The sequence below is a fragment of the Eschrichtius robustus genome, chromosome 12, assembly GCF_028021215.1.
Source record: "Eschrichtius robustus isolate mEscRob2 chromosome 12, mEscRob2.pri, whole genome shotgun sequence".
Classification (NCBI taxonomy): Eukaryota; Metazoa; Chordata; class Mammalia; order Artiodactyla; family Eschrichtiidae; genus Eschrichtius; species Eschrichtius robustus.
This window is the reverse complement of record NC_090835.1, coordinates 52,901,607-52,973,498: the sequence shown is the minus strand read 5'-3', so window position 1 is coordinate 52,973,498 and position 71,892 is coordinate 52,901,607. Positions and strand designations below refer to the sequence as shown.

The window sequence follows — 71,892 nt, the reverse complement described above, 5'->3', positions numbered from 1 at the left end:
TGTCAGCCAAAAGTATCCTTCTGTCTTTGATTAAACATTCTTAACCTCTTGCTGAGGTCAAGCAGCCACCAATCCTGGCCAGTAAAGCCACTGTGCTTTCACAAGGGCTACAAGAATTCACTGCCTTGTTATTCTCCAAGTCACCATCATCCCAAATTAGACACTACCTGTGTCTGAAATTTACTTTGAAATTCATGAAAAAAAAAAAGATGAGTTAATGAATAGAGAGATGGATGAAAGGAGAGATTTGTGATAAAGCAACTGTGATAACATGTTAATGGTGTAGTACATGGGTGTCCACTGCACAATTATTTCAACTTCTGTGTTTGGATATTTTCAAAATAAAATATTAAGGGAAAGTTACAAAGAAGAAGGACACTTAGAGAGAGGAGAAAAAATGGACAACTCTCAATGCTCTTGGTTTGTTTAGGGTGCACTTGGGCAAGTCTAAAAAGGTTCTCCGCTTCTCTTTGAACTTAGGATAGAATGTAGCCTGTGATTCACAAACTTCAGGGTGCCGAAGAATCATCTCGGAAGTTAAAAAAAAAGCTCCTTGGAGATCCAGCCCCAAAGTGTCTGGATTTGGGTGGGTCTTGGGAATATAATTTTGTAAGAAGCTCTCCAGATACTAGCGGTGAGAAATCCATCCACATGTGGAGGAAGAACACTGTTTCATAACATGATGGGAATGAAAGCTATTAGGTAGGAGACAGCAGACGTGCCATAACCTCCTTTGCTCTGATTGATTTGGGGGTGCCTAGCATTTAGACACTAATATCCCTGCCAGTTTAAAAAAATGTGCATTGCTTATTGTTTCTTAATAAGTTAAAAGACCAACTGAAGATTTTAGGTCTTCATGAACAAACACTTGTATAGTTGGCCCTCTGTATCCATGGGTTCTGCATCTGCAGACTCAACCAACCACAGATAGAAAATATTTTTTTTAAATTCCAGAAAGTTCCATAAAGCAAAACTTGAATTTGCTGTATGTCAGCAACTACTTACATAGCATTTACATTTTATTAGGTATTATAAGTAATCTAGAGATGATTTAAAATGTATGGGAGGATGTGCATACGTCATATACAAATACATGTGTTTATATAAAGGACTAGAGCATCTGAGGATCTTGGTATCCAGGGAGGGTCCTGGAACCAGTCCCCCCCTGGACACCATAGGATGACTGTACTAGGGAGTCCTTTGGATGGGGGCAACCACACAGAAAACTTTCGCTTCATTAATGAATAAACAACACTGTATAGTTAAATGCTGGGACTTGCTACATTGAAATGAGAAATCTTATTTATGGAGAAAAGATACACTAAATAGAAGAAAGGAAGATTCATTTAAGTTTTGGAGAGTATTCAGTTTTCTCCTTTCATATAGTTAATATTTTTTAAATGAAGGAAAGAAAACATTCACAAAAAGAGATAGTTTGGGAAAATATAATTTGAGGAGATTTTCAACATTAAAAAAATAATTTGGTGCTAACTTTTCAGTTGAAATTTTACGTTTTCAGCAGCTCCTGCTGAAAAAACTTCATGGCTCTCTTATCTATGTTAGCACAGTTAGGCAGTAATGTGGATACAAATTTGGACCACAGACACTGTCCTACAGTGAGGCCACAGAAACATACATAACAAACCACCTCACAAAACAAAGTGTATGTGCCATAAAAGAGATACAAAGTAAATATTTTGGGAATTCAGAGTAGAGGGAAATGATCTTCAGCTAAAAGGATCAGCCTGGTAGAGCTTCAAGCTGGGGGTTAAAGAATACTGAGCTTTGAACATGCAGAAAGAGGACAGAGGGCACTGTAGGCAGAGGGGCAAGGGGACGGAAAGCAAAGAGACTGCACAGAGAACAGAGGGAGGAAGGACAAAGGGTTGTCAAGGAGGATAAACTGAGGGTCAGATTTTGGAGGACCCTAGAAATCAGGCTAAGGAACTAGGGCTTTCCTTTACTGTTGAACAATGAGGAACCACCGAAGTAGGGAAGTGAAATGACCAGAGCTTTTGCTTGAGGATATTTTTCTAGCAGCCTTGTGTAGACTCGGCTGGTTACAAAGAGCCAGGTAGGGGCTGCTGTAGAAGTTCTGGAAGCAGGAAAGAGAGGCTCAAATTCAGACAGTGGTCATGGAAAGAGAGCAGAAGGGATGGCTTGAAAAGACCCTGTGGGAGGGAAAACCAGTGCGATTTGGCGATTGATTTGTTTGAAGAAAAAGGGAGGAACTGGAACAGGTGCTAAACTTTCAAGCCATGTAACACAGATTGACAGAGACAAGGAACATCGGAAGAATTAACTCTTGTCAGGATCAAAGTATAAACTTCAAAAAGTGAAAAACATGACGGTCCTCCAAGTATGTCAGCATGCTTCAAAGACTTATTTAACTTACTAGCAATCAAAAGAATGCAAAAATGGTTCAGAGAATGATATGAAAGATCGTGGTATGTGTGTATATGTCTGTGAGTGTGTCTACGTATGAAAAAAAGCTGGAATAAGATTACTAGGTTAGATCCGAAACTGGCTAATGTTTAGCCATTAGCTAAATGGCTAATTTGTAATAATCACAAATTATTGCCTTTGTGATTAAGTCTAGCAGAGAAATCATTTTCACTTCTATCAGAAAAGAGTGAAGTAAGTCAGAGAAAGACAAACATCATATATCATTTATAGGTAGAATCTAAAAATTGATACAAATGAACTAATTTATAAAACAGGAACTGACTCACAGACATAGAAAACAAACTTATGGTTACCAAAGGGGAAAGGTGGGGGGGAGGGATAAATTAGGAGATTGGGATTAACATAGACACACTAATATATATAAAATAATCAACAAGGGCCTACTGGATAACACAGGGAACTCTACTCAACACTCTGTAATAACCTATATGGGAAAAGAATAGATATATGTCTATGTATAACTGAATCAAGTCGCTGAGACTTGAGACTTACACAGCACTGTGAATCAACAATACTCCAATATAAAATAAAAATTAAATTTAAATTAAAAAGAAAAAAAAGAAACGCCTACTATATTCCCCTCAGGCCTTGGTGACCCAAGCTGGTGTCCCATCCCTGGAGCCTGAGCAGGCTTGGGTCCCAAGGCTGGACTATCCTGGGATTCAGGGAGTTAGGAAGGATGTGCCATCAAATGAGCCCCCCTTGGCCCTCTAGTGCCTGGTCCCCTCTTGATGGGACCACAATCTCCAGATTCAGGCGGGCCCTCTTACAGCTAAACCAAGCCCAGTGCATGCAAAGAAGGGTGGACCCTCTGGGCTGGAAGAGTTTTGAAAAGTCACCTGGTCTCCATGTCTCCTGGTGGTGGGCCTCCCACCTCCAGCTTCCTTCCTTAGAATCGCCCCACCTCCAGATGAAAGCACCCTCAGCATAACAGTTTTCTAGGGGTTGGGGCTTGTCAGGGGAAAGGTGAAAAGTAAAGGGGAAGAAGTAATGAGACACAAGTCCTTGGGCCTTTGTTCTGGCACATTCCACTCTGACTACCCAGGAACACCACTTTCGCTAAGGCTCTGGTTGCCTGAGTAACCAGACCTGGGCATGAAGAAATCCTGCCACCTTGTGGCTATTTCCCATAACAACAACTTTAAAACCTCTACTTACGGGCACTTCCATCTTCACAAGGCCTGAGGGGCTGTATACGAACGACACCTGCCCTCAAGAAATGTCCTGGGGTAGTTCATCAAAAAACAATTCAAGGGACATCCCTTGTGGTCCAGTGGCTAAGACTCCAAGCTCCCAATGCAGGGGACCAGAGTTCGGGCCCTGGTCAGTGAACTAGACCCCACATGCCACAACTAAGAGTTCGCATGCCGTAACTAAAAGATTCTGCATCCTGAAACTAAAAAAAAAAATCCCACATACTGCAACTAAAGATCCCGCACCGGCAACAAAGATCACACGTGCCACAACTAAGACCCGGCACAGCCAAATAAATAAATAAATAAATAAATATTTTTTAAAAAAGAAAAGAAAAAAATAATTCAAAACAGGGCAGACTTTCAAGAAGCCAATTTCAAGAGGTAAATTTTACTCACACTGTTTAAAAAAAGAAAACCACACAAAAAGATGCTCAACATCGCTAATTAGAGAAACGCAAATCAAAAATACAATGAGGTATCACCTCCCACCAGTCAGAATGGCCAACCATGAAAAAGTCTACAAAGGATAAGTGCAGGAGAGGGCGTGGAGAAAAGGGAACCCTCCTATACTGTTTGGTGGGAATGTAAATTGGTAATGGCCACTATGGAGAACCCTATGGCGGTTCCTTAAAAAACTGAAAATAGACTACCATATGATCCAGCAATCCCACTCCTGGGCCTATATCAGGAGAAACCATAATTCAAAAAGACACATGCACCCCAATGTTCACTGCAGCACTAGTTACAATAGCCAAGACATGGAAGCAACCACAATGTCCATCGACAGATGAATGGATAAAGAAGATGTGGTACATATACACAATGGAATATTACTCAGCCATAAAAAAGAATTAAATGATGCCATTTGCAGCAACACAGATGGACCTAGAGATTATCATACTAAGGGAAGTAAGTCAGACAGAGAAAGACAAATATCATGGTATCACTTATAGGTGGAAACTAAAAACTGATACAAATGAACTAATTTACAAAACAGAAAGAGACTCACAGACTTAGAAAACAAACTTATGGTTGCCAAACGAGAAAGGTAGGGGTGGAGAGATAAATTAGCAATTGGGATTAACATAGACACACTAATATATATAAAATAGATCAGGGGTCCCCAACCCCCAGGGCACGGACCCGTGCTGGTCCCGGCCTGTTAGGAACTGGGCTGCACAGCAGGAGGTGAGTGGCGGGCGAGCGAGTGAAGCTTCATCTGCCGCTCCCCATCACTCACATTACCGCCTGAACCGTACCCCTGCCTGCCCGTGGGTCATTGGTGGGGCGGGGGGGAGGTCAGTGGAAAAATTGTCTTCCACGAAACTGGTCCCTGGTGCCAAAACGGTTGGGGACCACTGAAATAGATAATCAACAAGGGCCTACTGGATAGCACAGGGAACTCAACACTCTGTAATAACCTATATGGGGAAAAGAATCTGAAAAAAATTGATATATGTCTCACTGATCAAGTTGCTGTATACCTGAAACTAACACACTGTAAATCAACTATACTTCAATCTTTAAAATTAAAATAAATAAAAATAAAGACAAAAAATTATTTGTAGCTTATATATCTTCTATAATTAACATCTAACGTTATAGACTCTGGGCCCAATTCAATAATAAATAGTAAGTAAAATTATCTTTCCCTAGACCACTGATGACCCTTCAGAGGGTGTGGGGGACAATGCTGTAGTTTAGGGGTTTGTAAACTTTTTTCTGTAAAGGCCAGATGGTAAACGTCTTAGGCCATGAGGGCAATGCAGTCTCTGTCGTAAGTACTCAATTCTGTTGTTGTAGAGTGAAAGCAGCCATAAATGATACATAAGTAAATGCTATATTGCAACCATATCCCCATAAAACTTTATAAAAACAGGCACTGGGCCAGATTGGCCCACAAGCCATAGTCTGACAATCCCACTCTAGTTCAGTAGTTCCTACCTCAGATTCTCAGCGGAACCACCAGGAATGCCTGTTGAATCACAGATTTCTAGGGCTCCACCCCGACAGTTTCTGACCCAGGAGATCTCGAGTAGAACTTGGGAGTTTGTATGTATGTCAAGTTCCAACATGTTGCTAGCCCAGGACCACCTTTTGAAAAGCACTGCTCTAGTCTGATATATGGCATTGAAAGGGCACTTGGTAATCCTTCGGCCTTATTTTCAGGTTTTGGATCTTTTGTCTAAACAAAGCCAAGGTGAAGAACTCAGACCAGGACACACCAAGGTTTCCATGCCAGAAGTAAGTTCAAGTGGAGTTCTTCGTACCTAGTTTCAAATATGGATCTGGAGGAGATAAAACATTTGGGAAACTCATCAAACTGACAGAACTGTACAAATGTTCCAGGCAAGGGAGTTCCCTGCTGGCCTAGTGGTTAGGATTCCGGGCTCTCACTGCCATGGCCTGGGTTCAATCCCTGGTCAGGGAACTGAGATCCCACAAGCTGCGCGGCCAGAAAAAAAAAAAAAAAAATTCAAGGGAAGAACCTACAGAGAGAAGAAGGATTTAGGCTAGGACTTTGGCAGGAGTGGGAGAGAAGGTGAACAGGAGTCACAGAAATAAAGGCATGTTTAGAGAGCGGGAGAACACAGAAGTAGTGTCATAGAGGCAAAGAAAAAGGTCTCAAGTTTTCCTCGTCAACGTTTCCAAAAACTTGAGTGTTTGGTGCTGTGTTTTGCCAGGTAAGCAAAGAAAAGTTTGGATCAGAAATCTCCTAGGGATGATAGTTTATCAACAAGACTAGAGGATAAGCAAATAATTTCATCAATCTCCACATTTTATGTATACCAGCAGAGGGCTGCGATGGCAAAGGAATGCTAGTGATGCCTTCCGTTCTAGGCTTTCTGCACTCCTGTGCGCGGAGTTAATTCCTCAGAGGTATTTGGGGGGGAAAAGACTATAGATAACTTAGCCTCCTTCCTCAATATCAGTTGCGTATTTTAGTTCAGGACAGTCTGATTGCTTGGGTGGGAGATGTGATGGAGCAAGGTGGAATCTTCTGACTGCTTTGGGAAAAGACGGTGGGGTCCAGTTTGGGATTTAGATTACAGGGTGTCTCTGTCATTACAAGGCCACTCTTAACACAGGGTGCCTCACACTGAGCGTCATTAAAGATTCCAGAAAACAATCTGTTTTCCCCTCATCATCGATTAAGTATTAGTTTTTGAAAATGTGAAGCATTAACAAAAGTTCCAGAAGTAAAAACATACAAAAAGGTACACTTAGGTGTTCAGTCTATCTGTTCTGTCTCATTTTGCTCAATCACCCCCTGCAGGTAACATTTTGGTTGCTTCTGGTTATCTTCCCTGTGTTTCTTTAGTGGAAAAAGACATATACTGTCCTGAAGTTGCTGCATGTCAGTTCATAGAAATCAGCTTTGTTTTTTGGTTTTGTTTTTTTTGAATAATTACATTGAGTGGCCATACCTCAGTTTATTCACCCAATTTCCTATGAATAGGCATTTAGATTGTTTCCAATATTTTGCAATTACAAATAATGTCACAATGAATAACTGTGTGAATATTATTTTTGTATTGTCAGCTATGTATCTTAGGGGTAAATTCCTAGGTAGGTGATTATTAAGTTTGTGTAGTTGTGTTAAATACTGCGAATTGCCCTTGCGAGAGGTTATACTGTTTTGCACTCCCTGGAATAGTGAACACACCTGTTTCTCCAACATCTCCACATCTCCCACAAAGTGTATTATCAAGCTTTGAATTTTCTTCATTCAGATGGGGAGAAATAATATTTTGGTGTAATTTTAATTTGCATTTCTCCCTGAGGAAAACTGAACATACTTACATATGTTCAAGGGCCATTTTTGTTTTACTTGTCTGTTCATGTTTTTTGCCTGTTTATTTATATTCTATAAGGATTTTAGTTCCCCCACCTCTATTTTAAGAGTTCTTCAAATATTAGGTATATCAGCTCTTTATCTGTGATATAACTACTATCTCTCAAACTTTCTGCTTGCCTTTTGACTCTGCTTATGGTGCTTTTTGCCATCATGCTTTTTTTTCCCAATTATTTTTAGGTAGGTGAATATAAAATTTTTCTTTCATTGCATGTGGATTGAGTTAAAGTTAGAAAGCCTTTCCCCACACAGATACAAAATAATTTTATGTCTTCGTTTAGTAATTCTATGGTTTCATATTTTATATTTAGGTCTGATAACATTTGGAGTTGATTCCTGTGACTGATGTCAGGTATGGATCTAATTTTATCTTTACAAATAGCTAGCAGTTGGTATAATACCATTTTATACATATATGTATAAATATATACACATGTATAAATATATATATGTGTGTACATATATAACTATTTTCTTATGGAAACAAGCATACAAGGCAGTAGGCGTTTCAGAAGTGGTCTCATTACGCTAATATATTTAGAGCAGATAGCTAAACATACTTGAATAATCATGGGACTGGTATTTAAGGAATTTATGTAAATTAAAACTCCTTCCCGGCGGCTATGAAAATTTAATCTGTGTAACAATTCAGTTTACAAAGCACCCCCACAGCCTCAATCTCATTTACCCCATTTGTAACTCTACACCTAAGCAGGTTGTCCTTGACACTACGCAGATGATGGAACTAAGGCTACAGATCAATAAATGACTTACAGAGTCAAGGGATTAATAAATGGAGTAATCCAGCTTTTCTGCCTCTTTCCACTGTCTTCCACAGCGACCTGGCACCGCAGTTCTTGCATATGAAGATGCTCGAGGCTTTACAAAGCCCATTTAAGGAGGAGGTGGTGGCTAAGACGCTCATATCTTGCAAGGTAGGGTTGGACTAAGACTATTTTACTTGAAAGTTAATGCTCTCGAAATATTAAGCATCTACTGCAGTTAAAGAGCAGCAAAAGCTTTAGGAGTACAGCAAAAGATGTGGCCATCCCCAGCAATTCCACTCCTGGGTGCATACCCGAAAAAAATAAAAACACTAATTCGGAAAGATACACGCACCCAAATGTTCATAGCAGCATTATTTACAATTGCCAGATATGGAAGCAACCTAAGAATCCATCAACAGATGAATGGATAAAGAAGATGTGGTAGGGCTTCCCTGGTGGCGCAGTGGTTGAGAGTCCGCCTGCCAATGCAGGGGACACGGGTTTGAGCCCTGGTCCGGGAGGATCCCACATGCCGCGGAGCAGCTGAGCCCGTGTACCACAACTGCTGAGCCTGTGCTCTAGAGCCCGTGAGTCACAACTGCTGAGCCCGCATGCCGCAACTGCTGAGGCCCACACGCCTAGAGCCCGTGCTCTGCAACGGGAGAGGCCACTGCAGTGAGAGGCCCACGCACTGCAACGAGGAGTAGCCCCCGCTCATCGCAACTGGAGAGGGCCCGCGTGCAGCAACGAAGACCCAACACAGCCAAAAATAAATAAATAAAATAAATAAATTTATTAAAAAAAAAAAAAGATGTGGTACATATATACAATGGACTACTACTCAGCCATTAAAAAGAACGAAATTTTGCCCTTTGCAGCAATATGGATGGACCTGGAGGGCATTATGCTAAGTGAAATAAGTCAGACAGAGAAAGACAAATACTAGGGGATTAACCAGGGGGAATTCTAGGAGAGTGGACCAGGGCAGCACACAGACACAGGGAGACAGGAACACAAGGTGCAGGTGGCTGCTCCAGGCTCAGATATGACATCATTTATATGTGGAATCTAAAAAATACAACAAACTAGTGAATATAACAAAAAAAGAAGCAGACTCATAGATATAGAGAACAAACTAATGGTTACAGGGGTTGGGGAGTGGGAGGCACAAACTACTGAGTGTAAGATAAGCTCAAGGATATATTGTACAACATGAGGAATAGAGCCAATATTTTGTAATCACTGTTAATGGAAAGTAACCTTTAAAAATTGTATAAAAAAATTTTTTTAATTAAAAAAAAAAAAAAAGATTTGGTCATCACCTATCATTTTAATAGTATTTCCCATCTGAGTAGACCAGAGTGCACATGCACAAAACACAGAATAATAGGAGACTAACCCAGGTAACTATTGGCAAAGTTGTAGCATTAAAGACAGAACACACTTTAATAGAAAATGTTTAGAAGAGTCACATCCTACAGGACATCAACCAAAATTTCTGAACCAAAGCCTTGTTTTAAATTCTAAGGCAACACAGGACAAAATCAAATGACTGATTTGGCTACTGGGTTATAATGGCAGTTCTGAGTGTGCTCAGAGGACCCCTAGAGGTCTTGAGAACTTTGCTGGGATTCCATCAAGTCAAAACTATTCTCATACTACTACTAAGAGGTCATCTGCCTTTTTCACTGTGTGAACATTTGTTTGCACCACAGACGGAGTAAAACTGCTAGCACTCTAGCACACAGCAAGGCAGTGGCACCAAACTGAACTTGTAGTCATCGTATTCTTCACCACTCTACCACTCTGTGGGAAAATATAAAGCCAAGTTCACTTAAGAATTCCCTTGATGAAGTAAAAATTAATTTCACTAAGTTGCAACCATTTAGTACCAGTTCTTCTAAAATTCTGTGTGAGGAAATGGAAGGACACATGGACCACTTCTGCTGCTTACAGAAGTGTTTTCGTGCTATTGAGTGGTAAGCTGAACTGGCCACTTCTTCCACCAGGCTTACTTGAAAGAACTACTTACAGCCCAACTGGTTTCTCAGATGTATTTGGCAGACATTTTCTCAGAAATGAACGAAGTGAGCCTGTCAGTACAAGGAGTAAAACTGACAGTATCTGTTACACTGATAAAATGTGAACTTTCAAAAAATCAGAATCTTGGAAAATTTGTATCCATCACTCAGCCTGACAGTTTCCCACCACTTAATCTTTTCTAATGAGACCTGATAATAACTAAAAATATGTGATTTGGGGAGACATTTTATAATGGGACATGTCAATATTTGGAAGAACCTTGTAGTTCAGTGAACTGATATTTTCTAAATCCAATGAATAATGTTACAAAATCACATAGGGGTAAAAATCCACTCAAAGGGCAAGAAAGACCAATGGATTCCACACTGCAATTAACCTTTAAAAAACTAACACTTGTCAAGCTTTAGTATCAGAAAAGAAAATTCACAATTATCTGGAAAAGCTATTAAAATACTCCTACTTTTTCCACCTATGTATTTGTGAGGCTGGATTTTCTTCCTGGAATTCAAATAGCACATCAGATCAGACGGAATACAGAGCAGATGAGAGAACCCAGTAGTTTTCCATTAAGCCAGACATTAGAATTTGTAAAAATGTAAAACAGTACCCTTCTACATACTTTTAGTTTTGTAAAGCTGTTTTCTATAAAAAGTTACTTTAACATGTAATGGAATTACTATTGTTATTTATAAATGAATATTTAAAAAATTTCAGCTTTTATTTATTATATGGCAAATACAGATAAGTGACCACATTAATTCTTTGGGGTTCTTAATAAGTACAAATATAAAGGAGTCTTGGGAATTCCCTGGTGGTCCAGTGGTTAGGACTCAGCACTTTCACTGCTGAGGCCCCAGGTTCAATGCCTGGTTGGGGAACTAAGACCCTCCCAAGCCTTGTGCAGGGGGTGGGGGAAGGAGTCTTGGACCACAAGTTTTAAGAATCACCCATATTTGAACTTTAGAAAAAAATCTTAACCCAACATAAGACAGAAAAGAATTGTCACCAACTAATTCTAAAAAGATTTTGGTGATACAATGAGATCAAGGTACTACTCTGCCCCAAACGTGTGTGTGTGTGTATATATTACTCTCCCTCCCTCTCTCTCTCTATATATAGTCATATTTTGAGAAATTGGAAGCATCATTATTTTATGATTATTTCTCAAAGTATAACTGTATCCATATACTAATTATCTGATTGAGAAATACCTTTTAAAAATCCTTGAATTTCATATACCTCTTCACATTAATTACTTCCTGTATTTTTTATTGTATGTATGGACTACAATTTTTCCTATAATTCTCTGAAGTGATCATGATCACAGGGTAACGCTTACACATATAGTGAGAATTCCCTGACATCATTGTCTACAATCCTATTTCAGCATGGGGAACCACTACTTGATAAAGACATTAATAAGGTGCTACATGAAATTCCCATATTCTGGCATTTTACCAGTTTAAAAAGCAAGTACTTTCTCTAAAACGAAAGCCCACGTACGAAAACTGTAATAGATATTACCATTTGGGCTATTGTTAAGTTCCACAACAGGCCTTATAAATTGATATCTGTTAGTTTTAAAGAAGCAAAACTAACAAGTATTACACCAATCTTACACAAACTGTTTGTTTTAATACTTATTTATTTGGCTGAGCTGGGGGTTAGCTGCGGCATGTGGGATCTAGTTCCGTGACCAGGGATCGAACCCGTGCATTAGGAGAGCAGAGTCTTAGCCACTGGACCAGCAGGGAAGTCCCACAAACTCTTTACAAAGACTACAAAGAGGGAATACTTTCCAACTTGATTTATGATGTCAACATAATCTTGATGTCAAACACTGACAAAACCATGAAAATTACAGGCCAATTTTTCTCAGGGGCATGATGTAAAATCCTAATAAAATATTAGCAAACCAAATCCAGCAATATAATAAAACTAATACATCAAGATCAAGTTAAATTTATTTCAGGGATACAAAGTTGGCTTAATATTTCTAAAAGGTAATGTAACTGATACCATTAACAGAAAAATTATCTCAATAAATAAAAAAACATTTTATAAAATTCACCCATTCATGATAAAACTTATGATATAAAGTAACTAGGAAAGAAGAGAACTTTCTTTCTGATAGAGTATCTACAAAAAGCATGCAGCAAATATACTCAATAGTGACATATTTAAAGCTTTCATTCTGAGATGGGGAACAAGATAAAGATGCTTCCTCTCATCGGTTCTATAGAATCCTATACTGGAGCATAGGCATCACAAAGCAAGATAACATTAGAAAAGATTAAAACTCTTTATTTGCTGATGACATAATTATATGTAGAAAAATATAAAATAAATTACAGGTGGTGCACCTTTCAATAGCTCAGCTGGGAGAGCAGAGGACTGTAGACAGGACACATGTAAAATAAACTACGGCTGAACATTAACAAATGAATCTGAGTAAGGCTGCTGGATGAGATCAATATAAAAAAGTGTATTTCTACATACCAGCAACAAAGAAAATAACATTTTAAAAGGATGCCATTTAAAACAGCATCAAAAAGGGAGTTCCCTGGCGGTCCAGTGGTTAGAACCCTGAGCTTTCACTGCCGAGGGCCCGGGTTTAATCCCTGGTCAGGGAACCAAGATCCCGAAAGCCGCACGGCATGGCCAAAAAAATAAATAAAAAATAAAATAGCCTAAAAAAATTAGCTGGAAAAAAATCTACCAAAAGAAGGTGCAAGATGATACACTGAAAACTACAAACACTGCGAGGAGAGACTGAAGGCCTATATAAATGGAAGGATATTCCTGTGCATAGCTTGGAAGATACTGTAAATATGATAATTGTCCCCAAATTGATCCATAAATTCAATCTCAATCAAAATGCCACTTCTTTGGTGTGGCAACTGACCACCTGATTCTAAAGTTTATATGGCAATGCAAAGGGTCAAGAATAGCAAAAACAATCTTAAGGAAAAACAATAGGGGAGGGCTTAGGCTGCCAGATAGAGGCTTTTTTTTTTTTAACTACAGAAATTGAGACTGTAGTACTAGTACAGGATAGAGAAACTGGCAAATGGAAAAGAACAAAAAGTCCAGAAACAGATGCATGCATAAATGGACAAATTATGACCCAGGTGACACTGCAGTTCAGAAGGATGATACCCCCCACCAGAGTGGTAATGAATTAATTGAACACCACACTAAAAATAAAACAACCTTTATCCCCTACTTCATACCATGCACAGAAATCAATCCCAGATGAATTGATGAATTGTAGAAAAGTAAAACAATAAAGCTTCTAGAAAAAAAAAAACTTAGACTATCTTCATGACCTTGAGGGCAAGCAAAGACTTCTTCAAAACAGGTAAAAAAAAATCAATAACCATAAAGAAAAGCTGGCAAATGGAACATTAAAGTCAATTTCTATTCATCAAAAGATAGCAATAAGAGAGTGAAAAGGCCAAACCACAGAATGAGAGAAGATATTTGCAATACGTATCTGACAAGGACTAGTATTCTGAATACGTAAAGAATGAGTTAGTAAGAAAAAGTCAAATATCTCCCTATTTTTCTGAGGGGGAAAAAAAAAAGAAGACTCTTAAGATTCTTAAACAGGTACTTTACAAAAGAGGATATCCAAATGGCCGATAAACATGAAACATGCTTAATTTCATTAGTTATTAAGGAAATACAATTAAAACCACAATGAGATCCTATTGTATAAATTAAAAACCTGCCAGAATGATAGACAATAGCAAGTGTATGCAAAGATGCAGAGCAACTGGAACTCATATATTGCTGGTAGTAATGCGAATTCCTTTAAAAAAAATTGATATGTAATTCACATACCATAATTCACCCTTTTGAAGTGACATCAAGTTTTTAGTATATTCACAAGACTGTGCACTGTAAAACTCCAGAACATTTTCATCACCCTCAAAAGAAACCCTATACCTATTAGCAGTCACTCCTCATTGCCCTCTCCTCTTGAAACCACTAATTTACTTTATGTCTCAAAGCATTTGCCTATTCTGGACATTCCATATAAATGGAACCATACATTCTGACTTTTTTGACTGGCTTCTTTCACTTAACATGCTTTCAAAGTACATCCATGTTGTAGCATGTATCAATACTTCATTCCTTTTTCTTTTTGGCCACGCCGTGTGGCTTGCAGGATTCTAGTTCCCTCGGCAGTGAAGCACAGAGTCCTAACCACTAGACCACCAGGGAACTCCCATTCTTTTATAGCTGAAAAATATTCCATTGTATGGATACGTCACATTCTGTTTACCCATTTGTCTGCTGATGGATGTTTTGTTTCCACCTTTTAGCTATTATACATAATGCTGCTATGAATATTTGTATACAAGTTTCTGTGAAGACATACGTTCTCATTTCTGTTGGGTATATATCCAGGAGTGGAAATGCTAGGTCATGTGGTAACTATATGTTTAACCTTACTGTTTTCCAAAGTGGTTGCACCATTTTACATTCCCACCAGCAATGTACAGGAGTTCTAATTTCTTCATATCTTCACCAACACTTATTTCTTATTTCAGCTGTGAAGTGGTATCTCATTGTGGCTTTGACTTGCATTTCGCCAATTACTAATGATATCAAGCAACTTTTCATGTGCTTGTCATTCGTATATCTTCTCTGAAGAAATATCTATTCAAATACTTTGTCCATTTCAACATTGGGCTGTCTTCCTATTGAGTTTTAAGAGTTTTTGTATATTCTGAACACTATACTCTTATCAGATATATAATTTGCAAATATTTTCTCCCAGGAATGGGACCTCTTATAACTTTGGAAAAACTGTTTGGCTAAACATTTAACACCTGCTAATGCTGAATATACACATAGCCTATGAATCCAGCAATGCATGTCTACATATACACCCAACAGAGAACATGTTTTCCACAAGACACATTCAAGATTGTTCATAACAACACAATTCATAACAGCAATTGGAAAACTGAAACCACCCAAACATCTTGTGGTAGGTTGACTATTGGCCCCTCAAGGATGTCCACATCCTAATCCCTGGAACCTGTGAATGCTACCTTACTTGGCAAAGGGACTCTGCAGGTGTGGCTAGGATTTTGAGAGGGGGAAATTAGACTTTGGGATTCTGGTCCACCAAGTAAGGAGTTTGGAAGTCCATCCTAACAAGTAAAAAGCTGAACAAACTGAAAAATCAACAATTCTTCTTAGATCTGTCAGAGAAGTGAGGTCACGGGGCCAACTGCAGTCCTCCATATTGGAGAGGCAGGCAGGTGGACACAGAGAACCACAACTTACTGAAGCAGAAACTTCCAAGCAGAAACCTCTAAGGGAGACAGTGCTGGGGTAAGAAAGCTGGAGCTGTAACTGACAAATTACTGGAGGCTCAGAGTGGACAAGTCTGTGAGTTAAAAACCCCCAGTTAGAAGGGGATCCCCACTGTTTTATGAGTTTTACCTCCTGGAGCCCTACCAGGGTCTCAAAGGGAAAATCAGAGAAAAATCCCCTGGTGCTTCCGGTAGGAGAAGGAAGAAAGTAACTGTTTTGAAATAAGTCAGAGTATTCTGTTCTTAACAAGGCCTGCCCTCAAGAGAAGCCATTTTATCAGAGCCTCCCTAATTGGGGTTTACCAGAGCCTGAACAACATGGTAGAAGGGAAATGCCCAACTCCAGCTCCCTCTAGCCATCCTGTCCCACCTATGGTGTAAGGGGGCAGGGGGGATGGAGAAGCACTTATGAAGTTCACAGCCCAGGGACACAGGTTCACTGAGACCTAATCATAGGACTACAGAATGCCTCCCCTGCCCCACACCTCACCACCACAGTGCTAAAAGGTCTATTCACTGGAGTTCCTTTTACCTAGTACATCATGTCCAGCTATCAACAGAAAATTACAAGGCATAAGTAAAAGGCAAAAAAACACAGTTTGAAGAGACAGAGCAAGCATCAGATCCAGACACAGCAGAGATGTTGGAATTATCAGACCATGAATTTAAAACAACTCTGATTAATATGTTAAGGGTTTTAACAGAAAAAGTAGACAACACACCAAAACAGATGGCTAATGTAAGCAGAGAGATGGAAATTCTAAGAAATAATTCTTTTTTAAAGGTAGAGATTAAAAAAAAAACTAACAAATGATGAATGCTTTCCATGGGCTCATTAGCTGATTAGACATGGCTAAGGAAAGCATCTCTGAGCTGGAGGACCTGTCAAAAGAAACTTCCAAAACTAAGAAGCAAAGAGAAAAAAGACTGGGGAAGAAAAAGAGGGAACAGAATACCCAACAACTATGAGACAACTACAAAAGATGTAACATATACATGAAAATGCCAAGACAGACAATGACAGAAAAAGTATGTGAAGCAATAATGACCGAGAATTTCCCCCAAGTTAATGTCAGATACTAAACCACAGATCCAGGAAGTTCAGAGAACACTAAGGATAACCACCCCTCCAAAAAAACTACACCTAGGCATATCATATTCAAACTGCATAAAATCAAAGACTTAAAAAATCTTAAAAGAAGCCAAAGGGAAAAAACACCTATGGAGGAGCAAAGGTAAGAATAACATCCAATTTCTTTACAGAAACCATGCAAGCAAGAAGAGTGACGTGCTGAGGGAGCTTATACTGGATTACTCACATGGGCCAAAGTTTAATCCCATGGATCCTGATACGTGGGAAGTAGCAGGGTCAGAGTGAGAAGCAATGTGATGGAAGCAGAGAGTAGAAGATGCTATGCTGTTGGCTTTGAAGATGGAGAGGGGGCCAGGAACCAAGGAATTCAGGCAGCCTCTAGAAGCTGGAAAGGAAGGAAACAGATGCTCCCTGGAGCCTCCAAAAGAAACCAGCCCTGCTGACACTTTAATTTAACCTAGTACAGCTGATTTTGGACTTCTGACCTCGAGAATGGTATGATAATAAATTTGTATTAAGCCACTAAAAGTTGGTAAATTGTTACAGCAGCATTAGGAAACTAATACACACCCATCAATAGCATACTGTAAAAATTACAGTGTATTTGCACAATGAAGTACTATGGTGCAATGAGAATGGGTAACAACTGCTATAGGCAACAAAATGGAGGAACCACAGAATACTAAGAAGCCTGACACAAAAGAATATAAACGTAAGATTCCATTTATATAAAGCTTAAAAATAAGTAAAACTTATCTACAGCTTTGGAAGAAAGGGCAGTAGTTACTTGGTAGGTGGGCGGACTGACAAGGGGCACAAGGGAAGCACCTGGGGTGCAAATAATGCTGTCTTTCTTGATCCTGGTGCTGGTTATATGTGGTCACTTTGTGATATTTCAAACCATACACCTGTAACTTGTACACTTTTCTGTACTGTACACTTCAATAAAAAGTGCTTAAAAAACAAACAAAAAAGATTAAGTAGTTTAAAAACAAACTTCCTTGCAAAAATAGGGACAAAAATAGGTTTAAACGCAGTAAACACAAGATTTTTGATTAGTTAAAATTGAATCCCATATAAAGTGAACAATTACAATTACTTCAGGTAACAATGTAATTCTGAGGATTTTCCAGTACATCTCCAATGTCACACAGAAAAAAAACATGAGTTGGTCTAGACATGCAAACACAGCAGACATACCAAAGTATACCATAATGCACAGTCTGCAACTGTCTTCATTAGTTTCACTTACTTCATCAAGTACTACTAGTTTAGAAAAACTGGTCTTTACAACACCAGGATTGCAAAACCCCTTCTGGACTGAAGATTTTATTAATGGCATTTTTCATCTCATATTTTATTAAACAAAATGTTTTTGCAAATTAATTTTTCCATGCCCACAAACATCCTAAGTTTTTCCCACACTGAAACAAATTATAACCCTCTCATATATTTTTAGTATTTACATTCAACCATTAGGAGCCAAATACTATTATAAAACCAAACAGATTTTAAAGTTCTAATGAAAGAATTATGTTTGATAGTAGAGGTACTGTCCTCAAATATTTTGTTGAAAAAAAAAATCTTTGGAATATATATTTTAAAGTTACAACAAAGACCAATGTAAAGGGTAGTAACCATTGTCCCCCAATTATCTGAAATTACACAAGAGGTCAAATGTACATGCATTCTTTAGTTGAACTTCAGTAGGAAAATCAAGCTGTTCTCACAAAGGTTCCAAAACAAGCGCTGAAATCTGAGTATTGAAAAGGTGGAACTATTACCAGGTGATCTCACCTGTAAGGGAGTAGCTATGTTTCAGTGCACTTGCCAAACTTTTAAAACAGCTTCTGTCCATTAAATAATGATAAAAGGCTCTATTTTTTCTACTAGCAATGCTGATGTAAGATTCTGTAGTTCAAGACATGTTGATGGGGAAGATGTACTGATAAAGGTAAATTCCTTTGACAAGGCAGTGAATCTCATGTACTCGTCTCTTAGAAAGAAGATCAGAAAGCTTAATAATCCTATTAAGTCAAACACTTTAAAAATACTAACAAATCTTATTCATTATATGATAAATACAAATTTAAATATAAGAGAATGCAACAAGTTATTTGAACCTGAATGCAGAGAATAAATACTTTATTAACTGATTACAGTTGAAAGTCACAAACAAAAAAGGGGTATATTAAGGCAGAGCCATATATATATATATCAATATATATATAGATATATATAGATATATATATATATGTAGATATATATATATAGACGAATCCAAAGACTGTTACCTCTTTACATTTTAACAACCTCTGCATTTTTCTTTTACACATTTAGGCAGTGTGCTTTCTTTTCTTCTCAGTTAAAGAAACAAATCTTGACCAATATTTCTAAATCATATTTTGATGACAACTTACAGGATCATGGATTGAGACAATGACTAGTGTATCAAATGCTATCTCTGATCGTTTTCTCAGCATATTCCATGTGTGGTGGTATATTTACGTTGGTGTGGAAAATCTGACAACTGATCATCTTCTTTTCCAGCAAAACTAACACATAATTTTTTTTAATGATTTTTTAATAGTCTTAACTAAAATAAGCTTGGACTTCCTTCCAAGTAAGTCGAATGCCCAAAGCATATTATTTTCTGCCCTTCTCAAACCCTCCTATATGTTTTAAGTAGCCTTTAGAATATGATCGCATGGCTGTATTTCAGATCTATAAATTTGAGTTTTTCAAAATCCAAAATTACTTCCTTATGCAAAGTGGCAATGCAAATAGCAATCTTACATAGTGTAGAATAATTTTTCTTCTGTATACTTTCCTTTTATAAAATGGGCAACCACATACACAAAAAAGACATGAATTTAGTCCATCTGAAAAAGCACTCCAGCTAGCCCTAATACCACTTTTGAAGGAGAAGGCAGAGGCAAGTTTACATTATCCCAGAAAACTGAATAAATGGCTTTATTTGGTATCTTCAAGAAGCTTCTCCTTCCGTAGGAGATGTGGGTGCTGCAGGAGAAGCTGTAACTGGTTTTCGTGCAATTCTGTCTAGTTCCGCGTGAACATCTGACAGGACAGGCTTCTGGCCTATTTAAAGGAAAAGAAACCAAGATTTAGACATAAGTCAAAATATCCTTAACACCAGTGTGTCCTCATTTAACAACTGCCAACGGTTTCATTAACTTTATCTAAAACACAGTTATATAAACATCCTTAACTTAAAAATAAATTCCCTTTTTTTTTTTCTTTTTTGGCCTCATCACGCAACATGCAGGATCTTAGTTCCCTGACCAGGGAGCAAACCTGCACCCTCTGCAGTGGATGCACAGAGTCTTAACCACTGGACCGCCAGGGAAGCCCCTGAATTCCCTCATTTTAAATTGTGGGGTCTGTTATCAAATAGAAGTAAAACTAGCACCTACCATTTAATCTCATAAAGGTATACTTTTTTAAAGACATAGAACAATAAGAACAGTAAAAGAGAAAAATAGCAACAAAATTTCAGAATCTGGAAAGATGAGTGAGTGGTAATTAAATCAGCAGTACTGAGAAAGGTAATCTTCTACACTGAGAGTGCGAGAAGCCAGAAAATAATTCAATTTATACCCAGAAACCTGTAAAATGGTCAAAAATGGTAGCTGCAGGTACTTGTGATAAAGGTGGCAAGAAGGTGTGATTAAAAAAGGAGAATGGGTTAAAGAGTCTGCTTGAAGAGCAATTATAAAAACAACAAAAGGAAAAGACTTCATCAAAATTCAAAACTTTTGTGCTTCATAGGACACTCAGAAAGTGAAGGGATAACCAACACAAGGGGAGAAAACATTTGCAAATTCTATATCTGATAAGGGTCTAGTAAAGAGAATATATAAAAAACACTTAGAACTCAACAATAAGAGAAATAACCCAATTTTAAAATGGGCAAAGGATTTGAATAGACATTTCACCAAAGAAGATATACAAATGGTTATTAAACACATGAAAAGATTCTCAACATAATTAGCTATCAGGGAAATGCAAATCAAAACCACAATGAGATGCAACTTCACAGCCAAAATGATGGCTCTAACCAAAAAGATGGACAAGTGGTGATCATTTTGTAATATATAAAAATATCAAATCACTATGTTGTACACCTGAAACTAATATAATATTGTAAATCAATTATATTTCAATTAAAACACACACACACACACACACACAAATAGAGAGACATTTTGGACTTGGTTAAGCAAAACCAAAAAAAACAAAACAACTAAAACACAAAGATGAACAATAACAACTGTTGGAAGGGATGGAGAAAAACTGGGGCCGTCATAAACTGCTGGTGGGAATGTAGAATGGTATAGCATTTTGGAAAACACTTTGGTGGTTCTTTAAAAATTTAAACATAGAGTTACCACATGACCCAGCAATTCCACTCCTAGATATATACCCAAGAGAAATGAAAACATATGTCCATCAACTGATAAATGGATAAATAAAATATGTATGCATATCCATACAATGGAATTTTTTCAGCAGTTAAAAAAAACAAAATATTGATACATACGCTACAACATGGAAGAACCTCGGAAACATTATTTTAAAGAAGGCATATACTACATGACTCCATTTATATGAAATCTCCAGATAGGCAAATACAAAGAGACAGAAAACATTGTTTGTTGCCTAGGAGGACTGCAGGGGAGGGAAGGATAACTGCTAATAAGCTGGACGTTAGGGAAGGATAACTGCTAATAGGTTGGATGTTTCTTTTTAGGGAGAAGAAAATGTTCTAAAATTAGATTATGGTAATGGTTTATGTAAGTCTGTAAATATACTAAAACTTTGAATTGTACACTTTAAATGAGCAAAGTTCATGGTATGTAAATTATATCTCAATAAAGCTGTTTAAGAAAAAAAAAAAAGCTCCAGGTAACTATACCTGACTTTTTGGCAGATGGTGGTAAACCACTGCTTCCACCTCCAGCCCCACCTCCAGGGCTACCACCACCAACACCAGAGCCTCCTGGGGAACCAGTCTTTTTACTCAGCAAACTATTGAAGAAATTTGCCAGGACACCTTCACTTGTAGCTCCAGCTATAAAAAAAAAAAGATAAGATAAAAAACTTGTACTCAAAGCATTCAACTTTTCTATAAATTATTATTGTAGAATTATATACAGAAAATGTTCCAAATTCAAGTTTAATCTTTTGAGGCTGGGTAACTTCTCTAATCTACTCATATATAAAACAAAATGTGAGTGTTAAGAGCGTAAGATAATTATTAAAAAATTAGAGTATTATTTTTAAAAGGCCAAAGGCATTTAAAACAGATTGTTAGATGCAAATATATCTCTCTTTTGAAAGGCGTTCTTCAAAAATATAACTGTTGAGAAATATTTGCTTCAAGTATTACAAAAAGTTACCCAATGCTATATGAAAACCAGTAGAAGTTCTAAGATATTAATGGGCAAAGGATAGCAATAAACAATTCACAGAAGAAAAATACAAACAGAAAGGAAATACTAGGGGGAAAAGCTCTTATTTGTTAGTACTTAGAGAATGCTGATTAGGTTGTGGGCAAACTGCAACACTCAGTGTTGATGACATGTAAATTGAAGAATCCATTTGAGAAACATCACCAAAAGGCATAAAAAGGTACAAACTCTCACCTACTAATCCCACTTATGGCAATTATTCCTATAGAAATAACTATAATGCATATAGTTTTTTCCTTTATGTTAACTGCAGATAACCCATTATAGGAAAAACATGAATTTCTTCAATGACCTACCATAGCAGAATGATTAAATATAACACAAAGCTTTCATAAAGCTCACAGCACAGAGATGATATGTTAAGACTACACTGTAAAATGGTTCACAGTCTGATTAACTATGAGATTGTATTGACAGACACAAAGATTAGAAGCTATTGAATAAAAATGAAAATAGCTAAAGCAAAAGGTGGAATGACTCTAGGTAGATTTCTATTGTTAAATGTATTGTGTTGCTTTCTCTAAGAAAGAGAGACATGTACCTTTCATGTTTGGATCAATTTTTTTTGACCCAGCAGGGATGGGTGACACACTGGCAACATTGGATGACACAGATCTGTTTGGTGTTCGAGGGGAGCCTCCTGGGACTCTTGGCGAGGCATCCTAAGTAAAAATAGGAAAGGCATAATTACAGAACCCTGAAACTTTCAACTTCACAGAAGTTATCACGAAAAGAAACTACTTTGCAACTGTCCCCCATATCTTCTACTGGTCCCTTTACGCTGCAAGCCCTGGGCAGAAGTGTTTAGCAATTGTGTCCTCATTATTAGAATACCAGAGACCCACTGCATTTTAGAATACTAACTTTCCCTTCAATGGAAAAAGAAGAACATATTGAATATGAGGTGTGGTTACGAGTATAAGCTTGGGAGTCAGATCTGGACTCCAATCTGGACTTGCATCCCATCCCACCAGCTGTATAATCTCAGGCAAGCCATGATGTCCTCCAAAGCCTCCATTTCCCCACCAGCAAAATGGGGGACCTGCCTCATCTGGCTGTTGTGAGGATTTACAAAACAGCACATATAAATGGTTTGGCACAGTTAACTCATGTGGGACAAATGTTGCAAAATAGATATTTATGATTTCAATATTCTAAACGGGAGTGAAGTTTTATCTTTTAAAATCTCACAAATTCCAGGAGAATCCTTAATGCAAGTTTATATCAAAGCATACCCATTTAAGACAGGTATATAATTAAGAAAAAAAAGAACTAAAACAATATGCACTGCATTTTAATAATTTTGTCAAAATCTGTAATACTGACCACAGGCCTTCCAGCTGCAGTTGGTGGTTGCTTTGCTAAAAGGGACTGAAAAACACACAAAAATTCTAGGTTAGATATTCAGGCATGTATTACTGTATTTTTAAAGAAAATATGTACAAGAATAGTTTAACCATTAATCATACTAAGTCTGTTTCTGATGTAATTTCATACCTGTAGCTTCATAAGAAACACTTGGTCATCTTCTGCCACAATTTCCTTCTCATGCACAAACTGAAATGAGTAACGCATAAATGAGCAAGTCTCATATATTATGTTAATGTCATTCATAACTTACTCTCTAGATTAATTTTTTTAAAAAACACCAAGAATATGAACATTACCTAAACCATATTTACATGGGTGAGCTGCCCTCCCCAAGGCCCTACAGCAGAGTTGTCTGATACCTATCTGCAATAATATAAATGTCCTATACTTGTGCTGTGCAATACGTTAGCCTGTGGCTACTGAGCAGCTGAAATGTGGCTACTGTAACTGAGAAACTGAATTTTTAATTTTATTTAGTTGTACTTAATTTATATTTAAAAGCTGTATGTGACTAGTAGCTACTGTATTGGACAGCACAACCTGAGAGCCATAGGCATATCAGTCATGCTTATAAAATCTGCTAAGCAACAGTCAGGTGTTTTAAAAGGGCCAATAATATCCCAGCTGAGTGAAAATCAACTTGTCCCTGGTTTCCCTGAAATAAAAACATAATGTCTCTTCTACCTGCTGAATATTAGAAAAAAAGGAGTTGCAAATGTCTCCTGCTCCTCCTATTTCTGTACAAGGTACGCCATAGTCTACTTTCCACCCAGTAGCCAGAGCGATCCTTTGAACGGTTAGGTCAGATTATATCACTCCTCTGCTTAAACTCGCCCCTGCACCGCCCCCACCCCCGTCACTTTCCATCCCACTCAGCATGAAATCCAAAGTCCTGACTGCGGCCTAATGATGAGGCCTTTCTCTCCTACCACTCTGGCCCTCTGGGGCTCTTTTCCAGCCTCTCTGGCCCCCTCACACACTCCTGCCTCAGGGCATGTGCACTTCCTGTTCCCTGTGCCTTCAACATTCTCCCCTCTCATCAGAGACATGCCCTCATCATTCCTAAAACTGCAGCCCTCCCCACCTCGGTCCTCTCACTCACCCTTCCCACACTCGGCTTCACTTCCATAGCACTGATCACCACTTGAGAGGTGGCATATATACTGATTCACTACTGCATCACCCTCCTATTCAGCACCTAGTGCCTGAACGGTGGCTCAATAAATATTTGCGAAATGAATGAAAGACAACTTAAAGCACAATTTTGCTGGTAAGAGAGAGAATGGGAAAAATTGGGGGGTTTTTTTGATGTGTGCATTTCTTTTAACAGACATCCAAACCAAGTAACACACCAACTGATTTTTCATTTGACATTACTTTTCTTATTTCTAACTGCTCAATGTAAATATTTGGGTTTTTAATTAAGAACATTATATGTTAAATCAAAATTACTTTTTCCGGAAACATGTTCAAATTAAAAGTCAGTGAGAAGTACTACATGCAAACACTCATTTTTATACAACTTTTTGTAAGTATCTATACTATCTAACCATAAAACACCATATACTGCTTAGCAAATCAAGATATATAAAAGAAGAATACCTTCTGAAACGAGATTTAATAGTTATAAGAATGACATGTAACAGTAAAGACTAAAATTAAATCTAGGAACGTGGCAGCCCCTGGACAGCTGTGGGCTAGTATGAATAACTAATGACCATGAAGATGCAAGATCTGCCTAGACAGACAGAAGCCAGTACAATTATTCTAACAAGGTGTTCTTGGCTTTTGGTTGAGCTCTAGGTTGTAAAGTTCACAACTTGACAGCAAAGGACTCCCTTACCTTTCTACCTACAATCTTAAAATTATGGACTTCCCCCTCAGTTTTAAAGCCTAAATATTGAGACTATATACTAAAACTGTTACCTTTCGGACAGGTGGTTTAGTTATGATGTCTTCAAAATTATCTTCTGCTTTTAACATTTGAAAATTTTCATGTAATATTCCTATCTTCTTATCATTATCCCACCCTGCTGGACTAGAAAGAAATGCACATGACAAATTCTCAAGCATTTATATAGTCATTCTTTCATTCAATCCATGATCATGTTAAGGGGAATATTTTTATGAAGTTAAATTTGACCAATTATGGAAAATTAATCAGTTTTATTATAATGCTCAAGTTTACTAATTTCTACTTAAAATTATCAATCTTCCTGATTTTAAAACTGTCATTACAGGTTTTTTGGGGAGAAGGTGGTAATTATTTTTACCTCCCAATTTATTCAGATAACTTTTCAAAGCATGTCTAGATTATACATTGGGTCCTTTATGTATCATAACCAATTAGAGAGTAGGTACACTGATATATGCGCCCAATAGATAGTTTAGTTATAATAGCAAGCCTTTCAAAAGGGTTCAGACCAGCAGTAAAACTAAAAGGCAAAGATAAATAAATCAAGGCAGGTTATAAACAAAACAATCTAGGAACAGATTCTCACCTACTCATCATGGAAAAGTCTACTGGTCTCACGTCAAATGAGGATGAGATGATGATGACGGTGCGTGCACCATCGAATTGGAGCAACAACACATGATAAAACAATACATTTAAGAGTATACTTACATAAATACTGCATCTTTTTCCACAACAATAGCAGGAATCTTGTAGGGAAATCCATAGAGTTTCTGAACAATGTATTTATATACTAAATCTATATTTTTGTTTTCTTTTACTGAAGTGTAAATAAGTGCTGCACCATCTGAATGAACACCGTTAAAGAAACTTTTGGACAAACTCCATCAACAGGTACCATAAAATTTTGGGTTCTCAGCTTAGCATTTATGCATATTAGTTTCAAAAATAATTTCCAAAGGCATAATTACATGGTAATCAAGACTTTCAAAACTATAAAATACTTATATACAGGCTAAAATGCAAATAAAACTATCTCTACATAATTGATTTAACTTAGGAGGGCAAAAATCTCATTAGCCAAGAAAGTAAAGGTAAATTTAATAACTGACACCACTACTACCTCTACATTGAAAGCATATGAAGAGGCAATTTATTTTTGTTTTTAACCTTCCTAAACTCCATGAAGGAGGGATATTATTTATCAAAAACTGTTTTGCCTTTTTAACAAAAATGGCTTGCACTAGTGTCTCTTACAGTTTTTACTAGTCCAGGAATTAGGACTTTGCAGAGGAAGCTCAGGAGATCCACTGAACAGAGAAGATGAACCATCAAGAACCATCAGGAAGCTTTTAAGAACGATCCAAGGCAAAAGTAGATTTCATGACCAAAACGCTAGCACTAGCCATTGGGTCTCAAGAGAGATGGTGACTCAGGCCAAGAGGAAATGCTGAGAATGGTCTAACTTCTGAACTAGGATACTCGTATTTTCTAGGACACAAATCAAGGCTTATGAACCTTAAAATGGTATTGCTAAATACTACTTGTCATAATACTTAGTTTGGTAGAAACAAACATCCATAATCTTAAGTAAATGCTTAATTGTGTGAACTTTTCATGAATGATCTTTCTCACGAGAGCCAATTTATAATTTGGAAGATTTACACAGCTGGAAAATTTGCAATGCAATTAAAATTTTTTAATTTTTAAAATAAAGATGATTTTGAATTGTCCTCACTGACACACACACACACACACACACCTCTATCTTTTTTTTTTTTTTAAATTAATTTATTTATTTTTGGCTGTGTTAGGTCTTCGTTGTTGCATACGGGCTTTCTCTAGTTGCGGTGAGCCGGGGGGCTACTCTTCGTTGCAGTGCACAGGCTTCTCATTGCGGTGGCCTCTCTTGTTGCAGAACACGGGCTCTAGGCGCATGGGCTTCAGTAGTTGTGGCTCATGGGCTCTAGAGCGCAGGCTCAGTAGTTGTGGCACATGGGCTTAGTTGCTCCACGGCATGTGGGATCTTCCCGGACCAGGGCTCAAACCCGTGTCCCCTGCATTGGCAGGCGGATTCTTAACCACTGCACTACCAGGGCAGCCCCCGTCTCACTATCTTGAAGTGATTTCTTGTTTTGTATTCTTTTAAAATCAACCAGCTCTACTAAAGGTCTGTAATTATTGTAGTGGACAGTCTCCTTCCTGATTACATCTCTATATGTACATTTCCAAGTGTAGCTTTAAATAAATGTTTAAAGAGACTGTTTGTTCTCAAATTTTCTAATCTGCAAAGATAACAAAAAGGCTATCAACACCTACTTCAATTACTTCTACTTTTTGTTTTCTTTTGCAGACAAATGCCCTTTAATTCAATCCAACTAACCATTATGTGACATGAGAAGAGAAAGTGCCATGGAGGACAAAGTACTGAAGGAAAAAAGGAAAAGGGAAACTCCCAGTGTCAAGTAATCCTATTCATTATTCAACGAGGCTCTTGCCAAGTGGTCCTTAAATTAAACGTCCATTAATGATGATGAAAAACTACAGATACTATAAACGTGTACATTACTTATTCCTGTCTACTGCTACTATCTATCATTTCTTCACTTTTCAGACCCAAAAGCTTTGATTGGGGAATGCAACTGCAACACATCTGATCCAAGGGGGCAAGTGAGAACACCTCTCTTCGGTGCTCTCAAGCTGTTTGAAGTTTTCAACAGGAAATTCTCTTAAAAGCACTCACTCATTTTATCCTTTGTTTCGTTGTAAATGTTATTCACTGGCTCATATAAATCCTTGCAACCTAGACTACACAAGATTCCTTATGCTAGGTTTTCCAACCTTGTGATCATCAGAATTCCCCAGAAAGCTTTTTTAAAATTCAGCATAGATTCTCCAGCCTCCCCTTGGAATGTTCCAATTCAGTAAGTCTTAGATGGGCAAAGCCAGATTTAAAAACCATTGCATTAGACTATAGTGGAGATAACATACTAAACAAATTAAAAACAAGAACACACAAACCCCAATATTGATCTTTCCCTACCACCCACCCCCAAGAAATGAATACCAGTTTTCAGCGAGAATGTTTTCAATGCCAACTCATTAGAATTTTCTACATAAGTCTGATCATTATTTTTCTTAATCACAGTACTTTAAAAACAGCAAATCAAAGTTACATATTTCAATACGTGCTTTTATATCTCAAAATACCTAGATATAAATGATTTGGGAATTGAAATTTCCAACCAGAGGCAGGAGGAAAAAAGTTTATGGAATTTCTGAAGTCATCAATTTATTCCTTTCCTTAAGCAAACAAACAAGCAAACAGCTAAGGAACACTGCACCAATCAATGTATTAAAAGGATACACTGTAAACAAAACTTCCGGATATGAGACTGAATAAAATCGAAATGCTCATCTCTGTAGTCATGTTCTTTCTCCAACACACTAATGGCATCACACTAATGAGTTAAAATAATTTAAAAAACAGTATTAACTTTAAATAATAATATAATGATTTAAACAGTTCAATGTTGGGTGAGGGAATATCACAAAACTACCACTCTGATACAGTGACTGATCAGTAGAACCTAGAATATTAATTACTCCTATATGTCTAGAGACTTTTAGTTGGAGTCTTAAGACTAATGAATACTTTTATTTCTTTAAAAAGCATTGATTTCTATGATGTACTGAATGTGATGAGAACACCAAAGAGAAAATTTTAGTACATAAAGGAATGAAGAATAACAGGGCAACCTTATAATGGGCGGTCATACTTGCTAACTCAACGACTTATGTCCTAGAACAAAGTTTTTAAGATCTAAAATCTATTCTAGTTCTATAAAACACTCTGTATATCCAGGGAGTCTGCACCTCTCACTATTTCCCCTTTGTTCCTCTGCTTATTTGATAGCTCTTAATTGACCTTTATTTCTTTTCTGGTGCTTTTATTCACTCTCACTTCAATTTCACCAACAGCAAAAAAGGGGAATTACAGGCTATTTCTTTTTTTTTTTTTTTTTTTTTTAAATTATTTATTTATTTATGGCTGTGTTTGGTCTTCGTTTCTGTGCGAGGGCTTTCTCTAGTTGCGGCAAGCGGGGGCCGCTCTTCATCGCGGTGCGCGGGCCTCTCACTATCGCGGCCTCTCTTGTTGCGAGGCACAGGCTCCAGACGCGCAGGCTCAGTAGCTGTGGCTCACGGGCCTAGTTGCTCCGCGGCATGTGGGATCTTCCCAGACCAGGGCTCGAACCCGTGTCCCCTGCATTGGCAGGCAGATTCTCAACCACTGCACCACCAGGGAAGCCCTACAGGCTATTTCTGAAATGTCACCTGTACAATCAATGAAACAATTCTGAATTCTGCTTGCCAAAAAAAAAATGTTAGGAAAAAAATTAAGGTATGTTCAAACATCATGATATCCAAATAACTTCATCAAAACTTTTGTGAATTGAAGGTTATGAAATCTAAAAATAAACAATGTCCATCATACCTAATATTAGTTTGGGGTCAAATTTGATGTCATTTTTTTTGATATGTAATTTTTTGTTATGCATATATACAACATAGAACAGTCTCCTTATATAAACATGATATAGCATACTGTCCATGTTATAAAACACTGAGAGTAATTATTTCATATTATTAAAGATACTTACAATTATTATACTGTTGACTTATGACATTTTTGGTGAAGCACGATAGTTTAGTAAAAACATTTTTAACTGAAATATGAGGATCTGGCAAGAAACCTAGCTGAGTCTCAATTTCAAGCGTCTTTAAACTGAGTTGAACCACCATTCTTCATCTATCCTGAGACACACATTCCCCCATCCCTCCACACACTTTAAAAGCTCTTAAATTGAAGCAGAACTGATGGTGTCTTAGATTCTGTGAAATACTGTAGATGATCTCTTTTGGCTTGAAAATTTTATGAATCTATGACTCATTTGATACTGATTTGCGTCCCTTTAAAGCGTGACATTTTTTCTTTGGAAAATAAAGAGCTTTTTATAAGGCAAGTTGTGGTGTAAAACAGGAAAATATCTGCCAATAAACAGCTCTTTGCCAAACAAAATAAAACCCAAACAAACCGCAGACAAAAGGATTCTATTGTAAGAGTTTAAGCACAGTTTTATGCAAACGATATAAGTAACAATTAACTACACCTGAATCACCATTTGAAAAGCAGACAATAGACTTTGACTTAATTATTTTAAATGCTACCCCCACATTCCTTTGTTATTGATAATTTTTATAGTGTTTAAAGTAAAACTTAAGCTATATTTAAATTTTTTAATCATTTTTATTCCAAAGGTGAATAAATTCCACACCCTCCTTCATTTAGATGTGCAAATTTTACATTACAAAAAACATAATAATTTTAGATCTCAAAAGCATTTATATGTTCTGTAATTATCTTAACTATTCCATGGCTTACACAGTAAAGACATACTACTTAGGACCAAATGGGGAGAAGATGAACTATAAATTATTTTTTAAAGGAAATTTGATTGTATTATAAAGTGTATACAGTGACAGAACTAAATTAACAGAATTTTTATAATAGTAATCCTACCAGAATCTCTTAATAAAAGGCCTTTGATAACTGCATATCAACTTTACATGAGTATTGATACATCTTTTAAATTAAGTCTATCTTATTTTAAGTACATTTTCTAATATCAAGATATTAGTATATAAAACTTACTGTGGAAAAATGTTTTATTTTATAAAGTTGATAGCTATCATCTTACCTGTAACTATCTCTACTAAACTGACTATACAATTTGAAGTCTAACTGGAATTAGGAAAATGAAATTTGATCACAAATTTTAGAATATCTGAAGTAACATTTTCTTTCAAAGAAAACTAAGATTAAGTTCACAAAACAAACATGTGAATATCATTCAATATTTTAAACTATCATATCTACTTATTAAGAAAAGTTACCTAGGAAAACTAATGTGTCAACTCCAAAAGGAGCCTAGAAAATAAAACAGTTGTTCATCCTTGGTTAGTATCAGTAGTAGAATCTGTAGGAAGCAAACTAACCTTTGTGCAAACTACTAGTACTGGAATGCCCAAGTTCTGCGTAAGTGTATCCGCACCCAGAGGTAAAACCACACTGTCGTCTTTGTCTTCCTGTGATGCGGTATTTCTTCTCTGAGGAGAAGCTGGGAAATCTTCTCCTGGCTCTACATATTCCTGAAAGTCTCTAATCACTGAAAATCAAAGTAAATAATTTAATATGTAGTTTAGAAATGGCTTTTTATTTCAGCAGGTAGCTTTTCTGCTGTCTAAATACATATTTTACTAGAGTTCACACTTAGTCTTGTGTAAGAAACAAAGAGGTTTTGAGAAATCCAATTCAAAGACAGTATAGGAACACTGGACCCACATTAATTATCAGGAGGAAGAATAAAACATTGAGGGGCTCCAAAGGGTGGGGTCCAATGCAGGCCTGGTTCAATCTGTGCAAATTACTGTGGGCAAATCACAATTGAGCTTTGTCCCTCTACCCTCTCTAATTCACAAACAGCACTGAAAGGATAAAAAATAAATAAATATGGGGGGGGAGGAAGGTTTCCACAATCTAAAAGACAGTTCCAGATGGCTTTCTAATATTAACTTCCTTTCTCTAAACCCTTTATTCAGGTCTCCTCCTCTTTACCTAGGTGCAATCTTGAACCATGTTTATTCTATAACTCCCATAAAAACTAGGGAGATATTACCAATACTAATAAGTTTTTAGAACTCGTTTGCAAAATTGTCAAAACCTTCACTTAAAAAAAGTTAATGTGGGAGAGGAACCAAAATGGCGGAGTAGAAGGACGTGCTCTCACTCCCTCTTGTGAGAACACCAGAATCACAACTAGCTGCTGGACAATCATCGACAGGAAGACACTGGAACTCACCAAAAAAGATACCCCACATCCAAAGACAAAGGAGAAGCCACAATGAGACGGTAGGAGGGGCGCAATCACAGTAAAACCAAATCCCATAACTGCTGGGTGGGTGACTCACAGACTGGCAAACACTTATACCACAGAAGTCCACCCACTGGAGTGAAGGTTCTGAGCCCCACGTCAGGCTTCCCAACCTGGGGGTCCAGCAACGGGAGGAGGAATTCCTAGGGAATCAGACTTTGAAGCCTAGTGGGAATTGATTGTAGGACTTCAACAGGACTGGGGGAAACAGAGACTCCACTCTTGGAGGGCACACACAAAGTAGTGGGTGCATGATGACCCAGGGGAAGGAGCAGTGACCCCAGGGGAGACTGAACCAGACCTACCTGCTAGTGTTGGAGGGTCCCCTGCAGAGGCGGGGGGGTGGCTGTGGCTCACCGTGGGGACAAGGACACTGGCAGCAGAAGTTCTGGGAAGTACTCCTTGGCCTGAGCCCAACCAGAGTCTGTCATTAGCCCCACCAAAGAGCCCAGGTAGGCTCCAGTGTTGGGTTGCCTTGGGCCAAACAACCAACAGGGAGGGAACCCAGCCCCACCCATCAACAGTCAAGTGGATTAAAGTTTTACTGAGCTCTGCCCACCAGAGCAACAGTCAGCTCTACCCACCACCAGTCCCTCCCATCAAGCCTCTTAGATAGCCTCATCCACCAGAGGGCAGACAGCAGAAGCAAGAAGAACTACAATCCTGCAGCCTGTGGAACAAAAACCACATTCACAGAAAGATAGACAAGATGAAAAGGCAGAGGGCTATGTACCAGATGAAGGAACAAGATAAAACCCCATAAAAACAACTAAATGAAGTGGAGATAGGCAACCTTCCAGAAAAAGAATTCAGAATAATGATAGTGAAGATGATCCAGGACCTCGGAAAAAGAATGGAGGCAAAGATCGAGAAGATGCAAGAAATGTTTAACAAAGACCTAGAAGAATTAAAGAACAAACAAACAGAGATGACCAATACAATAACTGAAATAAAAACTACACTAGAAGGAATCAATAGCAGAATAACTGAGGCAGAAGAACGGATAAGTGACCTGGAAGACAGAATGGTGGAATTCACTGCTGCAGAACAGAATAAAGGAAAAGAATGAAAAGAAATGAAGACAGCCTAAGAGACCTCTGGGACAACATTAAACGCAACAACATTCGCATTATAGGGGTCCCAGAAGGAGAAGAGAGAGAGAGAAAGGACCTGAGAAAATATTTGAAGAGATTATGGTCGAAAACTTCCCTAACATGGGAAAGGAAATAGCCACCCAAGTGCAGGAAGTGTAGCGAGTCCCATACAGGATAAACCCAAGGAGAAACACGCCGAGACACATAGTAATCAAATTGGCAAAAATTAAAGACAAAGAAAAATTATTGAAAGAAGCAAGGGAAAAATGAAAAATAACATACAAGGGAACTCCCATAAGGTTAACAGCTGATTTCTCAGCAGAAATTCTACAAGCCAGAAGGGAGTGGCATGATATACTTAAAGTGATGAAAGGGAAGAACCTACAACCAAGATTACTCTAGCCGGCAAGGATCTCATTCAGATTCTCTGGAGAAAACAAAAGCTTTACAGACAAGCAAAAGCTAAGAGAATTCAGCACCACCAAACCAGCTCTACAACAAATGCTAAAGGAACTTCTCTAAGTGGGAAACACAAGAGAAGAAAAGGATCTACAAAAACAAACCCAAAATAATTAAGAAAATGGTCATAGGAACATACACATCGATAATTACCTTAAACGTGAATGGATTAAATGCTCCAACCAAAAGACACAGGCTTGCTGAATGGATACAAAAACAACACCCATCTATATGCTGTCTAAAAGAGACGCACTTCAGACCTAGGGACACATACAGACTGAAAGTGAGGGGATGGAAAAAGATATTCCATGCAAAAGGAAATCAAAAGAAAGCTGGAGTAGCTATACTCGTATCAGATAAAATAGACTTTAAAATAAGGAATGTTACAAGAGACAAGGAAGGACACTACATAATGATCAAGGGATCAATCCAAGAAGAAGATATAACAATTATAAATATATACGCACCCAACATAGGAGCACCTCAATACATAAGGCAACTGCTAACAGCTATAAAAGAGGAAATCGACAGTAACACAATAATAGTGGGGGACTTTAACACCTCACTTACACCGATGGACAGATCATCCAAAATGAAAATAAATAAGGAAACAAAAGCTTTAAATGAAACAATAGACCAGAGAGATTTAATTGATATTTATAGGACATTCCATCCAAAAACAGCAGATCACACGTTCTTCTCAAGTGCGCACGGAACATTCTCCAGGATAGATCACATCTTGGGTCACAAATCAAGCCTCAGTAAATTTAAGAGAATTGAAATCGCATCAAGCATCTTTTCTGACCACAACGCTATGAGATTAGAAATGATTTACAGGGAAAAAAACGTAAAAAAACTCAAACACATGGAGGGTAAACACTACGTTACTAAATAACCAAGAGATCACTGAAGAAATCAAAGAGGAAATAAAAAAATACCTAGAGACAAATGACAATGAAAACACGACGATCCAAAACTTATGGGATGCAGCAAAAGCAGTTCTAAGAGGGAAGTTTATAGCTATACAAGCCTACCTCAAAATACAAGAAAAATCTCAAGTAAACAATCTAATCTTACACCTAAAGGAACTAGAGAAAGAAGAACAAACAAAACCCAAAGTTAGCAGAAGGAAAGAAATCATAAAGATCAGAGCAGAAATAAATGAAATAGAAACAATAAAACAATAGCAAAGATCAATAAAACTAAAAGCTGGTTCTTTGAGAAGACAAACAAAGTTGATAAACCATTAGCCAGACTCATCAAGAAAAAGAGGGAGAGGACTCAAATCAATAAAATTAGAAATGAAAAAGGAGAAGTTACAACAGACACCACAGAAATACAAAGCATCCTAAGAGACTACTACAAGCAATTCTATGCCAATAAAATGGACAACCTGGAAGAAATGGACAAATTCTTAGAAAGGTATAACCTTCCAAGACTGAACCAGGAAGAAATAGAAAATATGAACAGACCCATCACAAGTAATGAAATTGAAACTGTGATTAAAAATCTTCCAACAAACAAAAGTCCAGGACCAGATGGCTTCACGGGTGAATTCTATCAAACATTTAGAGAAGAGCTAACACCCATCCTTCTCAAACTCTTCCAAAAAATTGCAGAGGAAGGAACACTCCCAAACTCACTCTATGAGGCCACCATCACGCTGATACCAAAACCAGACAAAGATACTACAAAAAAAGAAAATTACAGACCAATATCACTCATGAATATAGATGCAAAAATCCTCAGCAAAATACTAGTAAACAGAATCCAACAACACATTAAAAGGATCACATACCATGATCAAGTGGGATTTATCCCAGGGATGCAAGGATTCTTCCGTATATGCAAATCAATCAATGTGATACACCATATTAACAAACTGAAGAAGAAAAACCATATGATCATCTCAATAGATGCAGAAAAAGCTTTTGACAAAATTCAACACCCATTTATGATAAAAACTCTCCAGAAAGTGGGCGTAGAGGGAACCTACCTCAACATAATAAAGGCCATATACAACAAAGCCACAGCCAACATCATTCTCAATGGTGAAAAACTGAAAGCATTTCCTCTAAGATCAGGAACGAGACAAGGATGTCCACTCTCACCACTATTATTCAACATAGTTCTGGAAGTCCTAGCCACGGAAATCAGAGAAGAAAAAGAAATAAAAGGAATACAAATTGGAAAAGAAGAAGTAAAACTGTCACTGTTTGCAGATGACATGATACTATACATAGAGAATCCTAAAAATGCCACCAGAAAACTCCTAGAGCTAATCAATGAATTTGGTAAAGTTGCAGGATACAAAATTAATGCACAGAAATCTCTTGCATTCCTATACACTAATGATGAAAAATCTGAAAGAGAAATTATGGGAACACTCCCATTTACCATTGCAACAAAAAGAATAAAGTACATAGGAATAAACCTACCTAGGGAAACAAAAGACCTGTATGCAGAAAACTATAAGACACTGATGAAAGAAATTAAAGATGATACCAACAGATGGAGAGATATACCATGTTCTTGGATTGGAAGAATCAATACTGTGAAAATGACTATACTACCCAAAGCAATCTACAGATTCAATGCAATCCCTATCAAATTACCAATGGCATTTTTTACAGAACTAGAACAAATCATCTTAAAATTTGTATGGAGACACAAAAGACCCCGAATAGCCAAAGCAGTCATGAGGGAAAAAAACGGAGCTAGAGGAATCAGACTCCCTGACTTCAGACTATACTACAAAGCTACAGTAATCAAGACAATATGGTACTGGCACAAAAACAGAAACACAGATCAATGGAACAAGATAGAAAGCCCAGAGATAAACCCACACACCTGTGGTCAACCAATCTATGACAAAGAAGGCAAAGATATACAATGGAGAAAAGACAGTCTCTTCAATAAGTGGTGCTGGGAAAACTGGACAGCTACATGTAAAAGAATGCAAATAGAACACTCCCTAACACCATACACAAAAATAAACTCAAGATGGATTCGAGACCTAAATGTAAGACCAGACACTATAAAACTCTTAGAGGAAAACATAGGAAGAACACTCTTTGACATAAATCACAGCAAGATCTTTTTTGTTCCACCTCCTAGAGTAATGGAAATAAAAACAAAAATAAACAAATGGGACCTAATGAAACTTCAAAGCTTTTGCACAGCAAAGGAAACCATAAGCAAGACGAAAAGACAACCCTCAGAATGGGAGAAAATATTTGCAAACGAATAGACGGACAAAGGATTAATCTCCAAAATATATAAACAGCTCATGCAGCTCAATGTTAAAAAAACAAACAACCCAATCCAAAAATGGGCAGAAGACCTAAATAGACACTTCTCCAAAGAAGACATACAGATGGGGCTTCCCTGGTGGCGCAGTGGTTGAGAGTCTGCCTACTAATGCAGGGGACACGGGTTCAAGCCCTGGTCTGGGAGGATCCCACATGCCGCGGAGCAACTACGCCTGTGCACCACAACTACTGAGCCTGCGTGTCTGGAGCTTGTGCTCCGCAACGAGAGAGGCCGCGACGGTGAGAGGCCCGCGCGCCGTGATGAAGACTGGCCCCCGCTCGCCGCAACTGGAGAAAGCCCTCGCACAGAAACGAAGACCCAACACAGCCAAAAATAAATACATAAATAAATAAATAAAAACAAAGTAAACAATGCGTTTAAAAAAAAAAAAAAAAAAAAGACACATGCACCCCAATGTTCATTGCAGCACTATTTACAATAGCCAGGTCATGGAAGCAACCTAAATGCCCATCGACAGACGAATGGATAAAGAAGATGTGGTACATATATACAATGGAATATTACTCAGCCAAAAAAAAGAACGAAATTGAGTCATCTGTGGAGACGTGGATGGATCTAGAGACTGTCATACAGAGTGAAGTAAGTCAGAAAGAGAAAAACAAATATCGTATATTAACGCATGTATGTGGAACCTAGAAAAATGGTACAGGTGAACCAGTTTGCAGGGCAGAAGTAGAGACACAGATGTAGAGAACAAATGTATGGACACCAAGAGGGGAAAACCGTGGTGGGGTGGGGATGGTGGTGTGCTGAATTGAGCGATTGGGATTGACATGTATACACTGATGTGTATAAAATTGATGACTAATAAGAACCTGCAGTATAAAAAAACAGAAACAAACAAACAAAAAAACAACTAATACTAAACTTTCTTTGGGTTATTTGTATGGAAATATGTTAATATAAATGTTTCAGACATTACATGAAATTTCTAAAAATCTTACATGTTCTGGTATAATGTTATAAGTCATAATTCTAGTTATTACTTTAAAATGTATATCTCAGAAATAACTAAATTTTCTTGTCAGTTGCATTATTATGAACTTTCATCAAATCTTAACCGTGGTCATTTTTAAGTCTTTTGTCATTTACAGAGAGTTCTGGGTGTACTCTGATGCTTTCGCAAAAATGTTCCTATAAAAGGGTTTAAGGTTCAAGGAATTCATGGAAAAGGCTCTGACAAGTACAGGTTTCTGGTAACTGACTATACTGCTGAACTGAATGAATAAGCACTTTCAGAACTCTAATGGAAAACTGATGAAATCATAAAAGTGCTAACAAAAGATCAAGATGAAAAAAAGATTAATTACATGGGACTGAGTGAACTGATGAGGATGATCATAATTTTTGTGATTTTCTGTTTGAATTAAAAAAAAAAAAAAGTTAATGTGAATATACCAAGAGGCTTAACAATGTATACTTTGATTTAGTAATTACTCTTCAAGGAATTCTTAAGGGACCAGTGACAAACACACACACACAGGGATTTCCATACAAGTGATTTTCATGTTTAAAGGCAAAACAACAAATTTGGAAACAAATTATCCACAGCGCAGGATTAAAACAGTATATGAGGGAATATTATACAGAGCTACAAAGGAGGAAAACTGTCCTAAACTTACATGGGGTCAGGAAGAGGGAATCTTGAACAGTTGAGCATGGTTCCATCAGGAACAGGGGGGCATGCGTATACCTTCAGCAGCTCTGGTAGCTATTACCCTTCAAATCAGAGGCTGAAATCTAATTGGTTCTCAAGTTTTAGCATGCACCAGAAGTTTCTGATTCAGCAGTCTGGGATAGGGCCTGAGAATGTGTATTTCTGACAAGCTCTCAACTGTACTGATACTGATGCTGCCGGTCTTAGGACCACACACTGAAAACCACTGACTGCTATAGTATAAACTTAGAAAAGGGAAAAAAAAGCCCCAGAGGTAATGGCCAACAAGGAAAAAAAGGTATAGATTAAAAGCAGTTAGACACCCTTTCCAATAATTTAGGACATACATTCTCTTAAGTTTTTACTGTTTCCGTGCATATAAATTCCAGTAAGCTGTCAAATTTCCCCTAAAAGTTATCGGCTAACAATAGTAAAGAACGGCAGCATACCATCTGTATATTTTCTTAAGCAAAGTGCAACAATGACATATGAAGAGCTCTCAGTGAAATTAAGAACTGTGACAAGTGGCTTACAACTTGTTAGAAATGACCCGTATCATTTTCATAATTTCCATGAAAATTTCCAACTTACATGGGCACATACAAAATATATTATGTACCTTGTAAATCATACAACCAGCTTAACATCTTTATATTTATGTTGTTACTTAACATCTTTATGGACATACTTCATTTTGACAAGGTTAGTAAAGATTGTTCTACTTATCAAGAAACGAGACTACTGAAAATGAGAAGCTGAAGAAAGATTCAAATTTTTTTATCCTGAAAACCCACTTTCCAAAATGAACACATACGGCCTTTTGGCAAAGAAGAAAAGGCGCCTCTACTAAAGAGTCTGCCGTTATGTATATGTTTCCAATGTAAAACTATATTAAAACAGCACATCATTCAAATTGAATTTCAAAAGCAGTACTCTCATTGAGTTTCCTCATTAAACCTTATTCAAAGTCAAAAGTTCCTAACAATTTTGACAGTCAGCTAGGACATTTTGTCTTTGAAATCTATATTTTCTAGATTACTCACACTTTTGTTCCATTTCTTTCATTTCTTCAGGAGGAATTTTCAATTTGTCAATATGTTCTCTAACAACACTTGCCCATTTCTGTAAAGAATCCAAAGCAGTCCAAGGCTTTGACATATCAACAACCAACGTAACTAGAGTGTCCTTCAGAGAAATGGCATCCAGTGAAAATTTAAGGAGGCCTTTGTGATACGGGTCTCCATCCAAGATCCATACATTACATCTTGTTTGATCTACGACAGACAAAAGAAAGTTACCAAGGCAACAGGATAAAGTCATTTCATCATCCAACTAACAATACTACTTGGTATTTTAAGGCATCTCCACAGGAGATGTCTCCTTTGGCAAGGTTCACCTACTTGGGTTACATCTACCAATTCAGTAAAGTCCTAATGAATACTCAAGAAAATGACTTAACTGCCAACACAGAAAATCAGCATCCTCTACTTCATATTTCTCAATCCCAAACCACAGACTGAATAACATGTTTCTATTCTTACCATCAGCAGATAGAGCCATGCATATTCAAGATATTATATATGAAAATGAGAAGGCAAGTGATCTATAGAAGAAAAAATTGGCTGATCAGATGAGAAAAGCTGGGGAGTAAATGACACTTTCATGTCAAAAAATGAGACGAGGGTAAAAAGAGGGCAAAACAATCATAGGATACTATTATTTCACTATCGGAGGGAAAACGAACTGAAAAATTGAGATTCTTCAAGGTTAGCAAGAAAGCTAAAGTCTGCACACCAATACCCTAAGACGTTTAAAAATACCACTATATGAATCCCAATCTCAAACCAATAAAAGTATGCCCTAACATAACTATTTACTGACTGGCATGACACAGTAGGTCTCCTAGTAAAAAATGACACACTAAGAAAAGTCAAAGACTAACATTAATACGGACAGCAGTGCAACTTGGAAAGACTTCAGTAAACTTACATTACAAATAAACGACACTCACCATCCCTGTCTTCATCATGAACATTTAAGTACAAATATTCCAATCCTCTTCCTTTCTTGTACTCTTCTATTCCCTGAATTTTTCTGATTAAGCTTGTTTTTCCAGCTCCATCTTCACCTGTAAAAAAGGACAAATCTTTAAAATTATAACATGGATTATTTAAGAACGCTTTCTAGTGTGCCAAGAGAAAACCCAACTGGAACTAGCTTCAACCAAAAGGGTAATTTGATGGAAGATAACTAGGTAATTACACAGGTGAAGATGCGGACTTCACCTCCAGGATTCTCTCTCTTGGTATCTCTGCTCCTCTTGTTAAGTCTCATTTTACCCTATTACAAACGGCTTCCTCCATGGGTATTTTTCAGGAGGCTCAACTCTTATGACATCCTCATTTAATCTACAAGGAACAAAAGACTCTCTCTGTCAGTTTTCAGTCTGAAGACTCTCAGGTAAAGACTATTAGTTGGCCCAGCTGGGGTTATGTGCACACCCAAGGGCCACTCATGGAGGAAGGATAATACATAAAAACTGACCTGGGCAGGGAACTGTGACTGTAGCCTCACCAAAACCATGAAGCCATAAGAAACATGCGCAAAGGAGAGGGGTGAGGATTGGAGATAGTGAGTTGGGCAAAAACAAGGGCAGAGAGAATGTAGACTAGACAAAAATAAAATGTAGACTTAAAAAATATTAATAGCAAGAAATCATGTGATTTAAACTTGGCACAAATTTTAAAAGTTTAAAACTAGGCTAGCTAGTCAATGTTTTGGTGAGTTTTTTTTATATTGTGAATTTATTTAAATACTACATGTTACTATTTCATGGACTTATTTTGTTATTGGCAATATTGTGTTATTGGTACTTAATAAAGGTGAGTTTCTTGGATCTAAGGACTTATGTCTGGAGACTCATGAGTTCTCTGAGAATTTAAAAGTTATTTTCATTTTCATGTTAAGCACTTAAAAAATTCTATATGTCCTGGATCTTCTGAATAACTATCTTTATATCTAAATGCTGTCAGAAAATTGCAGTACCCACCTCTGCATTGGTGTTTATCATCCTTCTGGTACCAAGCTGAGGCCAAGTGATGCAGACAGAACAGAGAAGAGAGTGGCCACATAGGTATGCCAAACTCAAAAGAAAGTGTCCCAGAGCAGTCAGTACTATTTTCAACTGTACTGGTCAGAATGGTTCTGAACCATTTCCAACATTTCACAGCAATAAGTATAGACTTAACTAGGCAATAAAGAACTTACCATTAAATATTTACTTTTCACTACTATTTTTGCAGTGAACCATTAAAATGGTCCAGCAAAATATAGACTGGGTTGAAAACAGGAATATCTATGATAATGACATGAGTTCCATTATGATCATGCTTAAAATGGACATCATAAGGTTAACCAGTGAAAAATAAAATACATAAATACTTCTGTCTACTATTAAACTCATTTAATTTCAGCAAAACATCATGTGTTATATTGATTACTAATCTGAATTTTATCAGTTCCATAGTTTTTATGGCATTTAATTTATAATTTGTTTTTATAGTTCAAGAACTATAAAAAAAATTTAAAGAATTTATATCTAGTCACCTCAGTAGGCATGAGCATTAGACATAATAAAAATAATCTAAATCACCGTGTGAGACCTATGAAAACTTTCTTTTAAAGAGTGTTTAAATAGGAAAGAGCAGAGGGATTTTTTTTTTTTTTTTGGCTGTGTTGGGTCTTCGTTGCTGCACGCGGGCTTTCTCTAGTTGCGGTGCACGGGCTTCTCATTGCAGTGGCTTCTCTTGTTGCAGAGCATGGGCTCTAGGCACGCAGGCTTCAGTAGTTGTGGCTCGACGGCTCCAGAGCGCAGGGTCAGTAGTTGTGGCGCACGGGCTTAGTTGCTCCGCGGCCTGTGAGATCTTCCCGGACCAGTGATCGAACCCATGTCCCCTGCGTTGGCAGGCAGATTCTTATCCACTGCGCCACCAGGGAAGCCCAGAGCAGAGGATTTTTAAGACAGTGAAACTATACTGTATGGTACTATAATGGTAAATACAAGTCATTAGACATTTGTCAAAACCCATCTGATGTACACCAAAAACAGACCCTCGTGTAAACTATGGACTTTGGGTGATAAGGCTGTGTCAATGTTATTACACTGACTGTAAAAATGTAACACTGTGTGGGCTGTCAATAGTGGGGGAGGCTGTGCATATATGGGGACAGGTGGTATTTGGAAACTCTCTATACTTCCCACTTGATTTTGCTGTGAACATAAAACCACTCTAAAAAAATTAAGTTTACTAACTTAAAAAAAAAAAAAGAGTCTGAGTCTGTTCTATAACTTGAAAGAATCAAGATTTCTCTTATGACAGGCTACTTTCCTGAAAGGAGTCTTCTAAGTTAAAATGACACCAATTGAAAACTTATTACCCCACAGAAACAGTGTTACGTATTATAAGCAAACACTTAGTACCCAGACTTATCATAGAAGCTTAAATCAACAATACAATGTTCACTAAGAATTTTTGAAGTGTAATATATAGAGATCCATAAAAATACGCAGTAATTAGTCAGATAAAATTTCACTTAATATGAGCCAGCATTTATCTTATCTCTTTAATTCCCACTTTAGATGTTAAAAAGTGAAAAAGTATCTTTATTTTTTATTTTATTTTTAAAAATTTATTTATTTATTTTTGGCTGTGCTGGGTCTTCGTTGCTGCGCGTGGACTTTCTCTAGTTGCGGCAAGCAGGGGCTGCTCTTCGTTGTGGTGCGTAGGCTTCTCATTGCGGTGGCTTCTCTTGTTGTGGAGCACGGGCTCTAGGCGCGCAGGCTTCAGTAGCTGTGGTGCGTGGGCTCAGCAGCTGTGGTGCACAGGCTTAGCTGCTCCGCGGCACGTGGGATCTTCCCGGACCAGGGATCGAACCCATGTCCCCTGCATTGGCAGGCAGATTCTTAACCACTGCGCCACCAGGGAAGTCCCAACGTATCTTTAAAAGGGTTAAAAATTTGAGTCTGTTTCAACTTCTTTTTAATATTTCAAATATATATTTTATATACAAAAGTTTCTGAAAAATAAATATACTCGTAATCTTAAGCGTAAGCAAAAAGAATAAAACCATAATAATATCCCTTAGAAATAATCATCGATAATTTGGTTACCTCTGATGGTAAGATTATGAGTGATTCCTTAAGTAATAAGTTCGTGTCTTCCTTTTAGTTTATCTAATTCTAACTTTAAAGGTTTAAGTCAATAAGCTCAGAATAGATTTTGAGCCCAAATTCATGGTACCAAAAATATTGTCAATCGTAGCTGCACACGCTCACCACTCTAAGTTCTTGCACCCATCAGCACAGTGTGATGGCTGACTGCAAGTGGAAGGGGCCACCCCCACTTATCATGAGACCAGAGTTTACTCCTCCCCAGTGAATGCTGACCATCATTCATTTCACTGGACTAATGGTTCTCAAAATGCATCAGGATTACCTGGGGGGCTTGTTAAATTAACACACTGCTGGGCCTCACCTCCTGGCTTTCTCAGTCAGTAAGTCTGGGGTGGGGTCCACGCCTCTGCATTTCTAACAAGTTTCCGGTGTTGCTGATGTTGCTGGTCCAAGGACCACACTTTGAGAACTTAGACATTTAGACGTTACTTAGATGTTTACTACACTAAGCCAAGCACTAGGAGTACAAAGATCCACAGGTCAAAGTTGCTGTCCTAGGAGCTCATAAATTGGAGAGGGAAAACAAACAGAAGACAATTTCAAGATACTGTCATTAGGACTGCACTAGAGATGTGCAACAAGCAGGAAACCAGACCAAAGGGAAGATCCTGGATTTGCCTGGAAGTCAAAAAGGGCTTTGCACAGAAAGTAGCACTTCAGCCAGATCTTGTAGTGTTAATGAACCATAGAGAGTTAGTCATTCCAGGAAGTAGGAAAGCATATACAGAGGCCTGGAGACAAAGAAGTGTCCTTCTAGAAAGGACAAATAATTTGAATGCATGAAATTTAGAATGTGAGGGGGGAAAGGAGCCAGAAAGTGAGAATAAAAAGGGAATGCCAGATCACGAAGGGCATCCTATGCCAGGCTGAGATGGTTAGGCTTTATCCTGAAGAGTCACTGGCAGTATTTAGGTATTTTAGAAAGACTGCTATCACAAAGGTGTGGAAGAGTGACTGACAAGGGTAGGTTTGGGAGTAAGGAGACTAGATAATAGACAATTACTGGAGTCCTAGCAAGAAATGAGGTAGGCCTGAACTAAAGTGTTAGTGGTGTGGTGGGACAGCTGGACTCAAAGGCTGATTTGGCTGGGAGCTGGCACAGAGGTTAAGGGAAACACAGAGGGCAGAGAAGTCCCTCCCTTGCCACAGCTATAGTCACGCCACCCCTCCTGTTCTACCACTTACCTTTCGGTGGTTGGTCCTAAGTCTTCCTTGCAAGCTTCCACCTCCCCCCCCGCCCCAATATTTGTGTTTCCCAGGGTTCCTTCTTCAGACCTCTATTCTTCTCGCTCTACATATAATTCTAGGGGAATCTCCACACAAGACTTCAATACCACCTATAATCTGGTGACTCATAGACTTCCTTCCAGCCTCAGTCTCTCCTGAACTACTTACTGGTCATCATTATTTGGATGTCCCATAAATAACTCACATTTCAATATGCACAGAAGTATTAATATCATTATCTTGCATTTTCCCCCCCAAACATTCACTTACATAATTATTAATAAAAGAGTCCCACATCAAGGCCCTTATCCACTGTTCCCTCTATCTAGAACATACTCTCCTATGTGTTACCTAAGCTTCTTTGCAACTTCCCTCAAATATCACTTCCTCAGGTAGGCTGCTGTCCCTAACCACCTCATTTAAAATCACAACCTCAATCAATCAATCAATCAGTCAATAAAATCACAACCTCCCAACACCCCTACTGCTTCTTGTTTTTTCTCCATTGAACTTACTAACATAATACGGCTTTTTCTATTTTTTGCTTAGTCACTCCCTACCCCCCAAAACTCCAGAGGAACAGGCATTTTTGTGTTTTGATAACTGCTGCATCTCCAGTGCCTATTAAATCTTCATAGTGAAAAGTATATTCCTAATCCTCCTACACAGTAGCCACTGATAGACTGTCTCAAACAACAAAAAAATATGCCAAGATATTAATACAAGTTTCACAAATCCCTGAATGAACAAATGCAAATTCTGTCCCCTTACCCACTTAGGGAGGGTTCTTTTTTCTTTTTTTTTTTGGCCGTGCCCTGTGGCATACGGGATCTTAGTTCCCCGATCAGGGGTCAAACCCATGCCCCCTGCAGTGGAACCATGGAGTCTTTTTTTTTTTAAATAATTTTATTTATTTTATTTATTTATTTTTGGCTGTGTTAGTCCTTTGTTGCTGCACGTGGGCTTTCTCTAGTTGCAGCGAGCGGGGGCCACTCTTCGTTGCAGCGCACGGGCTTCTCATTGCAGTGGCTTCTCTTGTTGTGGAGCATGGGCTCTAGGTGCGCAGGCGTCAGTAGTTGTGGCATGTGGGCTCAGTAGTTGTGGCTCGTGGGCTCTAGAGTGCAGGCTCAGCAGTTGTGGCACACGGGTTTAGCTGCTCCATGGCATGTGGGATCTTTCCAGACCAGGGCTCGAACTGGTGTCCCCTGCACTGGCAGGCGGGTTCTTAACCACTGTGCTACCAGGGAAGTCCCAGCATGAAGTCTTAAGCACTGGACTGCTAGGGAAGTCCCGGGAGGGTTTTTAAACTTTAGTGTGCATTAATGCAAAAGCCTCAGAAGTCAGGACAGAAAAGGGATGTAATTTCAAGGCCATCAATGTACTTCTTTTTTTTTTTTTTTTTTTTTAAGATTTTTAGAAATTTCATGTAATCAATGTACTTCTATATAAGAAAAATTAAAGGACTGTAATTTACCTCCCTTCGCCCACAGCCTAGTCAAACAGAACCATCAGTGGCTTCTGCTTCCATCTCTATGGAAGCAGCAGTGGCAGCAAACACACAGTGCCTACCGTATGCATTTAACCAGCAGTAATTCCAACACAACCACAACTCTAGCGGAACGATCATTACCTCCCATCTGAGGATACCTGGGGCTCAGAATTGTTAAAGTATCTTATCCAAAGTCTCAAACAGGTAGGAAATGACAAGGCCAGGATCTGAATTCATATGAATTGAACTCCAAAGCACCCTCTTTCCAATATACAATAAACAATAATTAAATCTTTAGAAGACTATTAAACATACTGCTTATTATTTTTGTGTTATGACAAAAGAATAAGACATTCCTGCTTCCAGGGGTCACTTATTTTCAGAAGAAAAAGAAAAATGATTTAATGCATTCCTCTCTGTGGGCAGCCTCTGAGTGATGGATGATTATGTTCCCATTCTCCTGATTCTACCTCTAAGGATTGGGAATGAAGTTTGTTTTACTATACTAGTAATTTCTTCTCTCCTGGAATTTTAAACCTTGGGGACCCATTTTAAGAAAAATTTTACAACTTTAAATTTGGAAAAAAAGAGTACTGTCAAATAAATGGAATACGGTAAATATGGTAGTTAGAGATTTTTATACGGTAAATATGGTAGTTAGAGATTTTTTTCCTCCCATTCTGTGATTTGAAATTTCTCATTTCTGGTAACAAATTACAAGTGTTCACAATGAGAATAAAGAACATTTCATAAACACACACGGGCTATAAGGAACTCTAACGACATCCTCTCTACTTAGAGATGAGGAAACTGAGGCCAGGCCACAGTCACAAAGACTGTGGGAGCATGGTGACAGTAATCCAAACCTCCCAAGAGAATCCAAGTCAACCTTCTCAAGAGTTCAACTCCCTTTTGTCCTCAGAAGAAAATATAATGAGGGAAGAAAAACAGAAGAATATCTTATTCTCAAGAATATTCTAAACCTAACTAACAGAGAAGATTCTCAAGATGTTTGAAGACGCACTTTGCTTGCTGAAACAAAATCTTTCTGGGAACAAAATTTCTCCCCTCTTCAACTTTAATGACATTTGGAAATTATAGTTGGTTGAATATTAAACATTCATATTTTACACATTTTAAAATAAGTCTTAGGCCTCAATTATAATGACCATTTTCTGCTGCTGTCACCTTTTTATTTTTTTTAACATCTAAATGAACTCTGACATGATTTGTCTTGATGGTAAATGTAGACATCTGAAAATAGACTTCCTAAAATGTCTAAGAAGGCCAATGAAGACATACTCTGTAAACAAAATCTCATTTGTTACCTACTATTTCCAGAAATCTCATCTGAGGTATTTGCAAAGATATAGTCTTGTTCTAGGGTTATACACATCTTCCAACCACATTATTCGTTAGACTGCTTTTTCTCTCTGTCTTAACCCATCGGCCTCCCAGTTCTCTTCTCTCACTACATAAACATACCACTCAAAAGTGAACATTCACCAAGTTCATACCACACTCTAATCCATTCCGCACCCTGCAGCTGAGTGATCTTCCTGAAACAATCATGCCACTCTCCCTCTTAAGACCCTGAAAGGGATTCTAGTTAATGATATTCATGCTGAAGCATTTAAAGGGAAATATACCAACATCTGCAATTTACTTTGAAATGCATTTTTTTTCATAGTTGCATGGTGGGACACATATGATAAGGCAAAAATAGTTAAATGTTAATGGAAGAATCTGGGTTTCGGTATATGAATATTAACTGTAAAATTCCTTCAACTTTTCTGTATGTTTGGAATTTTCATAAAATGTCAGAAAAAAAACCCTAAGGGTCTTCCTGCTGTTCTCGCAGTAAAGGGCAAACTGTAAAGGCCAATGTCCCTTGCAAAGGCCCCCCTCACCTTTCCTGCCCATCTCTCACCATGTCCCACCACCTGCACGCTAGCCTCCAGCCATTCACAACTTCTTCCAGTGCAGCAGAGAGGCCTCGCTCTCTCAACTCTAAATCTTCGCGCACACTTTCACTTCTTTCTGGAACATTCTTCCCCTCCCCTCACTGCACCTGGGAGAACCCTACTTTATTCTTCCTGTCTCAGTTTAGTCTCCTCTAAGAAGCTTTCTCTGACTCCAGAAGTCCGGTTAAGCACCCTACTTTGTACTTCCACAACATACCACACACTTCATATACTTCACTGTAGTGTGTCAGCTTATTTGTGTGTTTCCTTCAGTGTGTCACGTCTGTCCCCTTCTTTCAACAAATATTCTCTGGGCAAGTTCTCTTAACAGTAAGCAAGATATAAAGTCCTTGCTTTTAAGATGCTTACAGGAAAAAAATTATCCCATTCTTAACGGGCACTTGCTTGCTTGCTCACCAAAACCAGAAACCATATCTTAGTCTCTTTGGGCTGCTATAACAAAAACACCATAGGCTGGGTGGCTTTAAACAACAGACATGTATTTCTAACAGTTCTGGAGGCTGGGAAGTCCAAGATCAAAGTGCTGGCAGGTTTGGTGTCTAGTAAGGGCTGGCTTCCTGGGTCAGGGACAGTTTTCTCACTGTGTCCTCACATGGCAGAAAGGGTGAGAGAGCTCTCTGACATCTCTTTTGTAAGGGCCCTAACCCCATTCATGAGGGCTCCATCTTCATGACCTGATCATCTGCCAAAGACCCCACCTCCTAATGCCATCATATTGGGGGTTAGAATTTCAACATGAATTTGAGGGGACTCATTCACTCTATAGCATCTGTCCTATACAGAGAAGACCCTTTAGCAACATTCTTATTTCTTAATCACAACCACATGGAGTCTCTGTATTCATAACTATACCTCATCTGTCATTGCTTATCCTGGACCTTTACCACAATCTACTATAGTAATTCATCACTCATATCTATAAAATTTAAGCGGCTCCCTCTCATCAATAACAGATCATAAAAAACATACCTCCTTCACTAAACTTAGGAAAACTTTCTAGTCACTGTACCGAGCTGCCTTGCCACAGCCAATCTGAACTAAGTTTGAAGATACTAAAAAGTCCATCATGAACCTCCTCTTTATTCTATTATACAATTAGAAGAATCAAAAAATGTTAAAATTCAGGATGCCTATGTTTGGAATTGATGGACATTTAAAAATCATCTTTAATGGCCTAACCATTCAATAAACAAAAGCCATTAAATTCCAAGTCATTTTTGGAAAACAAAACACAGAGCCTAATAGTATGAGTAAAATATAGTAAGAATTACATACATACTTCATTCTACCCAATTAATATACCTTTAGGGTGGCAAGTAGGGCAATGGGGCCTGTGTGGCTTCAAACAATGCTGAAAGAATGCACCTACGTAACATCTATGAACTTTAAGAAAGTTTTATCTTCAGTTCCTCAGCCTTCAGCTGGCAGTGAAACAGACACACCAGCATTAAGTGTGCCAGCCAAATAGTTAATGATCTGTAAACATATACTTGTACAAGTAGAGAGTTCCTGTTTAAACAGACTAAGATGAAAGCCCTTCTACAAAGCACTCTTTAGTGAGGATGTTAAAATTATTCTCTAAATAGTTCATCTAAATTTGCATTTCTATATTAGGTTTTCTTAAAGAGGGCATATTTTAAAGGTGTTTTTAAAACAAATCAGGGAATTCCCTGGTGGTGCAGCAGTTAGCATCCCATGCTTTCACTGTTGATGGCCAAGGTTCAATCCCTGGTCAGGGAACTAGGATCCCACAAGCCATGGGGCACAGCAAAAAAAAACAAAAAAAAAACAAAAAAAACAAAAAACAAAAACCATAACTAGAGCTTCCAAGACAAGATGGCAGAGTAGAAGAATGTGAGCCCACCTTTTCTTACAAAAACACCAAAATCACAACTAACTGCTGAACAATCATCAACAAAAAAACGCTGGAACCTACCAAAGAAGATATCCTACATCCAAAGACAAAGAATAAGTCACAATGAGACAGTAAGAGGGGGCACAATCACGATAAAATCAAATCCCATACCGACTGGATGGGCGATCCACAAACTGAAAAACAATTATACCACAGAAGTTCTCCCACAGGAGTGAAAGTTCTGAGCCCCACGTCAGGCTCCCCAGCCTGCAGGTCTGGCAATGGGAGGAAAAGCTCCCAGAGAATCTGGCTTTGAAGGCCATCAGGGTTTGATTGCAGCAATTCCACAGGACTGGGGGAAACAGAAACTCCACTCTTGGAGGGCGCACACAAGGTTTCACACACATCAGGACCCAGGGAAAAAAGCAGTGGCCTCGTAAGAACCTGGACCAGACCTACCTGCTGGTATTAGAGGGTCTCTTGCAGAGGCGGGGGGCAGCTGTGGCTCACTGCGGGGACAAAGACACCGGCAGCAGTAGTTCTGGGGAGTACTCAAGGGTGTGAGCCCTCCTGGAGGTGGCCATTTTCTCACCAAGACCTGGCCCCTCCCAACAGCCTGTAGGCTCCAGTGCTGGGACACTTCAGGTCAAACAACCAACAGGGTGGGAACACAGCCCCACCCATCAGCAGACAGACTAATACTTAAAGTCTTCCTGAGCACACAGCTCCCCACTAAACACACTCCATGACACAACCCTGCACACCAGAGGGACAACACCCACCTCCACCCACCAAGGCAAGAGCCAGTTCCTCTGACCAGGAAGCCTCCACAAACCTCTTAGACACTTTCATCCACCAGGGGGCAGACAGCAGAAGCAAGAAGAACTACAACCCTGCAGGCTGCAGAATGGAAACCACAATCACAGTAAGTTAGAGAAAATGAGATGGCAGAGGAAAATGTCCCAGATGAAGGAACAAGATAACACCCCAAAAGAACTAAGTGAAGTGGAGATAGGCAATCTACCTGAAAAAGAATTCAGAGTAATAATAGTAAAGATGAGCCGAGATCTTGGAAAAAGAATGGAGGGACAGATCGAGAAGATACAAGAAATGTTTAACAAAGACCCAGAAGAACTAACGAACAAACAGAAATGAACAATAAATAACTGAAATAAAAAATACACTAGAAACAAACAATAGTAGAATAAATGAGACAGAAGAACGGATAAGAAGACAGAATGGTGGAAATCACTGCCACAGAACAGAATAAAGGAAAAAAGAATAAAAAAATGAAGCCAGTCTAAGAAACCTCTGGGACAACACTAAACACACCAACATTCGCATTCGAGGGTTCCCAGAAGGAGAAGAGAGAGAGAAAGGACCTGAGAAAACATTTGAAGAGATAATAGCTGAAAATTTTCCCAACATGGGAAAGGAAACAGTCACCCAAGTCCAGGAAGCACAGAGAGTCCCAGGCAGGATAAACTCAAGGTGGAACATGCTGAGACACGCAGCAATCAAACTGACAAAAATTAAAGACAAAGAAAAAATATTAAAAGTAATAAATAATATACAAGGCAATCCCATAAGGTTATCAGCTGATTTCTCAGCAGAAACTCCACAGGCCAGAAGGGAGTGGCATAATATATTGAAAGTGATGAAAGGGAAGAACCTACAACCAAGAATACTCTACTCAGCAAGGTTCTCATTCAGATTTGACAAGCAAAAGCTAAGAAAATTCAGCATTTCCTCTAAGATCAGGAACAAGACAAGGATGTCCACTCTCACCACTTTTATACAACATAGTTTTGTAAGTCCTAGCCACAGCAATCAGAGAAGAAAAAGAAATAAAAGGCATCCAAATTGGAAAAGAAGTGAAACTGTCACTTCTTGCAGATGACATGATACTATACATATAAAATCCTAAAGATACTACCAGAAAACTACTAAAGCTCACCAATGAATTCGGTAAATTTGCAGGATATAAAATAAATACACAGAAATCTATTACATTTCTATACACTAACAAAGAAAGACCAGGAAGAGAAATTAAAGAAACAATCCTATTTACCACTGCATCAAAAAGAATAAAACACCTAGGAATAAACCTACGTAAGGAGGCAAAAGACCTGTACTCAGAAAACTAAGACACTGATGAAAGAAATCGAAGATGACACAAACAGATGCAAAGATATGATATACCATGTTCTTGTATTGAAAGAATCAATATTGTCAAAATGACTATACTACCCAAGGCAATCTACAGATTTAGTGCAATCCCTACCAAATTACCAATGGCATTTTTCACAGAACTAGAACAAAAAAATTTTTAATTTGTATGGAGACACAAAAGACCCCAAATAGCCAAAGCAATCTTGATAAAGAAAAACGGAGCTGGAGGAATCAGGCTCCTTGACTTAGACTATACTACAAAGCTACAGTCATCAAAACAGTTTGATACTGGCACAAAAACAGAAATATAGATCAATGGAACAGGACAGACAGCCCAGAAATAAACCCACACACCTATGGTCAATTAATCTACAACAAAGGAGGCAAGACTATACAGTGGAGAAAAGACGGTCTCTTGAATAAGTGGTGCTGAGAAAACTGGACAGCTACCTGTAAAAGAATGAAATTAGAATATCCTTTAACACCATACACAAAAAAAACCTCAAAATGGATTAAAGACCTAAACGTAAGACCTGACACTATAGAACTCTTAGAGGAAAACATAGGAAAAACACTCTGACATAAATCACAGCAATATCTTTTTTGATCCATTTCCTAGAGTAACAGAAATAAAAACAAAAACAAACAAATGGGACCTAATTAAACTCAAAAGTTTTTGCACAGCAAAGGAAACCATAAACAAAATGAAAAGACAACCCATAGAATGGGAGAAAATATTTGCAAATGATGCAAGGGATTAAACTCCAAAATCTACAAACAGCTCATTCAGTTCACTATCAAAGAAGCAACCCAATCCAAAAGTGGGCAGAAGACCTAAATAGACATTTCTCCAAAGAAGACATACAGATAGCCAAGAGACACATAGAAAGATGTTCAAAATAGCTAATTATTAGAGAAATGCAAATCAAAACTACAACGAGGGACTTCCCTGGTGGCGCAGTGGTTAAGAATCCGCCCGCCAATACAGGGGACATGGGTTCGAGCCCTGGTCCAGGAATATCCCACATGCCATGGAGCAACTAAGCCTGAGCACCACCACTACGGAGCCTGCGCTGTGGAGCCTGTGAGCCACAACTACTGAGCCTGTGTGACACAACTACTGAAGCCCGCACACCTAGAACCTGTGCTCTGCAGTAAGAGAAGCCACCACAATGAGAAGCCTGTGCACTGCAACGAAGTGTAGCCCCCGCTCGCCACAACTAGAGAAAAGCCTACGCGCAGCAACGAAGACCCAATGCAGCCAAAGGGAAAAAAAAAATGCAATGAGATATCACTTTACACCACTCAGAATGGCCATCATCAAAAAGTCTACAAACAATAAATGCTGGAGAGGGTGTGGAGAAAAGGGAACCCTCCTATGTTGGTGGGAATGTAAATTGGTACAGTCACTATGGAGAACAGTATGGAGGTTCCTTAAAAAACTAAGAACAGAGCTACCATATGATCCAGCAATCTCACTCCTGGGTATATATCCAGAGAAGACCAAGGTTCAAAAGGATACACGCACCCCAATGTTCACTGCAGCGCTGTTTACAATACCCAGGACATGGAAGCAACCTAAATGTCCATCAACAGAGGAATGGATAAAAAGGATGCAGTACATATATACAATGGAATATTACTCAGCCATTAAAAAGAATGAAATAATGCCATTTGCAGCAACATGGATGGACCTGGAGATGATCATACTAACTGAAGTAAGTCAAACAGATAAAGACAAAATATCATATGATATCACTTATATGTAGAATCTATAAAAATGATACAGTGGGGCTTCCCTGGTGGCACAGTGGTTAAGAATCTGCCTGCCAATGCAGGGGACACGGGTTTGAGCCCTGGTCCAGGAAGATCCCACATGCCACGGAGCAACTAAGCCCATGCGCTACAACTACTGAGCCTGTGCTCTAGAGCCCGCAAGCCACAACTACTGAAGCCCACACACCTACAGCCCGTGCTCCACAACAAGAGAAGGCACTACAATGAGAAGCCCGCGCACCGCAAAGAAGAGCGGCCCCTGCTCGCCACAACTAGAGAGAGCCTGCGTGCAGCAACTAAGACCCAATGCAGCCATAAATAAATAAATAAATTAATTAATTAATTTTAAAAATGATACAAATGAACTTATACACAAAACAGAAACAGACTCATAGAGTGAAACAAACTTATGGTTACCAAAGGGGGAAGGCAGGCGGGTTGGGGGTGGGGGGTGGTGATGGAGATAAATTGGGAGTTTGGGATTGACATGTACACACAACTATTTTTAAAATAGATAACCAGCAAGGACCTACTGTATAGCACAGGGAACTCTGCTCAACATTCTATAATAACCTAAATGGGAAAAGTATTTGGAAAAGAATAGATACATGTATATGCATAACTGATTCATTTTGCTATACACCTGAAACTAACACAACATTGTTAATCAACTATACCCCAACATAAAATAAAAATTTTTAAAAAACTGTAACTTTTCATTAGATCAAATTCTATTATAATAAAGTTATTTTCATGTCCTCATGCAGGCACTGGGCAACTTTTTCTGTAAGGGACTAGACAGCAATATTGTAGGCTTTGCAGGTCACATAAGGTCTCTGTCACATATTTATCTTTAGTTCCCCCCCCCCCAACTCTTTAAAAACGTAAAAAACAAACCAACCCCATTCTTAGCTTGCTGGCCATACTAAAACAGTCTATAGGCCAAACCCTGTCCTAGTGGATGGACCAAAAGGAGGAAAGATTTGTTGATCCAATTACAGTGAAATTCTCCATAGCAAATAAGCCTGTATTTCAAATTACTTGTCTGAACCCTATTCAGATAAGTCACTCTCTGTGAGTGAACCAAGTACAGGGTCCAAGCACTCAAAAGAACTTCGGTTTTACCATAAAGCAGTAACAGCCATCAACTCTCACTTCTCAGCTCAAATTTGAAAACCAAATTGATTACAAAAGAAAAACTCCACACAAAGTCACCAAAACAGTGTAGAGGTAAAGGTGTGCTCATGATATTGTTTTATGTCCTCAAAAGATCTAATTCAGCAATACGATGTACTGTCCATAAACTTTATAATGATAATTTAATTAATGAATTAAATACGTGAAGATCTAGGAGATGTGATTTCCAACTATAACACTGTCACCATTAGATGTGTGAACCCGGACAAGTCAGGTATTTCCATTTGCTCCCCGTCTTCTAAACAGAGGGGGAGGTAAATCCAGACAATCTCTAAAGTGATGGATTTAAAATTCTTTGACTATTAACAATTCATACCTCCTTGATCAGTGATACACTAGAAAAAAAGTTTTTTTATAAGACATCAACAGTGTTTTAAAAAGACAACATAAAAACATGAATCATGAAAATGAGCAGTCAGAACACTCAGTACACACAATACGTTAGCAACAGCTATCTTGAACACTTCCCATGTATGCCACTGTTTGAAGTGTTTTACAAACATTACCTCATACAATCCTCACGATAATCCTAAAAGGCAAACAGTATAATCTGAAAGATTAAGCAATTTGCTAAAGAAGGGTCAGGATTTAAATCCAGCAATGCTCCTCCACACTATTGTCACTGTCATTGATCGGGAGCAGCTTCCAGTCTTCTCCCCCCAGCTCAAGACAGACAGGGATGACAAAAGGTAAAAGTAAGCAGCACTCTGCCTCCCTTTCCTCCCAGTTTCCTTTCCTGCTATGGTGGAAAGCTGAAGCACTGTACTCCTCTTGCTCAGCACAGGTTTGTGTGCCTGATGCCTGCTTTCTATGCAGACCTTTGATTCACACTTCCACACTTCTGTAGGAAACTTTATGGTCCACAGCATCATGACAGAGAGAATTCTAACCTGCCATAGTCCTTCTTTATCCAAGTAAGATACCAACACTGTAAAATTAACATTTTTGATTTGACTCTGTATGATATAAAATAAATTATCCTCTTTTACCTGAAAGCTCTGGTGACGAGAGCCATGAGGAGTCATCACTGGAGGTACTTCTGGGCTTGGACCTTCTTCATGGCCTTCCATAAATTATCTGATGACCCAGATAGGGTGGGGGGTTTTGATCTGCTGTCCATCTCACAAAGAGCATCTCCTCCCTTGCCTCAGCCGGCAAGAGCAGGGAGAAACTTAACCAGCTGTAGCACCTGCACCCGGTGATTCAAGACTACCTCCCTCCAATACGTCAAGGAGTGCACGGACAGTGGAAAGTTAGACAAACCCAACCCTGAATCCTAGCTCAGCTGCGTAACCTGGGGTTCAAAGCCCTCTTCTCCAAAACAGTGAACATGCTACATAGTAAAGCACCTAGCAGAACACTCAAGTAACAAGCATAATATATGATACTCCCACCCCACCAGTTGGCCAAAGCCCTACCTTTGAATATCATCATTCAGCAATCCACATCACATTAAAAAATAGAACTTATTCCTTTATCATTTCTCTCCCTCTTGCAGCCTGACTAGACATGAACTGAAAACCACTGCGTTTAATTCAATAAACATTCACCAAAGCCAACAAGTGCTGATCCCAATGGTTATGAACAGTTCCTATGCTCCAGAAGGTCAAAGTCACACTCATGCAATAGTTCTTAATTAACAAACATGAAATATATTTTACAATAAAATTGCCTTTAAATTAACATGCCAATTTTTAACCTACCTAGCAGATAGGCAAAGATTAAAATGAAGAATCCTTGGTGTCAGCAACAGTGCTAGACAAACAAGTACTTTCACATACTGATGGTGGGAATGTAGAATGGTACAGCTTTCCAAAAATACTGTTTAGTAATATACAAAAAGACTTAAAATATGTATACTTTTGACCCAGCAATTCAACTTACAAGAATTTATCCCAAAGATAATATTTGGCAAGTGGAAAATGGGGTATAACAATAATAATCTGTTTACCAATCTTATAATTATGATAGAGCCATATATTTTATTCAGTCATTAAAAGGGAAGAAATCCATATCTACTGCCACGCAAAAAAACCCTCTGATACATAAAGAAAAAACATCTGACTTCAAAATACAAGGTATGAGCCTATTTTGTTTAAAAAACAAATATACCCATAGAAAAAATGAACATTCTTATCCTCATAAATTTTTTTTTTCTCTCTCTCTGGCAAGAAACATGTATTACTTTTATAATTTAAAACAGTGAATACTAATTTTAAGAGGAAGGTATGCTACACATAATTTCTTTCAGTTCTTTTAATCCCAGGAACTATGAAAGAATCTCAGTTAGGAGGCTGTAATTTGCCCACAATCCCACAGCTTCGAATGGTAGGAAGGGCTGACTCCCACACCTGGGGGGCCTCTAGTTAAGGACTCTTCCACACCTGAGCACCCTGGGCCTTTTCACCACGTTCTTAGCTACAGCAACACGTTCCCTTAGTCCTGCAGTGTCCTCCTCCCCACCCTACTAAGCAAAATTTTACTCAGATACCACCTTTTCCATAAAAACTTATGTAAGCTATTTAGCAATTATTTCAGACTGGCATTTGATTTTTTTACTATATACTTTGAGTCCTTCCCCACAGAAGGTTATAAGCTCCTGGAGGGCTCGGACCTAGTGAGCCCCGTTTCCTCCAGATGACCCAGCAGAGCATTTTATGCACAGCACGTTCTAATAAATACTTGATGAACAAATAAATAAAGAGGTTACCTGTGAAGTCTAACAGCCACTGCCCTGACTTTAGAAATAAGGCCCCAAAATGTTAGTCCATGGTCACTCAATAGCAACAGTCCCATGCTGAACTTGGGTCTTTTCTTTTTCCCAACTCAAAGCTCCTGTGTGTTTTGCATTTTCAAAGTACTTTTGCTGACCTTCTCTCACATGGACTTCACACCAGCTGAATTACCACTGTACTGGTTGACATCTGTAGTTCTTCCAGCTCTGTTTTCTGTTTTTGACAGCAGCACTAAGGGGAAATATATGAACCACTCTTGACATTTCTTAAACCTGCATTGAAACTATACCTCTAGCTGGAATAAAGTAAAAGCTGGTCATCAATCATCCAACGTTTATTTACTGAGCACCTATTAGGGGCGAAACATCATATTCCATTAACCAGAAACCTCTATTAACTGGCACCTGTGCTTACTGATAAAATTGATGCCCGTAATAGCCTAAAGCAGGGGTCTACAAATGAGCCCACAGGCCAAATCTGGTCTGCTGCCTGTTTTATTTATTTATTTATTTTTAAAAATTTATTTATTTTTGGGTGTGTTGGGTCTTCGTTTCTGTGCGAGGGCTTTCTCTAGTTAGGGCAAGCGGGGGCCACTCTTCATCGTGGTGCGCGGGCCTCTCACTGTCGCGGCCTCTCGTTGCGGAGCACAGGCTCCAGACATGCAGGCTCAGTAGTTGTGGCTCACGGGCCCATTTGCTCCGCGGCATGTGGGATCTTCCCAGACCAGGGCTTGAACCCGTGTCCCCTGCATTGGGAGGTGCTGCCTGTTTTTGTAAATAAAATTTTACTAAATACTGCCACACCCATCCACTTACGGATTATCTATGGCTCTTTGGGGGCTACAAGGGCAGAGTTGAGTAGTTACAACAGAGACCATTATGGCTCACAGAGCCTGGATTATTTACTATGTGGCCTTAATAGATTGCTGACCATCATAAAATATCAATATGCCATTGGACTCTGAAAAACATTTTATATTTTTTAGCAGTAGTGACACATAACAGGCAATAGTTTCGTTAATCCTTTGAAAATAACCAGTCCAGTATCGTATATGTGGTAATATGCGCTATTCCTTGCATCACATTCCCATAACCAATCATGCCAGAAAACAGCATCTACTGATAAAAATCTGTGTTTCCCACAAGTCATATAACCTTGGGGATCTTTAATCCCAGTTTCTCCCAAAATTAAGTTTCTGACTGAACAATCTCATTATTTTTAGAGTAAGTCCTCACACAGAAAACCATTCACTTCCTTGACAAGTTACTTCTCTGAACAGATCTCTAGTCCAGTGTATATCTTAAGGTTTCCTACTTGCAATAATCCAAACATAATAGAAACTAGTTTTACTCCTGATGATGCTCAGTATTTGGTGGGGCTTTGTTTGGCTGCACATTATCCTGAATTAGCACCTTCGGGAAAAATGCAGACTCGAGATTTCTTCCCTGAGTGGAATCAAACAGCCCACGTATACAAAGAAATACTTTATTAATTTAAACCCAATTGCAATATGTTCTCAAAACATTTCTTTAAAAATATACAACTCACAAGCTTTACAATTAGAAATAATTACAGAATGTCAGAAGAGATAAGACTTGAGATGACTAAATCCAAATATCTTAATTTACAGATGAGAAAGATGAGGCTTACATTATTTACCGAAGGGCCAACTAGTTTTCATTAATTCATGCTGGCCTTAAATCAGGAAGTTATACTGATGTCTTTTCTATAAGCCAGGCACTGTGCTGGGGTCCAGGGCTACATATGTATCTTCACAGACAATGAATTCAATTAATCTTTATCAGTAAGATTTTTTTGCAGTGAGACAGATTACATCACGAGAATCAGATAAAATTCCTTAATAACTGCTAAACATCTTTTTGCTTTTCCTACAAAGAAAGCTCTCTTTCTGTAGAGAGACAGTCCAGTGGAGCCAGGCTGCACAATTCAGAATCCTGATGTTGTCCCTTTCTGGCTATGTAACCTCACAGCAATTTAATTAACAGCTCTGTGTTTGTTTCCTGATCTTTAAGGGGATAATCACGGCATGTAAACAATCCTTATGTGGCTGGTACAGGTAAGTGCTCTATAAATTTTAGGTATCATTGTTGTTGTTATTTTCCTTAGGTAGTTTTCTTACCAAAACATGGTTAAGTAACCAAGGTATGAAGAAAGTGCCCTCAAAAACAGCTATTGAAATACATGTAATTACAATCTCTGTAGTAAAGTTTGATTAAATATAAAGGGTAAAGAGAAAAAAACAGTTCTTCGAAGGAACATTTATAAGTTAAATCCTACTTAAAATACATGCACAAGGAATTTTGCCTTTTAGGGACTTCCCTGGTGGTCCACTGGTTATGAATCCACCTTCCAATGCAGGGGACGCAGGTTTGATCCCTGGTCGGAACTAAGATCCCACATGCAGTGGGGCAACTAAGCCAGCGCGCCACAACTACTGAGCCCGCGCGCTCCAGAGCCCACAAGCCCTCACGCCACAGCGAAAGACCCTACGTGCCACAACTAAGACCCAACGCAGTCAAATGAATAAATAAATATTAAAAAAAGTTTTTCCTTTTAATATTAAGAACAAACAAGTTCATTCTCAAAATCTTTCATGAAACAATGGTTAAATGCTAATGCCATAGTGTTTCTGGGTTTCACTAGGGGTCAGGCCTGGGTCGAGTAAATGACTGCTTCAACATAAATGCCATGGCAACAGACGTGTCCCTCATTAAGCTACATCCTAGAATCCAACAAATATTTGGATTTTAATTTAAAATAATCATTAGTATTTTTACTCAAAGATGGCCTTTTAAAAAAGTTATGCAGTAGGAAGAGTACGTGGCACTTACTCCCTTGAAGGAACTTCTATCAAGTTGGAAAACCAGGCCAGAGCCACAGAAGGCACGATCTTTACAGCTGTGTGACCTCGGAAAACTCACTGAACAGGTCTCTAAGATTCAGTACCTCATCTGTAATTGGTGTTAACATCTATCTCCCAGGTTTTGGGGGGAATGGGGAAAGGGGGACAGAGGAGGCAAACTAAGATTCGTATGAAAATGCTTTGAGGATGGCTTACACACATGCACACATTGCTAGTTCTGACCCCCTTCACCCACAGGCAGTGGGAGGGGAGGCCGTGTAGCAAGGTAAAGTTAAACTGCAATTTGTGTTTGGGGTACTTAAGCCTTGATCAATGTTCCTATTCTATACAGTTGCTGGAAACGTAAAATCTTGTTATAGCCTCAGATTTGGTTTTTTAAATACGAGACTCCAGAGATCACCGTAATTCATGAAAGACATATTAGGGCCAAGCATCCTCCTGCCTAGCACCTTCAAACTCTTAACAAAGAAAACCACAATCCCTATTTCTCTATTTCTCCCCTCTACCAGCATAAACTGAATGCGGCCATAATATGTGATGGTAAAATGTCTTTAAGAAATCTTTAGAGGTATTCTAGAAAATTAACCCTATTTATGTAATCAGTATAAAAATCTGTTATCAGCTTTTTCCAAAGCTGAAAAGGACTTTGATGAAAGTCCCAATAGGAACAGTACTCAAAAATTTTTTTAATTTTAAGCTTGTATAACTTGATACTAGATGGAGCTTTATGAACTATTAAGCTCATATAAGGGACTTCCCTGGTGGTCCAATGGTTAAGACTCTGCACTTCCACTGCAAGGGGCACAGGTCTGATCCCCAGTTGGGGAATTAAGATCCTGCGTGCCACATGGTGTGGCCAAAAAATAAAATAAATTTTAAAAAAAAGCTTATATAAAAGGAAATTTAATCTGTTCTAAGTTTGGAAGGATGGAGGTCTAGAGCCTCTAAATATATTCAGCCATATGCACTGACCCAGTGTCAAAGGCAGATTAAAAAAAGGGTTTAAAAAAAAAAGCATGGTGCAACCTCAGTGCAAATTAGGAACGTTAAGAAATGAACAAAACTGTCACTTTTGTTTCACTAAAAACAGAACCATCTAACTAACATCTAGTGCACAGGAATAACTGGGAGGAACTTATAAAATGAAAACAAAATTCAGGAATCTTATCTTTACAATGGCAGTATTTGAAAAGTCTTATTTAACTTAGAGTATTTGAAATATAACCCACTTCAATGAGGTCACTTTGTGTTAGGTCCATTTTAGTTTAGCGCTTAATAGTAATTTGTTTAAACTAGTAACCTGAAAACATTTTCTGAACTTTTTTTTGCTCTTGGATCCTAATCTATCTCTGCCCTATAAATATCAGTTACGTAGGCACTAACTCAATTTTTAAAGAGTTCTGATAAAATATTTTCTAATCCAGTTAAGAGACTCATCACAAAAAGTCACTGTGCTGTTATCACTTCACAAACATTATCTCATTCAGTTCTCCCCATAACACTAGAAAGTAGGCATTATTATTTCTATAACATCCATTTTAAGGAAGAAGAAATTGAGGGTCATAGAAGTCAAAGAACTTGCTTAAGATCATAGGACTAGTATGTAATAGGGTCATGAATGAACCCAGGTGAATCCGCAGTAGGTACTTTCAATCACATTAAAAGCAAAAGTAGGGACTTCCCTCGTGGTACAATGGTAAAGAATCCGCCTGCCAATGCAGGGGACCCCGGTTCGAGCCCTGGTCCGGGAAGATCCCACATGCCGTGGAGCAACTAAGCCCGTGTGCCACAACTACTGAGCCTGCATGCCACAACTACTGAGGCCCGCGCGCCTAGAACCTGTGCTCCACAACAAGAGAAGCCACCGCAATGAGAAGCCCACACACCGCAACAAGAGTAACCCCCGCTCGCCGGAACTAGAGAAAGCTAGAGCACAGCACCGAAGACCCAACACGGCCAAAAATAAATAAATAAAGTGATATATATTTAAAAAAAAAAAAAAGGTAACACTAATTTTTCAACTAGCTCCAGTAACTTTAAATAAATAACGCCAAGAATCATATATTGTAGATTGTCAAGAGTTCATGAAAAATAATTTGTTTCTACCTAAACATTCCCATTAAAAGCGGACCCTGACAAGTATCATTTGACTTCTTTGTTTCCCTTCCTGTTTTTAAATGAACATTAAAAAGTCTTGAGACATCAATACCAAAGTTTTAAAATTCAACGATCATCCTATAAGCCAAACTTCAAATTTTCACATCTAAAGAATATGAAAGAATCTCTAAGTTACTTTGGAGCTAAGCCTGCAAAAATGTGAACCTGTGAATTGTTCTCCACGTCCACCCCCAGAGTCAGTAAAGAAACAAAATACTTCCAGAGAGCAGAGGGAATATAGAACAATCAGGAGATTTGAGACATTAGACCATTTCTCCTTATTACACCCATCAGGCCGAAGGGACTGAACGAGAAAGGTAAACGTTTACTGCACTTTACAAATTTCAGAATTATAAGTGACAGTGAAAAAGACAGCTGCAACACGAGCCCACTGTACCCGTAAAAGCTGAATCAAATAATTACATTTATCACGACTACACCAGGTCTCATTTCTAGCTTCTGTAAATTATACAAAGAGCCGGCTATTAAATATTGATGGCATGCCATTTGCACTGGAGCTATCGCGAAGAGCCTCCTGCTACCAATTTTTGTCATGAAAGAAAAACCATCCTTATTCTCTAGGTAAACCCCAAGCCACTAGAATCTCTCAGATGGGCTATCGCATTGTCCTTCCCGGAGGAAGCTGTCAGGGCCAACCCCACACACCCAGGGGAGGAGAAACTTTCAGGGGAGGGCGGGTCCCTGCAGGTCCCGGGGCAGGGGTCCCTGTTCTCCTTCTCCCCCAGCTGTCAGCCACAGGTCGGGCGGCGGGGCGGGGCCAGCCCCGGCTGTCCGCACAAAGCGAGCCAGAGAGCAGCGGGCGGACTCAGACCCAGGCCACGCTGGGGGGCCGCGCAGGGCGGAGCAGGTCGGGGCACTTACCCAGCAGCAGCACGTTCTTCCCCGCGGGGAGCTTGGAGCGCGAGCGGGTGGAGACCTCGCTGAGGATGCAGGACCTGGCGGGGAGCAAGGCGCACGCTCAGGCTGGAGCCCCGCGAGGGAGAAACGGCACCAGCCTCGCGCGCCCGGGCGGGGGCGGCCGAGAACGCGGCGGCCTGGGCCGGGCGCCGAGCTCCGGCGGGCACGCGACCCCGGGGCGTCCCCGGCCCGGGGGTACCGGCGGGGACCGGGGAAGGGTGCGGTCCTTACCAAAGGTTCTGCCCGTCCTCGTCGTCCCCTGCCGCGGCGCCGCCGTTGCCCGAGGTTAGCTCGTTGGCCAAGGGGCCGCCCGTGTAAGTCGAGGTTAATCCCCCCGGAGAGGAACCGAAAGAGCCGACTCGCCCCACAGCCGCCATCTTGGTCGGGAATCTCACCGGTCCCGGCAAAGCTGAATGAGCCAGGCTGCGGCGGCGGCGGCGGCGGCGGAGGCGAGAACCCGGATATGCAGCGTTTGGCGCACGGCGGCGGGGCGGGGCCTGCGGGGGTGGGGCCCAGGCCCTGCAGGGACTGACGGAGCGAGAGACGGCGAACTGCGCGTGCGTAGCAGGCCGCCAGCCGGCGAGGAGGAGATGCGCGTGCGCAGGTGGCCCGGCGGGCTGCCGTGCTGCAGACCTAGTCGTCCTGAGCTCAGCGGGCTGAAGTGCTTCCTGCCACCCCCTCCGCAGCCCTAGGCTGCAGCTGGGCGCGCTGGGGTGTGTCAGGTGAACAGTGCTCCCTCCCACTCTTCAGTCGGGTCCACAAACCCCGCAGCGGGTGTGGAATTGCTGCACTGTCATTGCCGTCCCGCCTGCTGCAGTTGGAATTGGTTGTTCTTTGTACGTAATACAAAAGAGATTCCTAATTTCATCCTGGAATCTCTTTTCACCATTGTTCTGCAAATTCTCTGCCTCATTCCTGTGTCGTCTTCTTTCTTATCTTAGTGGAGAACTTTCTCCATTAGTTTTATGAGAAAAAGGTGTATGGCTACATTTTTGGAGACCTGTGTATTCAATCAAGGCCCAGATGAAAGCTTAATGAAGGAAATATTTACAAAGGTGTGACTGATCCGAAGAGATGCGGCTAGCAACAGCAGGAAGATTTAGGGCTGAAGGGGGAAAAGGAAGGGATGTTTGCTAGAATCCAGAGAGCTGCAGCTATAGGAAAAGTGCTGATCAGCAAGATCTGTGGCTTTGAGTAAAGGAACACAGCACTAACCGCTCTTTCTGCCCCGTGGTATCCTGCCAGTGTTTCACATTTGCAACCCTACCAGAAGCCAGAGGGCAAAAAACTCAAGCAAAGCAATCTATGCAGGCTTACCTACCTGAGCACAAAGAAGGATAGAGAAGGGTGCAGAGTGGATCTGGAGGGGCAAACAGAAGATATCGAGCTCACCTTGTCTGTTTGAAATTGCATGTAGTCTATACTCAGTGATAGTTTGGCTGGGTATAGAATTCTTAGGTGGCAAATTATCTTCCCTTAGGTTTTTCAAGGCCTTGACCCCTTGTCTGCTAGATTTTAGTGTTGTCCCTGAGAAATCCAAAGTCATTCTGACTCCTAATCCTTTGTTACGTGTTCTTTTTTTTTTCCCCTACTTGGAGACTTTTAGAACTTCCACAGATTTCCACTAACACATATACCCCCTTCCAGTGCCTGCACTGTCATAATAATTATCCTGCCAGTTATCATAGACAAATAATCCATACCCTTACACTAAAGCAATCTCGCCACTTGTGCACTAGATTTCATTTCCTCTCCTCCACTCAAGGACATTGCTCCAACAATTCTCCCCCTCTTTCTCTATATAATCATTTATTGATTTCAACTGGATCATTTTCTCTTAACCCTGCTCCTTCACCAGCTGCTATATTTCTTTCCTCCCTTTTACAGCAAAACTCTTTAAAATATTTGTCTTTATATGCTGTCTTCGATTCCTCTTCCCCGTTGCTCTTAGAACCCACTTCAATCAGACTTTTACCCCATGACTCCACAGAAACTGCTCTTATTCTTCTTATCAATGATCTCCTTGTTGCTAAATCCAATGGTAAATTCGCCTTCCTCGTCTTTCTTGACCTTTCAGCAGCATATGATACAGCTGATCACCCCTTCTAAATATCCTTCTGCACATAGCTTCCGGGTCACAATGTTCTCTTGGGTTTATTTTCTGCCTCACTAGCTCAGTCTCCTCCACCATTTCCTCATTTTCCTGACCACTTAATGTTACAGGACTCCTAGGCTCAGCCTTTGTTCCTCTTATCTATACTCACTCCTTTGGTGATCTCATGCAGTCTTGTTGCTTTAAATTCCATCTGTATGATAAAAACGCCCAGGTTTCTCTCTCCAGCCCAGAGCTCCATCTAGAACTCCAGGTTAATACATCCAACTGCTTTTTTTTTTTTTTTAATTTTTGGCTGCATTGGGTCTTCATTGCTGTACACGGGCTTTCTCTAGTTACTCTTCGTTGAGCAGGGGCCACTCTTTGTTGTGCTGCATGGGCTTCTCATTGTGGTGGCTTCTCTTGTTGCGAAGCACAGGCTCTAGGTGTGCAGGCTTCAGTAGTTGTGGCACGCGGGCTCAGTAGTTGTGGCGGAAGGGCTTAGTTGCTCTGCGGCATGTGGGATCTTCCCAGACCGGGGATCAAACCCATGTCCCCTGCACTGGCAGGCGGATTCTTAACCACTGAGCCACCAGGGAAGTCCCCAACTGCTTCTTCCACGTCTCCACTTGGATGTCTAACAGCACGTTTCAAACTCAACATGCTCCACATTGAGCTGCTGACCTCTCCCCTCAAATCCCGCTTCACCCATCACCTTCCCCACTAGGTAGCGGCTCCTTGTTGCCTGAGCTATTCTTGACTCCTCCATTCCTTTCACACTCCACAATTGAATCCATTAGGAATCCTGGAGTCTCTACCTTCAAAATATACCCACAATCCAACTTCTTATCACTCATTCTCTGATACCACTTTGAGCTATCATCTCTTGCCTGAATTGCTGTAAAAGGCTCTTCAACATGGTAGCTGGAGAGATCCTTTAAAAAGGAGTTCCTTGGTGGACCAAAAGGGAGTTCACTGGTGGTCCAGTGTTTAGGACTTGGTGCTTTCACTGCCGAGGCCTGGGTTCAATCCCTGGTTGGAGATCTAAGATCCCGTAAGCCAGCGTCACCCCTCAACACCGGGAAAAAAGATCAGATCATGTTACTCCTCTATTCAAAACCCCACAGTCGCTCCTCATTTCAATCAGAGTAAATGCCAAAGTCCTTACAATGACCCAGAAGGCTCTACAGAATCTGGCCCCCACTGCCTCTCTGGACTTTCTGCTCCACTGTGTCCCTCCGTTGCTCCCATCCAGCCACACTGGCTCCACTGCTGTTCCTTAAACATATTGTGTATCCTTTTGATTTAGCTGTTCCCTCTGCCATGAAGGAGATAAGGAGCTGCCCAAACCAATATCTTCCCCCAGATAGCTACTTGGCTAACTCCCTCTCCTCCAATGTCTTTGCTCAGTTCTCAGCCTCTCAATGAGGTCTACCCTGACCACCTCATTCAATGCTGCAACTTAAATCTTCACCCCTGCAATTCCAGGTTCTTCTTACCTTGCTTGCCTTTTTGTTTTCCATAACACTGACTACCTTCTAACATAGTATAAAATGTACTGATTATTACCTCCTAATGTAGTACAGTCATCCCTCGATATCTGCAGGGGATTGGTTCAGGACCCACCCACAGATACCAAAATCCATGGATGCTCAACTATATATAATGGGGTAGTATTTGCATTTAACCTATGCACATCCTCTCATATACTTTAAATCATCTCTAGATTTCTTATAATACCTAATACAATGTAAATGCTGAGAAAATAGTTGTAAATACAATGTAAATGCTATATAAATAGTTGTCTGCACATGGCAAATTCAAGTTTTGCTTTTTGGAACTTTCTGGAATTTTTTTCAAATATTTTAAATATGAGGCTGGTTGAATCTGTGGGCATGGAACCTGCAGATACAGAGGGCTGACTGTAGAATTTACTTATTTATTGGAACTTAAGCTCTTGAGAGCTTCACTAATGTACCCCAAGCACTTTGTGCCTAGAACATAGGAGACGTTCAGTGAAGATTTGTTGAAGATATGGATAAAGGAACAGATTTACTGCTTGTCACCAGGTTTCTAAAATTTCAGGATGATGATGATGACGATGTGTGTGTGTGTTTCAAGAAAAGGGGATACAAAAAAATTCTTCAACACTGGAAAGCAGGAGCTCTCTTTTACAATATTTTAACCACTTTTTGATATAAAAGTATTCCACGTCCTCTTGCTACTTTAACAGGTTGCCTGAATACTGATTTACCTATTCTTGAAGGCTCTGGGCCTCTTTAGGTTTCTCAATAATATTCAATAGTATCCTGCTGTTGTATGGGCAAGTCTTAGATCCTGCTGGGATACTCCAGGGTGTACCCCAGATATCCTTTTTGGTTTCGTTTCTAATTCAGCTGAGCCCAGGCGCCTGGAAGTGGGAAATGGAACACTAGTCAGAGAAGGGACAGCTCCTCTCTCCAGCTTTCCGTCTCTCGGGAGCTACGTCTCTCCTCCCTCTCTGTCAACCATCATCCTCTGCTTACTCAACAGTTTCCTCAAGGTCACAGTTAGGTATTTCTGTATCTCAAGAAAAGCAATCAGGGCTTCCCTGGTGGCGCAGTGGTTAAGAATCTGCCAGCCAATGCAAGGGACACGGGTTTGAGCCCTGGCCCGGGAAGATCCCACATGCTGCGGAGCAGCTAAGCCCGTGCGCCACAACTACTGAGCCTGAGCTCTAGAGCCTGCAAGCCACAACTACTGAGCCCACGTGCCACAACTACTGAAGCCTGCGCTCCTAGAGCCCGAGTTCCGCAACAAGAGAAGCCATGACAATGAGAAGCCCGCGCACCGCAACAAAGAGTAGCCCCCGCTCACCACAACTAGAGAAAGCCCACGAGCAGCAACAAAGACCCAACACAGCCAAAAATAAATAAATAAATAAATTTATTAAAAAAAAGAAAGAAAAGCAATCATTTGTCATGCACAAGAGCTCTGCAGAAAACTGCTTAGGGAGGGGAACCTTCTGGAGGGCTGAGGTGGGGGATGCAGGCCACTTCCTCTTTCTGCCAGGGATGCCTCCCTCTGAGTTTGAGAACTGAGGCAAAGCAGCCACCCCTCAAGCTGCTTCCTGTTGTACCAGCTTCCACAGGCCGCCTCTGGCAGATTTTCAAACAAGACTTGCTTCACCCACTGCGCCAAATGCTGGCAATCACAGTTGATACAAATGCCAGCTGAAAAGCCAAAACCAAAAGAAAAAAGAAACAAGCAAGGCGATGAGTGGCCCCTTAAAATTTGACTTTATGAACAACTTGTCATAAAGTGTCAACAAAAGTGTCAGAACTAACTTCAGAGGTTAAAGAGTGCCCTCCCTTACATGATGTATGAATTTTTTTTTTTTTTTTTTGGTAACATCCCTGACATTTGAGACAAAATGGTAATGCTAGAATTGGCAGAGTCCTTGCTTACAAGTAAGTAAAAGTCCTTTCTTACTCTCCAGCAGGAGATCCAGGGATCCAATTAGAGGGAAAAGAGACAACGAATCTTGGTTTTTTTGCTTTCCTTTGAGTCATTTTTATCTCACTCTAAGTACCTCCTTAGAATGAATACAATGATGGGTATTTAATTCACTTTTCAGTCACCAGTCCCTCTAAATTACAGATCTAACCTCTCTCCTACCACTCACCTAGGATTTTTATCAGGTGAGCCCTGGCAGAACTTCATACCTTAGACAAAGAAAGAGGTGGGGAAATACCTGACAGGAGAAGATGGAAATAGACATTTTTAGGGGCTTTCCCCCCCCCCCCTTCATAGGAAACAGCAGAAGAGAATCTCCTCTATTTCTGGGTCTAAAATGAAATCCGTGCCCCTCCTTTTTAAAAAATAAATGCTTGTGTATGCATTTGTGTGTGTTTGTGTACAAGCATACTTGAGGATTACAGTTCACAAAGAAAAAATGTTTCATTTGCTTATAAATGTATCACTGAAAAATAATATGCCCTGAATAGTTTTTAAAATTCCAGAATAAGACAATAATTAGAATTGTCTTTTCATTTTGGACTGAGCTCCTCACCACAATATCCACGTTCATTCCTGGAAAATGGGTGATGAATGAAAGGGTAACAACCTGTAAATCAATCCACATTCACATGGAGTAGATGCTCTGTGAGACACAGGGAAAACAAAGAGACTTATCTTTTAGGCTAGAAGAATGTTTCTTCATCTAAACATTTTAATTATTTATACATTTTTAATACAGAACAATTAGGATTTTTAGAATGCTTAGTTGTCACTGTTGTTTTAATCTGTTCTTTCCCACTAAAAAGAAGAAAGAAAAAGGTTCACTGATTAATATATTGTTAGCTGGATAGTTCTTACATATGTTTTTGGAGGATCTCATTTCCTTGTAATCAGATACTCTGAAGTTCAAGTCCATTACCTTTTCAAAAGAATAGTGATTTTAACGCCGCTTACTTCTTAGATTTCCAGAATTACACTCCGCCAGCCTCTTTACTTCCTAAAGGAGAAGGTATCTAGTAACTGACTTTATAGATTGAGATCTGCCAACACTAGATCATCAAGGTCATTAAGTTTTTCTGCTCTGGGGGCTCTACATGAGGCAAAAAATATGAAATTCCATGGCATTTTTAGAAATGCACTGTCTTTTGGAGCTGCAGGTGATTTCATGTTCATAACAATTTAGTCTACTTTAGTCTAGAGCTAATTATGGTTTCTTATTGTTTTACTAAAAGTAAGCCTAGAATATAACCTATTATATTCTGTACCAACAAAAACATTACATATGTTTCTTTTTTCCCCACATGGGAAAGAGGATGAATGAGTTGCCCAGTGGGAAGTTTCTTATAAGCAAAATGAATCAGTTATTTTACACCATGTAAGATTAAAGAGTTGTTTATTCGAAGGTGTTTAAGGAGATTCTAATGATCTTCAACTTTTTACTATTAGAAAACAGAAAGTTAGCATTGCCAAGTACTGTAAAGGTGAAATCGGGAAGCAGAATGTCCTATCCGATTCTTCCTCAGAAAATCTCAGGATTGTGTTGAAGAATCAACCTCACCTTTTATTTCAGTTCATTGGTAAATGATGACAGGTAACCTAATAGAATT

The 71,892-nt window shown here is 39.2% G+C and overlaps 1 protein-coding gene and 1 non-coding gene across 2 annotated transcripts; one reads left to right on the top strand and one right to left on the bottom strand.

Annotated features, from left to right (window-relative positions):
- Positions 1–11,133: 11,133 nt before the first annotated feature.
- On the top strand, positions 11,134–11,206 carry TRNAE-UUC (transfer RNA glutamic acid (anticodon UUC)). The gene has a single exon. It is a non-coding gene; the product is annotated as a tRNA-Glu (tRNA).
- A 7,676-nt stretch (positions 11,207–18,882) lies between these two features.
- DYNC1LI1 (dynein cytoplasmic 1 light intermediate chain 1) lies at positions 18,883–65,159 on the bottom strand. Its single transcript, XM_068558367.1, has 13 exons — positions 64,927–65,159; positions 64,660–64,733; positions 41,079–41,195; positions 40,111–40,341; positions 31,590–31,759; positions 28,900–28,993; positions 26,244–26,379; positions 25,544–25,655; positions 23,744–23,803; positions 23,573–23,617; positions 22,788–22,908; positions 21,691–21,846; positions 18,883–19,853 (listed from the first exon to the last, which is right to left on the bottom strand). The coding sequence occupies exons 1-13, from the start codon at positions 65,070–65,072 to the stop codon at positions 19,741–19,743; spliced, it is 1,575 nt and encodes a 524-aa protein (XP_068414468.1). The 5' UTR covers positions 65,073–65,159; the 3' UTR covers positions 18,883–19,740.
- Between the last annotated feature and the right edge of the window lie 6,733 nt (positions 65,160–71,892).

Coding starts and splice junctions, on each gene's coding strand:
- DYNC1LI1 (XM_068558367.1), bottom strand. CDS start 65,072: ATGGCGGCTGTGGGGCGAGTCGGCTCTTTCGGTTCCTCTCCGGGGGGA. Junction 41,196..64,659: donor GAAGAACGTGCTGCTGCTGG/GTAAGTGCCCCG, acceptor CCTTTTTTACAG/GTGAAGATGGAGCTGGAAAA. Junction 21,847..22,787: donor AATTGATCCAAACATGAAAG/GTACATGTCTCT, acceptor TTTTTTTTATAG/CTGGAGCTACAAGTGAAGGT.